The 72,089-nt window shown below is 42.1% G+C and overlaps 2 protein-coding genes across 4 annotated transcripts in view; both read right to left on the minus strand.

The window, feature by feature from the left end:
- Window positions 1–4,817, minus strand: part of LOC127650813 (CD209 antigen-like protein C) — an 8,349-nt gene extending 3,532 nt beyond the window's left edge. Inside the window, exons 1-2 of the mRNA XM_052136452.1 lie at window positions 4,687–4,817; window positions 1–27 (exon numbers count right to left, since the gene is read on the minus strand). The exon at window positions 1–27 is cut by the window's left edge and continues 90 nt beyond it. Of these exons, the coding sequence (XP_051992412.1) occupies window positions 1–27; window positions 4,687–4,762 (103 nt within the window). The 5' untranslated portion in view covers window positions 4,763–4,817. The remainder of the gene's footprint in view (window positions 28–4,686) is intronic.
- A 23,062-nt stretch (window positions 4,818–27,879) lies between these two features.
- Window positions 27,880–39,330, minus strand: LOC127650200 (CD209 antigen-like protein C). Of its 3 annotated transcripts, none has more exons than XM_052135465.1 (7): window positions 39,222–39,330; window positions 38,122–38,238; window positions 37,938–37,991; window positions 36,118–36,201; window positions 31,028–31,185; window positions 30,793–30,905; window positions 27,880–28,270 (listed from the first exon to the last, which is right to left on the minus strand). In XM_052135465.1, the coding sequence occupies exons 1-7, from the start codon at window positions 39,295–39,297 to the stop codon at window positions 28,102–28,104; spliced, it is 771 nt and encodes a 256-aa protein (XP_051991425.1). In that variant the 5' UTR covers window positions 39,298–39,330; the 3' UTR covers window positions 27,880–28,101. The 3 variants fall into 3 exon arrangements, with proteins under 3 accessions (XP_051991425.1, XP_051991424.1, XP_051991426.1); XM_052135464.1 differs by having other exon boundaries at window positions 37,932–37,991; XM_052135466.1 differs by lacking the exon at window positions 37,938–37,991.
- Window positions 39,331–72,089: the final 32,759 nt, after the last annotated feature.

The raw sequence follows: 72,089 nt of genomic DNA on the forward strand, positions 1-72,089 counted from the left end.
CTCTCTCGCACTGAACTGTGGGTTTACCTGTGGTTATAAAATGTAATGACTGAATTCAAATGCACAACATTGATTGTATTTAAAATGTGAATAGGATTGCAATGTTTAAATTGCAATGTTATAAATATGAGTAAGCCCAGCAATAAAAGCAAACAACTAATTATGCAGACAGTATACAATAAGTTACAGTTGAGTATGTAATGATACACTATTTTAACACTGTATACCACTGCATGCCTTTGGTTGTATCAGTCTGCCTCATCTATAGCCTGTATGTAAAATGCTTCAGTAGCAATTAACTATATGCATGAAACAATTAAACATATTACAGTTTACATAGAAAGACATCAGCTTATTTACACTGAGCAACAGAAAGCTGACTGCTGTGCCAGCCATTAACACAAATAGAAACATGCAGGAAGTTACAAAACCACAAACTCTGAAAGTGAGATCACCTTTTCCAACCATTTTTATTCAAGCTAAAATTAAAAAGGCATTTGAAATGATGGTATAGATTTGGTTTTCTGTCTTTTATTACACCTGCTGATTTCAAAGAGCAGCATATAAATGCAATAAAACAGTGAGGACGTTTCATGTATTACTGCCATTTTAGTGCATCTATACATCATTTTTGGTTCACAATCTCAACCGTACACATCATTAAACTATATAATGTTAGAATTCCAACCTACTGGAACTAAAATAAATACACTTTTTAATCCAAAATGTGTCGTTAATCACCATTGTAAATGACTGTATTGTTGCTGTCATGTTCATTGGTGTCCTTTGTCTTCGTGCTTTTATTTGGAAGTTCAGTTTAGTCCCTGTTTCCTGGTTCCTGTTTCCTGTTTGGTTTTTTGTAGTCCTTTGTAGTTTGTTATTATGATTGGTGTTCCCTTGATTGTTTCTTCCAGGTGTCCCTCATTCCCTTGTTTGTTCCCCTTGTATTTAAACCCTGGTTTTTTTTTCAGTCCTTGTTGATCGTTGTTGGATGTATGGATCGTTTCATGTTTGCTGTTCTTGCCCCCCGATGTTGATTCGTGTTCGTCCGAGGTTCCCTTTCCCCTTCGTGGATGTTTGTCAACTTGTGTTCACCCGTGTGTCACTGTGTGTTTGAATGCACTTTTCCCATCGTGGACTTTTGATTTGTTCCAGTGTTTGTGTTCTTTTCATCCGTGTGTTAGTTTGACTTTGAGTTTATTTTCCCATCGTGGACTTTTGATTTGTTCCCGTGTTTTCTTATCTGTGTACATACATTAATAAAAACCGTGTTTGGATCCGCATCTACCATCTGCCTTCTCCTGACTCCCCACATCGTGACAGAACGATCGACCCGCAATGGATCCAGCGGCCCAACAGGCTAACTACCGGCTGCTCTGCTTGAGGCAGGGGGACCGACCGATTGAGGACCACGTCCGGGACTTCCTCGACCTGGCTTTTGTCTCCGATTTCCCGGACTCCTCTCTGGTGGTCTTCTTTCGGGGTAATCTGAATGCCTCACTAAGGGAGCGGTTGCCACCGGCGACGCGCGGCTGGACTTTGGAGGAGATGGTAGAAGAGGCTCTGCTGGTCAGCGGCTCGTCACTCACGGTTTACGTGGCAGAGGAGAAACCTGCCTCACCTCCCGCGGTGGCGGCCTTCAGCTCGCCCTTGGCTCTTCCTGTCGTACCAGTCCCACCTGTCAACGAGGTCACCCTCACGCCAGTCACCTTCCAAGAGCCAGCGCGTTCATCTTCGTCTGCCCGGAGGAGGGAGAGAAGACGGGCTTCCGCTTCCCGGTTCGCGCCTGCCCCGGTCTGCGAGCCTGAGCCCACGCATGTCACGGTGAGCGAGCCAGAGCCCACGCATGTCACGGTGAGCGAGCCAGAGCCCACGCATGTCACGGTGAGCGAGCCAGAGCCCACGCATGTCACGGTGAGCGAGCCAGAGCCCACGCCAGCCACGGTCAGTGAACCCAAGCCAGCGCATGCCACGGTCACCCAGCCAGCGCCTGTAGCCTCGACCGTCCCTGAGTCAGCGCCTGTAGCCTCGACCGTCCCTGAGCCAGCGCCTGTAGCCTCGACCGTCCCTGAGTCAGCGCCTGTAGCCTCGACCGTCCCTGAGCCAGCGCCTGTAGCCTCGACCGTCCCTGAGCCAGCGCCTGTAGCCTCGACTGTCCCTGAGCCAGCGCCTGTAGCCTCGACCGTCCCTGAGCCAGCGCCTGTAGCCTCGACCGTCCCTGAGCCAGCGCCTGTAGCCTCGACCGTCCCTGAGCCAGCGCCTGTAGCCTCGACCGTCCCTGAGCCAGCAGCCATGACTGTCCAAGAGCCAGCGCCAGCAGCCATGACCATCCAAAAGCCAGTGCCAGTAGCCGTGACCGTCCAAAAGCCAGCGCCAGTGGTCGTGCCCGTCCAAGTGTCAGTGCCTCTCGAGCCGCCCAGAGCTCCTCCTCCCGAGTCTTCCAGGGCTCCTCCTCCCGAGCTTTCCAGGGCTCCGCCTCCCGAGCTTTCCAGAGCTCCGCCTCCCGAGCTTTCCAGAGCTCCGCCTCCCGAGCTTTCCAGAGCTCCGCCTCTCGAGCCTCCCAGGGCTCCGCCCCTCAAGTCACTCGAGCCCCCCAGGGCTCCGCCCCTCAAGTCACTCGAGCCCCCCAGGGCTCCGCCCCTCAAGTCACTCGAGCCTCCCAGGGCTCCACTCCTCAAGTCACTCGAGCCTCCCAGGGCTCCACTCCTCAAGTCACTCGAGCCTCCCAGGGCTCCGCCTCTCAAGCCTCTCGAGCCTTCCAGGGCTCCGCCTCTCAAGCCTCTCGAGCCTTCCAGGGCTCCGCCTCTCAAGCCTCTCGAGCCTTCCTGGGCTCCGCCTCTCAAGCCTCTCGAGCCTTCCAGAGCTCCGCCCCTCAAGTCTTCTAGGGCTCCGCCCCTCAAGCCTCTCGAGCCTTCCAGGGCTCCTTCTCTCGAGCCTTCCAGGGCTCCGCCTCTCAAGCCTCTCGAGCCTTCCAGGGCTCCGCCTCCAGAGCCTCTCGAGTCTTCCACGGCCCTTCTCCCTGAGCCTCCTACGGCTCCACCTCCAGAGCCTCCTACGGCTCCGCCTCCCGAGCCTCCTACGGCTCTGCTCCCAGAGACTCCAGAACTTTCTATGGCTCTGCCTCTCGAGCCTCCTACGGCTCCGCCTCCAGAGCCTCCTACGGCTCCTCTCCCAGGGCCTCCCACGGCTCCGCCTCCCGAGCCTCCCACGGCTCTGCCTCCTGAGCCTCCCTCTGTTCAGTCTCTTGAGCCTCCCACGGCTCCGCCCCCTGAGCCTCCAGAGCTTTCCAGGGTTCCGCCTCCCTTGGCTCCGCTTCCCTTTGCTCCGCCCCCAGGGTCTCCTGCGGCCTTGCCTGCGCCTCCTTCTGCGCCGCCACCCAAGTCTTCGACTGCTCCGCCTCAGAAGTCCTCCTTGGCTCCGCCAGCTCCCCTAGTGGCCACTCTTCCTCCCAGGGCCCCTGAACCAGCCCTAGCCCTATGGCCACCTCCTAGGTCACCTAAGCCTGTCCCTGTCCTGTGGCTTCCTCCCAGGCCCCCTGAACCGGCCCTTGCTCAACGGCCATCTCCCAGACCACCTAAACCTGTCCCTACCCGATGGACGCCCCCCAGACCACCCGACCTGGTTCCCTTGACACACCCCCATAGACTGCTTGCCTGCCCTCTCGGCCTCCCTGGTCTGCCTGTCTACCCTCTCCACCTCCCTGGTCTGCCTGCCTCCCGTGGACTGCCTAATTGCCCCCGTGGACTGTCTCAGTGCCCCTTGTACCCCCGTGAACTGTCTCTGTGCCCCCTTGAATTGTCTGTTTGCCCCTGGTGCCCTCATTTTGTTTTTTCTTTGTGGGTCTTTTTTGTCTTTTGTTTTTTTTGGATCATCTGGAATCCGATCCTTTGAGGGGGGGTTCTGTCATGTTCATTGGTGTCCTTTGTCTTCGTGCTTTTATTTGGAAGTTCAGTTTAGTCCCTGTTTCCTGTTTGGTTTTTTGTAGTCCTTTGTAGTTTGTTATTATGATTGGTGTTCCCTTGATTGTTTCTTCCAGGTGTCCCTCATTCCCTTGTTTGTTCCCCTTGTTTTTAAACCCTGGTTTTTTGTTCAGTCCTTGTCGATCGTTGTTGGATGTATGGATCGTTTCATGTTTGCTGTTCTTGCCCCCCGATGTTGATTCGTGTTCGCCCGAGGTTCCCTTTCCCCTTCGTGGATGTTTGTCAACTTGTGTTCACCTGTGTGTCACTGTGTGTTTGAATGCACTTTTCCCATCGTGGACTTTTGATTTGTTCCCGTGTTTTCTTATCTGTGTACATACATTAATAAAAACCGCATTTGGATCCGCATCTACCGTCTGCCTTCTCCTGACTCCCCACATCGTGACAGTTGCATTGGTAATCAAATGTGTTGTTAAACATATACAGTGTCAGCCATGCAAACATAAAACACCATCAGGGACATGTGACTCTAAAATTGTGCAATAAACATCAAAACCTCAATGTACAGATACATACTGCTATAAAAAAAATAAGAAGACACAAAATTATTTGAATCAAATGTGATGGGTCAAGCATGGACTTGTGGGGATGCCAGATATATTTTTTATTGTAGTATTAACAATAGTTTAATATAAAAGTATTTAGAATGTTTTATTAAACATAATATACATTTTTACTTTTACGAAAATCACAAATCTATTCTTACCTTGAAAATGGGAGTGCTTGTTGTTTGAAGAATGAATGCCGATTCCGATGGTGGAATTTTCATAGATGTGTTCCATTATACAAGCTTAACTGCAAACTCTGAGACCTGTATGTGTGTGAATGTAAAATAAGGAAGTTAACTGACAATTATTAAACTGAACATCATCTCATTTTGGTTTCATCTTAATACACGTTATTTTGGTCTATTTCCGGGGATGTGTAGGGGAGTATAGGGAGTGGTTACAGACTCAGAAGTGTGCATTGGACATAAATTAAAAAAAAAGAGCCAATGTACGTAGGTGGCAGTTGTGATAGGCAGTGGAGTATTGTTAGATACCATGTTATTTGGGTTTCCACAGTCTGCCCAATTTAATTCACCAAATAATCTACTGCAAGGAGGGTTTGTTAAGCTATCACTTGGAGCGTAGTGTAGTTGCCTTACTTTTATGTTGCCCTTGTTGAGTCCGACGTATTGACTGTATATGCTGGTGGGGTTTCTGGATTGTTTATTTTGAGTGTCTCCTGTCTGTTGTTCTTTGTTACAACCTCAGGGGCGGAGCCAGGATTTTTTCAAAGGGGTGGCCAGGCAGGGGCAAGCAATCAGTCTGGGGTGGCACAGAAATATATGGGGGGGGTGGATACAATGACTCCCGGGACGGAGAGGTTTGGTGACCTAGGTGTGCACACATGTTAAGTTTGTACATTTGTACAGAGATGATTTCACCTCTAAAGAACTAAATTGTGCCAAAAAATGACCAAAAACCGCTAGTTCCCAGTAGTCTGTCGCTCTCCCGATGTTGTGTCGGAGAAGCGACACTAGGGGTCTCTCTTGAGCACCGAATATGCCTCCGGTCTATGAAAAAAGGCCAATGAGAAGTTGGCAGATAGTATTTGCATACCCCGCCCCCGGACATATGGGTATAAAGGCGAGGAAATACCATGAGTTCATTCAGAAATTTTCTTCGGAGCCGATGGTCGTGTATGCAGTCAGCTGCGAGTTACATACTCGTTCCTGCTCCTCTGACGCTGCATGCTGTTGGATTCTACGGTGCATTACAGTGGCTTTCTCCTTCTCTGCACGGCAGTACAGTTTGCCCCTGGGCGCATCGACAGCGCAGTTAAAAGAGTTATTTTCTCTAAAAGAGCAAATACACAGCTGGCGTTGAACGTCCTTTTCAGGACGCGTCTTTTTAAAGACGTGTTTCCACCTCTGTGTAGTTTCTGGATGCGGTTGACTTCTCCCCTCCTCTGATGGACATAAAAGCTGCCTTGCGTGCCTGGGCTGGGATTACATGCTGGCAGCATTTTGTGAATGGTCTATGTTTTCAGTGCGAGAACATAGCCATGACAGCATTGCGGTCGCGGCTTTCTTTTGTGATGAGAGAAAGCCACTTCAGCCGCCCCTCGCCTCTTTCCTATGGGATTGGGGCTAGCGCCGCGGGCGATGGAGGGTATTTGGGGACAATGAAGGGCTGGACCGGCAAGTCCTGCCCCCCCCTCACGGCAACTTGATTGCTTCACAGCCGCACCCACCCAACCCCCCCCGGTTCCTTTCTTCCCAGATGTGCATGACAAGTTGAGTAAGCCGTAAAAGGGCACCTTTTACTGCCTGGAACAGGCTTCCTCGCTCTTCCGCTCTCACTACCCTCGATGGTGGACCGCTTCCGCCCTGTAAGCCATGGCCCTCCTGCAAGTCCACCAGGCCAAGGCGCTCAGAAATCTGCACGGGGTAGCCCTGATCCCGATGTGCAGCAGGAATTACGCTCAGTGACCGACCTCGCCCTTAGAGCCACGAAGGTCACAGCGCAGTCACTCGGGCAGGTGATGGCCACGCTCGTGGTCCAGGAACGTCATCTGTGGTTGAACCTGGTCGAGATGTGTGAAACAGACAAAGCTGGCTTCCTCAACCCCCTGTCTCCCAGTTCGGCCTCTTCGGCAACACCGTCGAGGACTTCGCCCAGCAGTTCTCCGCGGTGAAGAAGCAGACGGAGGCCATATCTCACATCAGCACCCCGCAGGAGGCGCATGCCCCCTGTATCACGGACCCCCTCGAGGACCCGGAAGGATCCCAGGTGCTCCTGAGACATCCGACTCGGAGTCCAAGACCATAGCTCCGGAGGTGGTAAGACCGCTCCATCCCCCGGTGGAGGGCCGGGAGGAGAATCTTGTGTTGAAATTATTTCATTTGCCGCACCTCCTAGTGGGCTGCGGTATCCACATTCTCAATAACAGAGCTATTTCCTTTGTCTCTGGGTCACCTGGCTTGCAAATGCCGTTCTCAAGGCACTTTGCTTCCAGATATCAACAGTCCCGTTTCCCTGAACGTGGTACCCTCAGCCCCACGACTGTTCCCCGGCCGGCCGGTTCAGGCGAGTCAAGAGGACACCGACATCGGACGTCCTCCTCAGTCATGAACCCGCCCCCTGCCGGGTGTGCGGAGCAAGGTAAGTGCTTCGAGTCTTTTCTCAGCACCAAAGCCTCGGGACGCACCCTTGCCTCCCGACACCGCATTACCTGCTCCGCCCCGCCGGGTACGTCAAAAATGCTCGTCCCCTTGGTGCCCCTAGCACGGAGTTTGGAGGCGTGGCTTTCACTGCCCAACCCGTCACGCTGGCTGGCCCGGACCATCCGACTCGGTTACTCAATTCAGTTTGCCAGGCCCCCACCCCCCTTTGCGGGCGTCAGCTTTACTGCAGTACATGGCGAACATGCCAATTCCCTGCACACGGAAATCGCTACTCTTTTTACGCGATACAGCCTGTTCCTCCAACCGAAATGAAGAAGGGTCTCTACAGCCCTTACTTCATTGTACCCAAGAAAGGCGGCAGCTTACGACCGATCTTGGACTTGAGAGTTTTCAACCGGTCTCTGCTCAAACTCCCGTTCAAAATGCTCACGCAAAAACACATCCTAACATGCGTCCGGCATCTAGATTGGTTCACAGTGGTGGACCTGAAGGATGCGTACTTCCACGTCTCGATTCTGCCGAGACACCGACCCTTTCTACGGTTCGCATTGGACGGCCAGGTGTACCAGTACAAGGTCCTCCCCTTCGGCATGTCTCTGTCCCCTCGCGTCGCAGAGGCAGCTCTTGCCCCGCTCTGAGAAGCTGGCATCCACATACTCTATTACCTCGACGATTGGCTCATCCTGGCCCGCTCGCGAGAATTACTATGCGCGCACAGAGACCAGGTGCTCAGGCATCTCAGCCGCTTGGGGCTTAAGGTCAACTGGGAAAAGAGCAAGGTCACCCCAGTTCAGAGCATCTCTTTTCTCGGCATGGAGTTAGACTCAGTCTCAATGACAGCACGTCAGTGCTGAAATGCCTCTACTCTTTCAAGCCCGGCACAACGGTCCCTTTAAAACTCTTTCAAAAGCTCCTGGGGCATATGGCCTCCTCTGCTTCAGCACTGGCTTCAGTCTCGAGTCCCGAGACAAGCATGGCGCCACAGCACGCACCGTTTGATTATCAACCCCCCCTGCCTCCAGAAATTCAAACCCTGGACAGACTTCTGATTTTTACGGGCAGGAGTACCCTTGCAGCAGGTGTCCCGACGCGTCCAGGTCACGACCGACGCCTCCAGATTGGGTTGGGGCGCCGTGTGCAACGTTCACGCAGTTGCGGGCCGTTGGAGAGGGGCCCCGCTGCGCTGGCATATCAATTGCCTAGAGTTGCTGACTGTTTTGATTGACTGAGGTGATGATTGACAGTTATGTCAGTGCTTTTATTTCTGCAGGAGAGGTTGGAGGGGAGGCTGTCCCCTTCCACCCCAAAGGTGTATGTCGCCGCCGTCGTGGCCCACCACGATGCAGTAGACGGCAAGTCTCTGGGTAAGCACGACTTAATTATCAGGTTGCTAAGAGGCGCCCAGAGGCCAAGCCTGTTCCCCTCCTGGGATCTCTCAGTGGTCCTCACGGGCCTCCAGAGATCTCCCTTCGAGCCACTAGAATCAGCTGGACTCAGGGCCCTCTCTCTTAAAACGGCCCTGCTGATCGCGCTCGCCTCCATCAAGAGGGTCGGGGACCTGTAAGCGTTCTCTGTCAGCAACACTTGCTTGGAGTTCGGTCCGGCAGACACATATCAGAATCAGCTTTATTGCCAAGTATGCTTACACATACAAGGAATTTGTCTTGGTGACAGGAGCTTCCAGTGTACAACAATACAAACAATACCAAAAACAGCAGCAAGACATAGGTAATTAAAACAAAAAAGAATACAAAATAATGTACATATGTGATCCTAAGACCGTGGCTGGGCTACGTGCCCAAGGTTCCTACCACTCCCTTTAGAGACCAGGTAGTGAACATGCAAGCGCTGCCCCGAGATGAGGCAGACCCAGCCCTTTCATTGCTGTGTCCGGTACGTGCTTTGCGTACCTATTTGGAATGCACGCGGAACACTAGAAGTTCTGAGTAGATCTTTGTCTGCTTCGGGGGACAGCGGAAAGGGAACACTGTCTCCAAACAGAGGCTCGCCCACTGGTTCGTTGATGCCATTTCATTGGCTTATCACGTGCAGGCCGTTCCCTCCCTCCCCCCAGGCGGGTCCGAGCGCACTCAACCAGAAGCGCTGTGTCCTCGTGGGCACTGGCCAGGGGCATCTTGTAGAGCAGCGGGTTGGGACTCGGGAACTCGGTAACACCCTGACGAACTGGCTGGGTGAATCGCTTGCACCTAGCGCCCTTTCCCTCAGCTGAGGTAAAACTGTGCGCCTGTTTCTCCCAGGAGATCCCATTTCTCGGATCCCTGGATGATTCCTCCCTAGCCCTTGTGGGTCCGCAGTTCAGCGGAGGAACTCGCCGACCCAATCCACTGTGGGTACTTAATCTACCCTGTACTGGAATAGGTGCTCCACAGGTCAAGGGCTCCTACGCGGACTCCCCCTGTGTGTAATATCCGCGGTACGGTCCCCTTACAAAAGTGGACCCGCGTTTTCCTTAGGCAGTCCCTGGCTGCCCTCCGGTCACCGTGTTGTAGCAACTCCCCCCTCCTTGAGGCTGGATCTACCACTGCGCCACGTTCCACATGTCGCCTAAAAACCCATGTGACGTATTCACCACTCTTACCTCCCCTTCTGTGCAGGTGTGGTCTCCGCAGGGTCTTTTCCCCCTGAAAGAATAGGAAAGTGGGTAAGACCCCCTTCCCTTGATGCATGTAAGGGCCCCGGCCGTGATTGCTCTATGCGAGAAACATAGAGAGAAAAGAGGCCCAGCCAGGCTCGGCCCGTTTTTTGGGGCATTGGGGAAGGGTACGTGCAGTCTGACACAGCTGGTCACCTGTGCACGTAAAATACCTGCCCGCTCCTGTGTCAGCAGAACACGTACATGGCTCAGCGCATGGCATGATTTAAATTGGACCCCTAGTGTCGCTTCTCTGACACAACGTCGAGACAGCGTCAGACGGGGAACGTCTAGGTTACGGATGTAACCTTCATTCCCTGATGGAGGGAACGAGACGTTGTGTCCTCCCGGCCACGTCGCTGAGCCGAGCCACTGTAGTGTCTGGACGATTTCCGGCTCCTCAAAAAAATCCTGAATGAACTCATAGTATTTCCTCGCCTTTATACCCGCATGTCCAGGGGCGGGATATGCAAATACTATCTGCCAACTTCTCATGGACTTTTTTCATAGATCAGAGGCATATTCGGCGCTCAAGAGAGACCCCTATTGTCACTTTTCCGATACAACGTCTCGTTCCCTCCATCGGGGAACGGGGGTTACATCCTACAAACCTAGACGTTCCACCACTGTACAACCTGCCACCTGTCTAGGACAGGACCAGAGTATAGCAGCCAGTCGTAAACAAGTAAAAGAATAAGACATGCAGAAGAGAAAGATGAGGAAGAGCAAGATGTGACTTGGAAAAGGACATGCAAAGATCAGACCCAAACCACTTTAGGAATCACCACTAAAATTATCATTCATCTTCATTTACTCAAATTAGTGCCATCTCAAACTTGTATGATTTTCTTTCTTCTGCGGAGCACAACCAAAAATATTTCAAAGGAGATATGAGGTGTTTTTGTCAATATGGTCCAAAATTTTCAAGCTCCAAACAGGACCTAAAGTCACCACAAAAGTAATCCATATGACTTGAGTGGTTTATTCCATGTTTTCTGCAGTGATATGACTGGTTTTAGGTGAGAAACGGAATAAAATGTAACTCCTTTTTGACATCTGTAATTATCTGTAATAACCGTCTGCTGCTGATAAAACAAAAACCTCATTAAATGTAGAACCACTAGCAGAACCACCCAAAAAAACTCATTGGAAATTAACAGAATGAAAATAGTAGCATGTGCTTATCCTATGCAGAGAGAGTGTTTGTTGATTGATGAACGCATGAAATCTAAATTTTCATAGATTGCTGCCCATTTACTACACTCACAGTAAACTGTCCTCTGTGTTTGTCACGATCCCCTGTTGTCTGCCCCGTGTTGCACTACAATTCCCATGATTCCCAGCCCTCATCACTCTGTCATTGTTCGCACCTGATTGTCGTTTGTGATCATCCTGTGTCTTTGTATTTAAACCCTGTTTGTTTCTCCATTCCTCTGTCGATTGTTGAATGTTTCAGATGTTTTGGATCTTCTGGTGTTTGCGCTGTTGCCTGTCTTGCCGTTGTCATCCTGTCGTGCTCATCCAGTTCCGTTTACCTTCGATGTTTTCATGTTTTTAGTTTCAGTTTTCCCCCCTTGGATGTTTCATTTGTTCCTGTTTGTTTTGTGTTCACTTTAATTAATAATAAACCCGCATCTAGATCCTTACTCCTCGTCTGCCCTCGTATGCATTTGTAACAGAACAGTCGACCATTATGGATCTAGCGGTTCTTAAAGCGGACTGTCGTTTGCTCAGCCTCATTCAAGGGGACCGTCCTGTGGAAGACCACATCCGCGATTTCCTCGAGCTGGCGAGTGTCGCGGACTTCCCGGACTCCTGCTTGGTGGGTTTCTTCCGGGCCAACCTGAACAGTTGCCATCACTGCCAGCGGTCTTCTGTTGTCCTCACCTGTGTTTCATTTACTCATTAGTCTTTTTGTATATAATGCCCTGTTGGTTGCTTGTTCTTGGTCAGTTGTTGAAAGTACCTGAATGTGTTTTGACCGACCGTGTTTTGCCCGTGCCCTTCATGGATGTTTTCTCCTGTTTATGTTTTTGTTTCCCACCGTGGGTGTTTTATTTGTTCCTGTGTTTACCCATTATTTTGAACTTGTTTATTTTTTGTTCATTAAACTCTTTGCCACACCTAGATCCAGCTCCTGAACTTCCTATTCATTACACATATATATATATATATATATATATATATATATATATATATATATATGTTCAAAAAAGATGTAATTGTGACATGTCATTCATAAGTTTTTAAAGACTTAAAAGGAAATCACATATTCATATTTTATTATTTGATTTATGTATTTAAAGTTAAAAATGACTTCTAAAGGTGTATGAAGCACAAATGCAGAATAAAGCACATCTTAAGAAATATGACAATTTATATGACAAATAATCGTGAAAGCCCTTAAAAAGACAATTAATCATCAAAATCACAATTATTTGTTTGACAATTAATCATCAGCCAAATTTCATAATTGTGACAGTCCTAATTGGGATGCTCCTAAACACTTTTCTGTATTTTGCAGTCTAATACATTTATTTCCAATGGTGGTCATTTTTGACCGAGAACACATCAAGTGTAATAAAGTTAAATAAAACAAACAAAAAAGGAATTTCCTATAAATTCTGAGTCAATTTGGTCTGTAGTAAACATTTCTTGAAGATATGTGGTCCTAGATGTCTAATCCCATCATCTAGACCCACAGTCTCAGACAGATCACATTTCTGATGTAACATTATCCGGATGGATTTTGTGTTGATATATATAGTGTCCTCTTTTGGAGAACAGTGAGTAAATCAAGAAGCACAAAAAATAACGTTTTAATTTTAATAATGCATGTATTCAACACAAGTTTAAGTTTAAGTAAAGCCTTTCATTTAAAGCCAATAGGGAACACTTGATCTACAGACATGATCAAAACAGATTAAAGTTCACAGTGCAGATAGATATGATTAGAACATTTGATTCATACTGCTCTTAAAACAATGAGACATGAACATGGAAATGATTGGACAAATAATAATTACTGAGACGCACACATGTAAAGAAGTCCAAAGTCATATTTCTTCTGATATTTCAGGCACTTTTCTGGTAAACAGGTCTTCAATGAGAGATCAGCTTTAAACCATTAAAAGTGATCCTCTTTCAGGTGTCACCAATTAAAAGGAAATTCATATATTAATACAGTGCATATCTTTTCACAGATGTGTTTTCATATTTGCAAAATGCATCAAACCAATAGTATAAATGGTAATCCTCATATGCCACACAAGCACGGGATTTCTGTCTCATCGGTTATCTGGTTCTCTTGAACCTGAAGGTTTTGTCTACCAGAACCTTTGGAGGCAGAATCAGGACATCATGGGACGTAAGATTTCATTCACTCAATATTTTGGTATGAACAGATGCGGTTTTCAGGATCCTTGATTTTACATGTTTGCATGCGTTAATATAATCTTGAGGTAACGGTAGATGATAAACTGGGGTGCCATGTGGTCCAGAAGTGAATGTATTCAAAGAAAATGTATATTTATGTGCAAATATAATGTAATTGAAAATAAAGGTGGAAATGAGTCGGAGGATGGATGATAAGATAACTGTCCCTGGAGAGAAGAGAGAAGTTTGTGAGCTTTTATGTTCTCTCTAGTGGTTATTGCATACAACTGTAAATTGTGAAGCTCCTGTCGCTCCATTTAGAGTTTACTAGAGGGCGCCAAACCCCTACAAGAAAGTGACAACAACAACCTTGTTTCAAGTTGACAATAATTTTGTACCATTTTGAAGGACTTTGTTTAAAGTGCTGTTGCCCATCAGGAAGATTATATTGCTTTTACCATATTTAACAAAATATGACACTTGTTGCTCTCTCCTTGGTGTCAAAATGTGAGTCGTTGTGGTAACAACTATCTGGCTCATGATCTTTATCTTCTCAATTTCCCAAAGCCACATGGCAATCACAGGAGGGAAGAATCACACAGGTCAACGTCATTACCCTCAGTGCTGAAACACACACCAGTGAGACACTTACAATGCAAGTGAATGGGGCCTGTCCGTAAACGTTAACATTCTTCAAATGATTTAAAAGTATTGCTACAAGACAATATGCATGTTAACATGATTTTAGTGTGATAAAATCACTTACTAGCCATTTCTGTGTAAAGTTAGGCTATATGCAATTTTCAACTTATACAAAATATATATTTATATGACCAAATTGGGCTCAAAGTGTCAATATATTGTGTGGCCGCCATTATTTTCCAGCACTGCTTTAACCCTCTTTGGCAGGGAGTTCACCAGAGCTTCACAGGTTGCCACTGGAGTCCTCTTCCACTCCTCCATGACAACATCACAGAGCTGGTGGATGTTAGAGACCTTGTGCTCCTCCACCTTCTGTTTGAGGATGCCCCACAGATGCTCAATAGGGTTTAGGTCTGGATACATGGTTGGCCAGTCCATCACCTTCACCCTCAGCTTCTTTAGCAAGGCAGTTGTTGTCTTGGAGGTGTGTTTAGGGTCGTTATCATGCTGGAATACTGCTCTGCGGCCCAGTCTCCGAAGGAAGGGGATCATGCTCTGCTTCAGTATGTCACAGTACATTTTGGCATTCATGGTTCCCTCAATGAACTGTAGCTCCCCAGTGCCGGCAGCACTCATGCAGCCCCAGACCATGACACTCCCACCACCATGCTTGACTGTAGGCAAGACACACTTGTCTTTGTACTCCTCACCTGGTTGCCGCCACACATGCTTGGCACCATCTGAACTAAATAAGTTTATCTTGGTCTCATCAGACCACAGGACATGGTTCCAGTAATCCATGTCCTTAGCCTGCTTGTCTTCAGCAAACTGTTTGCGGGCATTCTTGTGCATCATCTTTAGAAGAGGCTTCCTTCTAGGACGACAGCCATGCAGACCAATTTGATGCAGTGTGTGGCGTATGGTCTGAGCACTGACAAGCTGACCCCCCCCACCCCTTCAACCTCTGCAGCAATGCTGGCAACACTCATACGTCTATTTCCCAAAGACAACCTCTGGATATGACGCTGAGCACGTGCACTCAACTTCTTTGGTCGACCATGGCGAGGCCTGTTCTGAGTGGAACCTGTCCTGTTAAACTGCTGTATGGTCTTGGCCACCGTGCTGCAGCTCAGTGTCAGTGTCTTGGCAATCTTCTTATAGCCGAGGCCATCTTTATGTAGAGCAACAATTATTTTTTTTCAGATCCTCACAGAGTTCTTTGCCATGAGGTGCCATGTTGAACTTCCAGTGACCAGTATGAGGGAGTGTGAGAGCGATGACACCAAATTTAACACACCTGCTCCCCATTCACACCTGAGACCTTGTAACACTAACGAGTCACATGACACCGCAGAGGGAAAATGGCTAATTGTGCTCAATTTGGACATTTTCGCTTGTACTCACTTTTGTTGCCAGCGGTTTATACATTAATGGCTGTGTGTTGAGATATTTTGAGGGGGCAGAAAATGTACACTGTTATACAAGCTGTACACTCACTACTTTACATTGTAGCAAAGTGTCATTTCTTCAGTGTTGGCACATGAAAAGATATAATCAAATATTTACAAAAATGTGAGGGGGTACTCATTTTTTTGAGATACTGTAATTTGATTCATATTTATTATTAAACTGCATAACTCTTACTATTTACAAGTATTTACATTGATTTGTTGAACACGTGCTAGTACCGGTTCTGTGTCCTTAAAAAAAAAAATTTCTGTAATCAGCCCCTTTAAATGAGCGCATGTTGACTAGAGAGGACTCAAAATGCTTTACCTCATCTGTGCGATTCATTAATAAAATTAAATGTTTTTGTAGTTGTTTTTGATCAACAACTGACTGTAAAGAACAGAAAGGGTGTTAAAAGAGACAATATTCAGTTATGAAGGTATTATTGGAGCAAATCAAATGAGCACCTGTGAAAGTGTTATTTGTAGTTGTAGAGATTAGCCACACATGTGTATCAGTGAATTTGAAGTCACAGAGAAATGTATCTGAAGAGTTGCACGCTTGTAGATTTTTTTCTCTCTCCCACAAACACAACACAACAATTACACCTTCTCAAATTCTTCATTGCAGGTGCACAAATCCTTTTCTACGAATCACAATTTAAGAAACTCATACGCTCACATTTTTGCTACAGTTGATCCAGTAAATATGGTGCAAAACACATTCGCAAACCCGGATCAAAAAATGTGAAGTCACGGACAGATTTTGCTCATCCGCAAATCAGTATGTGAATTCATCCAATGAGAGTTGCACACTTGTAGAATATTTTCTCACAAATATATATTTTTTCTTTGATATTTTTCTCGCACAAACACAAGTACAAAACTACAACTGCTTGAATCTGCTGCTACGAGCCTCAAACACAGTTTTTCGTGCTCTCTCCCTTTTGTACCACATGTCTGTGTAAAATATGGAGCAAAAGTGATTTGTGCATCTGTAGAGGCAGCAGGCGGGCACTGTTCAGACATCAGAGAATTTTGGCCAATCAGAAAAGCTAGTTTGGGCGCCTCTCCATTTACATGAGGCCCGAACATGAAAAAAAAAAACTTCCATGAGCATCTTCCCGAGCTGGCAATGGCAAATACAAATATAGGTATTTTTTTTTTCTTTCTTTTTCTGAAATCACTCACATTTGTTTATAGTTTATATATGCACGCTGGTCACTGCGGTCAAGCCAGCCGCGATTAAAATCCATATAACAGAAAGATGTGCTTTCTGACTCCTGTTGAGTGCAGAAGATAGCCAGTCTTACTATATTGACGAATTTGTATTTGTCATGTGCTGGTGTTTATTAATATGTTTGATTTAGCCTATGTGAAATCTGACTGGATAAGACTCTTGGATAGGGCAGGTAATTATTTTATAACCAAAGTTTGATGAATTAAAATGACATCACATTTACATATAATAAATGTGACTTTTCTGCCAAGGATCTCTCATTGTCATTCATATGTACCTTGTAATAAACTTTGAATTGTAAATCCTGTAGCTCAATTAAAAGTGCAATGTTTGAGAAAATTAAAGTGGCGTTCCTGGACCACCAGGGTGGACATCGCTTGCCCGAGAGCAGGCGCCTTGACCTTCGTTGCTTGGAAGGCGAAGTAGGTCACCGAGCGCCACTCCTGCATTAGTCCCAGGTCAGGACTACCCTTGTGTAGTTCTCTTAGTGCCTTGGCTTGGTGTACCTGCTGGAGTGCCATGGCATGCAAGGTGGAAGCAGCATGCCCAGCAGCGCTGTAGGCTTTAGCCGTCAGTGACGAAGTCAGCCTACAGGTTCTGGACGGGAGCCTTGGGCGAATCCGCCAAGTTGCGGTGGTCTGCGGGCACAGGTGCACCGCAACTGCTTGGCCAACTCTGGGAATTGCTGTGTAGCCCCTTCCTCCCCGCCATCGAGGGTAGTGAGAGCGGATGAGCTCACGGACCATATGCGGGCAGAGAAAGGTGCCTGCCAGCTCTGCGTCAGCCTGCGACTGAGCTACAGCACCTGAGGGTGGGAGTCCAGCAGAGTCCTCAGCGTCAGACATGACGAGCCCACTCTCCCATGCCGTGATCGATAACTCATCTTCGTCACGAACCCGGAACGAGATTGCGGGTCCGGCATAAGGTGGTCCAGCAGCCTCACTCGAGAGATCGGTCGGAGCATATGAGCATGACGGGGAATGGGAGGTCCGAGGGGGAATACCTGGCGGAGATGGTTCCACTAATGTCCCCATGTCGCCCCCAGTTCTAACCGACCCCATCTCATACCCGTAGGTAGAAGGACTGAGTCGGGGAGCCGCTGGGGTGGCTTGCCCTCTTATGAAGGGCATAACATAACCATGGTCATGTCCTCGCAATGAGGGCACGAACCATCCATGAACGCATGGGTAGCACCCATGCATGAAAGGCAGCGATTGTGGCCTTCAGAAGCTGCGAGAAATTGGCCGCAACCAGGAATTACACACAAACAAAAAGGCATCTTGAAAAAGACTCTTTTTAGAGAAATATAAACTCTTTAATAGATTTTTTTTTATATATATATATCCTCTTCCCAATCCTGTAAAATTATCCTAAAACGCCTAATCAAGGCATACCCAAAGTAAATTTAAAGCTGTTCTTGAACCGTTTGGAGTACATGCATGGTTTTGGTCACATTCGAAAGGGGACACTCTGAAGTTTTTTCCCCAGCATTTTCCTCAAAATTACTGTAAGTGCTACTGATTTTGAGTAATAGAAGTTTGAACACAATGAAATAGAAGTTTGTTTTTCCGCCTGAAATTTTTTTTTGCATACAGATGCCTGCAGATGACTATAACTTGTAGCTATTAGCTTGAGAACACAATGGGATCACAGCATGAAGCCTTACCTAGTCCAAGTTCAAATGTTATAACAATACCATAAAAAATGAATATTTTACACATATTTTTCTAAGGGTACACCCAGGCGTTTTACAAAAGTGCCTTTTGGATACTCCAAAAGGACCCTTTGGTAACCTAAGACAAAAAGGCTCCTACATTTGAATGCTTCAACGTACAGTCATAATTTTGGGCTCTAATGAAAGATGACACTTAGAGCTATCATATTCCATATCCAGATCCACTATTAGTTTTGCTGACACAGAGTAACTGATGCATAAACACATTAGAGTGCCTTTTCCCTTCTTGAAACTAAATGATGTGCATATAAAAGAGTCAAAACTAGTGCTATGGTGGACAATTTGTTTATATAAAAAATACACAACAAACTATTTACATGAATTTTTACACAAAGTATTTACAAACCATTATAAAATTGTACACGTTTCTAGCAACATGCCAGTCATTGTAGCAGTCACATTTGGGTACAAAGCACAGAGGCACATCACAGGAAGAGTACTTCACTGGTGTCTTTGCATGACACTGCCTGCACTTCAGACGACCAGCGGTGCAAGATTTGGTGATGTGCAACGGCCCGTGATGTGCTCTTCGTAGAGCAGGAGATACGGGTCTGGCTGTGGAGTGAGACCCCAACTCTGCCAGCTCCTCAGCAAGGGTCTCTCTGAAAGCCCTCCTCTCTTGATGAGGTGCTGTCCTGCTGCTCCACTTTATGTGGCCGCTTGCTGAGTGGGGGAGAATAAATAAATGTAATTTACAAAGCTAGACACAACTTTTCCATCTTTTCTGTATTCTATATATATATATATATATATATATATATATATATATATATGTTTTTCTTTTCGAGTGTGTAAATATGTATTATTGTATGTATATTTACTGTAAATACTGTATACTTTGCCAATGTACTATGGAACAAATAGATGGGCCTACACCTCCCCCACCTCCCAGCATTGTAACAAAGAGACTCTCAAACACAACATATATTCTTATTTTCAACTTATATTTATATATATATATATATATATATATATATATATATATATATATATATATATATATATATATATATATACGATCCATTTATATATAAATATATATTTACAGTAAATATACAAAACATCTATATAGCATGTCAATAGATCTGAAACAAACAATGAACTAAAACACACGCACAAACGGTTCAAACACTCACTGAGGAAACACAGGACAAAGGGTAATTACAAAATGTGTATTCATTATTCAAACAAAAGCTTATTTATGCGGAATATACAGTAATATATGTTATAAACACAAGAAAACACTTACTTGTCCAGAGCAATGTCTCATCTCTCCATAAACGTTTACTCTGCCTCTGAATCATCTGTATTGTTTTCAGAAATGTCATCTCCAAACTCAGAATTTTCACATTGAATGCCTTCTTAAATCACATCCTGGGGTGAAAATCCTGTTTTGCGCGTCCGTTTCACCATATTTAAATCGCCAAATGTGTAAACAGTTCCAAAACAGCTCTCCAATGGTTTTACGCACGACGCACGAAACACTGGGTAATGGCAAGGCAACATTGCGCACACACATTTCAGGACCGTGCTGTAATCGTCCCACTAAAGCCGCATATCACTGTTTTCAGAATTTCATTGGCTATACGATGCGTCAGTCATTTCCACTCTTCGATGTAATTGGTTTGATCAGTAAACAAAGGAAAGTGGGTATGCCCTTACATTCGACACAGACTGTGGTTGGCTATTGAAGGCTTTGGACAGGACATGGAAGCTCCTATTGGGTCAAATGAGGTGTCAATCGAAAGGTCAGAGTGCGTGCTTCCATTTTGATACCGGATATAGGAAATGTTTACATCTGAACTGAAGTTATTACCGATAATATGTGAAAGTTTAGGTACAGCTGCCAGGTGCTTTGAAATGATGCAACAAGAGTCTGTGGATATTTATTGATGTAATAATGTGATTTGGACTAAACATTTTACTTGATTTGATCATTTGGACATTTGACAATGAAACAACACCGTTTTTGTCGGGAAGATATGGCTCAGTGGAGTACTATGAGGCGTCATAGGTGAGTTGCCTAAATTTTGTTATTGGTTGTTTATATGTTGGTGGTCTGACAAAGATATAGATTGTACCTGCTGTTGTGATTGTATCTTAAAATGATTTATATCAATAGAAAATCAAGAAATTTAGCTTTCCAAAGATATGTGGCATGTGTACCAATGTAACACACAGCAGTTTTGTTTATCGCATACTTTTATTGTGTACATTTAAGGGCCCGTCCGCGGGCTGTGAAGTCTATAGGGGTCATGACATGAGGAATTCAATTTTCCTTGATCTTTAGACATAGAAGATTGCCACACGATTGGCTGATTAGATATTTGCATGGCAGTGACAGAACTAGAGTTTTATACTTGGGGTGGCCACTGTTACCTTCGGGGGTCCACACACACACACACACACACACACACACACGTGTTCAACATCCAAAATATTTTCATAAAATAAAGCTTAAGCAACAAGGAGACAAGATACTGCATGTGTTTGTTACATGAACTGCTGAGTTTATTTACAAAAATTTTTTTTTAAATCACTGCACTCACATAGAGGAAAGAATTGGGTCTGTTTGTGTTTATAAGTGTTGAACATCCAATCTTCTGGCAGCTCTGACTCGCTGTCTTGCTCAGAAAAAGAGGTCTCTTTGTCATCCCTTGATACATCTATTTAAAACACAGGAACCATGAGTGCATAATCACAAGCGTTTTGGTTCCCATCAACTTCCAAAGTAAAGACAAAAATACAATGAAAGTTGACGGGAACCCAAAACTATTTGATTACCAATATGCTTCAAAATATCTTCTTTTGTGTTCTGCAGAAGGAGGTCATACAGTTTTGGAATGACAAGAGTAAATGATGACTGAATTTGCATTTTTGGGTGAACTATCCTTTTAATCTGACAAAATCATCTCAATGTAAATTGCTTAATTTGGCATGTGACTGACTGCCTGTGTCTAGTAGATGCTCTGACTTGTTGGTGGTCCAGAATTCTGACCACACTGACTCTGACTAGCCTCAGTGTAAAGCAGTTCAAGGGAAAGGAGGCGGGGAGAACCGGCTTGAAAATATAAATAATATTTTAATAATAAACTGAAACCAAAAGACAAAACACACACACGTGATGGACATATCTGTAAACGATCTCTCTCTCTCACCATCCTCTGCAGTCGGCCTTTATCCCTCTCGGAGGCTTGATTAGCCTAATAAGGGACCGGGTGTGTAGAATCACGACCCGGCCCCGCCCTCCGCCCTGCCACATTCCTCCCTAGTTCTCTCAGGCTGGGGAGCCCCCGGCATGACGTACACACACCCTAAGTCTATGGTAACTCAGATAACCGCTCTGTACAATTGTGGTATATATATAAATATATAAGATAATTAAATTGCATTACATTGTTGTGGCAGAGGAGTTAAACATTGATAAGACAATACAAAAAGTGGCTTTAGGTCATTGTTTCAAGTTAAACGTAGTTTTATATTTAGAAAAACACACACACACACAAAAAAAGAAAAGCTCCGGAGCAAGGTTTTATAACCCTGGGAAAAAAGTGGTGCTAACCCCCTTTCAAAATAAAAATTGTGAAATGTTGCTTTACCCGGGGTTAAAAGCAGGGTTTAGAATGAAGATAACCAAAGCAATGTGTACACATTTCCACACACGCTGGTAAGACAAAAATTAATTTGTTTACTTGTGGCCATATCAACACTGTGAAGAAGACAAAAAATGGCGGAACTCAGAAAGATATTGCCAAAAGTTACGTTTTAAGGAGCAAAAGTAAAAATTCACATTAACATTTTTCATCTCTGTTCCCCTTCTGTCGCTCTCTCCACGTTGTGTCGGAGAAGCGACACTAGGGGTCTCTCTTGAGTGCCGATATCCACCTCTGATCTATGAAAAAAGGCCAATGAGAGTTGGCAGCCGGTATTTGCATGTCCCGCCCCCGGACATACGGGTATTTAAACGGCGCAAATACGGGAGTTCATACAGAAAATTTCTTCGGAGACGATGGTCTGTCTGCAGTTTGCTGCGAGTTACACACCACTACAAACGTTCCTGTTTCCTCTGACGGAGCACAACAGCAGCTTTCTCCTTCACATTGCACGGCGTGCATTGTTGCCCCTGAGCGCTTCGACAGCGCAGACACACACACACATTGTGTATTTAAAAGAGCAAATTTCTATTAAAAGAGTAATTTCTCTAAAAGAGCAAAACACAGCGGTGTTGAACGTCCTTTTCAGGACGTGTCTTTTACAAGATGCCCTTCCGCCCCTGTGTTGTTCCTGGATGCGGTAGAAGCCTCTCCGCTTCAGACGGCCACAGGCGCTGTCTCGTGTGTTTGGGCCGCGATCACACCGAGGCGGCGTTTGTGGATGGTTCATGTTCTCACTGCAAGAACATGACCATGACCACGTTGCGGTCGCGGCTTGCTTTCAACAGAAAGCAAGCCACCCCAGCTGCACCCCACATTGCTCCTTCTTCCCACGGGATTGAGGATGATACGGTTGGCGCTGGGGGCGATTTGGGGGCGGCAGCGGGTGCAGTTTTGCCGGGTAGCCCCCCGTGAACCTCCCGTTCCTCGACACGCTCGATGGTCCCCGTCCATGCTCGCGGCGATAGCGGCTCGCCTCACGGCCTGGCTGTCTATCCTCCCGAGCCCGAAGCAGATGAGCTCGCCGCTGCATCGGAGAGTGTGATGTCTGATGCTGAGGACTCCCCTGGACTGCCGCCTTCGGGCCAGCAGGCCCAGGCTGAGGACGACGCTCAGATGTCTGACATGCTTTCCCGGGCCGCCGTGAGCGTGGGGTTGGATTGGAACCCTCCATCCTCCCCACAGCCTTCACGGTTGGATGACTGGTTCCTGGGGGCAGCGCGCCGTTCACGGCCTCGCATCCCCCCGGTCCCGTTTTTCCCGGAGGTGCATGACGAGCTGACGTCTACGTGGAGAGCCCCGCTCTCCGCCCGTCTAGGTGCCACCCACTCCACTCTCACCACCCTCGACGGCGGAGAGCGCCACGGATACGGGCCGATTCCCCAGGTCGATAGGGCAGTTGCGTACCATCTATGCCCCGGTAGCCCTACCTCCTGGCGTGGCCGCCCCGTACTCCCATCCAAGCCCTGTAGGACAACATCCTCACTCAACGCGAAGGCCTACAGTGCGTCTGGACGCGCTGCCTCCGCCCTGCATGCGATGGCCCTCCTGCAAGTCCACCAGGCCAAAGCACTCAGAAACATGCACGGGGGTGGACCTGATCCTGATGTGCTGCAGGAACTGCGCTCAGCAACCGACCTCGCCCTGAGAGCGACGAAGGCCACAGCGCAGGCACTCTGACAGGCGATGGCCACCCTAGTGGTCCAGGAACGCCATCTCTGGCTCAATCTGGTCGAGATGCGTGAGGCCGACAAGAACCGCTTCCTGGACGCACCTGTCTCTCAGATTGGCCTTTTCGGCGACACCGTCGAGGACTTCGCCCAACAGTTCTCCACGGTGAAAAAGCAGACGGAGGCCATCTCTCACATCATGCCCCGCCGCACACCTGCAGCTACGGGCCCTGCCCCATCTGCTCGCCGAGGGCGTCCCCTTGCGGCGAAGAAACCAGCTCCTGCTCCGCCTCAACCCGGGCCCAGCTCTCAGCCCCAGCGTCGAGCACCCCGCAGGCGGCACACGCCCCCTGTCTCACGAACCCCCCTCTAGGACCCGGAAGGCTCCCAAGCGTTCCTGAGACAGCCAACCCAGAGCCGAAGACGTTAGCTCTGGAGGTGGTAAGACCGCTCCGTCCCCCGGTGGAGGGCCGGGAGGAGAATCCTTTGTTTTTTCATTTGCCACACCCCCTGACGGGGGCTGTGGTACCCACATTCTCAATAAAAGAGCTATTTCCTTTGCCTCTGGGTCACCTGGCCCGCAAATGCCATTCTCACGGCAATCTGCTTTCAGATTACGACAGTCCCTGTACACCGGACTTGTAAGGGCGTGATTGGCCTATGCGAGAAACATAGAGAGAAAAGAGGCCCAGCCAGGCTGGCCCGTTCCCATGTTGGCAAACATCGCCTTGTTCCCCTCCCAGGGTAACTAGAAGGATTCCGATGTTCTTATGGGGCATTGGGGAAGGGTACGTGCAGCCAGGTACAGACGATGCGCGGCACTGGATGAAATCCCTGCCCGCCTCTGTATCGGCAGTTCACGTACACGGTTCAGCGCATGGCAAGATTGGAATGGGTCCCCTAGTGTCGCTTCTCCGACACAACGTGGAGAGAGCGACAGATGGGGAACGTTTGGTTACGTATGTAACCTCCGTTCCCCAAGGGAGGGAACGACACGTTGTGTCTTTCCTCCGCCATGTCGCTGAACCGAGCCACTGTTGTGGCCGGACCATTTCCGGCTCCTCAGAAAAATCCTGAATGAACTCCCGTATTTGCGCCGCTAAAATACCCGTATGTCCGGGGGCGGGACATGCAAATACCGGCTGCCAACTCTCATTGGCCTTTTTTCATAGATCAGAGGTGGATATCGGCGCTCAAGAGAGACCCCTAGTGTCGCTTCTCCGACACAACGTGTCGTTCCCTCCCTCGGGGAACGGAGGTTACATACGTAACCAAACGTTTTTAGTGTTTGTTTAAAACTAGGCAAACTTGGTCTCATTTTAATCTCCAATCTGTAAGATAGCCTCTTACATAGTCGTATAATTCTTATCTACCCAGCAGAAGAGAACAGTCAGGTTTAAATCCCAGTTGCACCAACGGGGCACGTTGTAACGCTACATTAGAATGTGCCCCAATAAGAATATATATGGAATTCAATGCAGTCAGATATGCATGTGTGTGTGTGTGTGTGTGTGTGTGTGTGTGTGTGTGTGTCTGTGTGTGTGCGTGTGTGTGTGATTAATCCATGCAGTATTTTGGTCAATCCTGTGCTTTGTTGTGTATTTATTGTCAATTGTCAAAATCATTGCTATAATATATATGCCAAATATAATATGGCTTAAATTGACATCATATTTTTGTTTATATTTTATTTATTATAATTAGATCAGATGTACAGTAGTTGTTCGAGGGGGATTTTAAGCAGTCATAATGATCAGCGGGTCACATTGTAACATTTCACTTTCCTTTTTTACACGTAGAGGGTGAAAAAGTATACGCTGTATTCATAAAACAAGTCCACATATTTGTACCAGACATGTGAAAATGAATGTGAAAATGAAAAATAATTTGAACCCCAAGTGCATTTACACAATCTTAAGAAAACCAAAAAGTGTTATTTTGTGCCCGGTCTCCCCCTACACAGTAATTTACATAATTTTTTCATCCCGCAGAGCATTACTTTAACATTTATAACAGTATTATTACACAGAGATTGCACACCTTACTGAATAATGAACTGACAGTAATGACAGAAATGCATAAAAGAAGCCATGAAAAATAGTACTTTGCGACTATTTGAGTCTTTGAGGCTTACAATGTTTAAAGTATGGCAAATACAGAGCCTGTCAAAGCACAGGGCTTTTCACTTTTTCTCAGGAATCATCTGGGGAGGCGTGCCTGGGTAGCTCAGCGATAAAGACGCTGACTACCACACCTGGAGTCATGAGTTCGAATCCAGGGCGTGCTGAGTGACTCCAGCCAGGTCTCCTAAGCGACCAAATTGGCCCAGTTGCTAGCCAGGGTAGAGTCACATTTGGTAACCTCCTCGTGGTCGCTATAACGTGGTTTGTGGGGCATGTGGTGAATTGATCTCGTGGAAAATAGCATGAAGCCTCCACACGCATGTCTCCGTGGTAACGTGCTCAACAAACCACATGATAAGATGCACGGATTGACGGTCTCAGACGTGGAGGCTTTTGAGATTCGTCCTCCGCTACCCGGATTGAGTCACTACGCCACCATGTGGAAGGCACATTGGGAATTGAGAATTCCAAATTGGGGAGAAAAATGCAAGAAATAAAAGAAGAATCATCTGGGGAAGGAATTAACACACTGCAGATATAAAGACATAACAAACTCATATAAATAAAAAATATGAGCAAGAAGCATGTTTATATTTGACATATACAGGCATTTATATTTGTTTATATTTATATTTGTACATATTCTGACCAACTTTCTGTTTTTGTTGATTAAAAAAAAAAAAAAACATTTACACATGGCTTTGTGGTTCATTGCCAACAGTGTCCTGTGGTGTGACACTTTCTTCATCTAACTATTTTAAACAAAATGTTCTGATCTTCTGTAGCTATAAATATTAAATATATTATTATTATACATCTTTCCACAAACTCTTTCCAGTGTATTTGCACTTCTAGAAAAAAGCTGAAAGGTGATTAAGATTCTTAAAACTTGAAGAAATGCTGACTTGTCACAGCATCTGAAATACACACTTTCCCTTGTTCATGTACATTTTAACTTCATATCTGCATGTTGGGAAAAAAGAGTTCTTGGACAAAAGTTTTCTGAGCTATAAAATGTTTATTTTCTGTGCTTTCCCTAAACAAACAAAAAATCCACTCATCATATTTCCTCTGGTTGTACATGTTTTAAAGATCTAACAATTGTTTGCCCAGCCACGAATCCCACTCTCTGTAGTTCCTCCCGTGCTCCACCAGAGGGCTCCATCACCTGAGTATTGACTCTAACTCTCCAGATTCCATTTCCCATAATCCCTGTACCAGGAACTGATCTACTCAGCTATTTAAGACTCATTCTCACTCTCTGTCTTTGCCAAGTCTTGTTATGCCCTGGCTGACTTTTGTCAACACAAACATTTGAAATTGACCCAGAAATTGAAATCAAAGAGCCGGTGTGTGCAGGCTAGGTGTGGTGGGCCGCTCTGGGCCAGAAAGTACAGGGCCACTTTTTAGTCCTAGTACTTTTATTCACCAAAGTGGCATTCATCTGATCACAATGTATATTCAGGACAATAATAACATGAAATATTACTATAACAATTAGAAAAAAAAAAAACGTCTTGAACTAATTTATGCTAAACAACAATCTTACGTTTTGCGAGCAATTTAGCAAGAACTCTAAACATTTAAAATGATGGGGTTTTGTTGTTGTTCTTGTATGTGCACTTTGTTTGTCAGAGGCTCAACATTAAATTCTCTAATGCTTTACTCTTTGTGTTGCTTGGAATTATTCAATAAAAAACAAATGTCAAGTTAAAGTGTGTCCCGCGTCTATCAGTGTCTTGACTTTTCAAAAAGTAATTTGTAAAACTGCATGAAAATCATTTACAATACATGTATACATATCTGTCTTCTGATTGAAGTCTTGAAGTCTGTCCCAAATGCAAGCTTTTATAACTCATCACCGTCATGGCTAACTAGTGTCCCATCTGTCTGCACTTACCAAAGTCTGGACTCAGAGGAAGACTACGGTACTATGACTTAAGGTGCAATTTGGGACAAGGCCAATGTGATTTTTAAATGGCAAAAGGCTTTTATTTAATGAAATAAATATGTTATCTGTATGTGCCTTGCATTATAAAGTGAATTAGTGATCTGCTCACTGTGTCACAAGTACTTGAGCGCAGTTTTGGACTCGATGCCGATACCAGTATTGAGACTTCCCTACTAAAGTATTTGTCAGGTCTGAGAGAAAGGACTCAATCACAGGGCATGAGATGAGTGAAGGAACTTTATTACAGGAATGTATTTGCTATAAATACATGAAAGTAAATAGGAAGCAGGTGAAACAAATACACAGTCAAGGGCTAACAAGGGGTGTGACCCAGCGGTATGAACGTTATTTTATCTAGAGAAAATTCTCAATGAAAGATCATATGAAAACAACTTTAATCAGACAGCTGATAACTTTTATAACTGTGTGTAATATCAGTGATCCTCTTTTAGTTGAACATTAAAATGAATATTTCTGTTCACAGATGTACTTTCTCATGTATTCGCAAGAGGCATCAAACCAAAAGTCTAAAATGTAATCTCCCAAACAAGCACAGTTCTCTCCTAAAGGATTATGTTCTCTCCAGTTATCCGGTTCACTTGACCCAGACGAACGCCTGAACCAGAACCTTAAAATGCAGAAACAGAAAGTCAATGGAGATAACATTTTCAATCACAATAATATTTAGCAGAAAACAGATGCAGATTCCAGAAACCTTGTAATAGTTTGTTTGAAAAAGAAAATAATTTAATAGTTCATAATTTATGAAGTTAAATTCACAAGGAAACACAACATATCTGTGATGCAATGTACAGTGAGACCAAAATACATCCGTTTAAAAATAATTTTTTTTTTTTTTTTATTTAATACAAAAGTTTAACAGAATTTAATGCATGAAAAGACAATAAATGAACAATAAAGCAAGTTTAATCAGTGGTTAAACAAATAGTTAATAGTGATGTAAATACAGAAGTCTAGGGTTTGAATAAAAGAATACAAGAAGTATATATAGAAGTCTCTATAGTGTCTACTGTAAATATGTGTGTAAGCATCACCTTGGACTTTTGTACTAAAATGTATCAGTTTCTCAGAATAATCTAGTCATGTGATATTTATTCTAGCAGCATATGAAGAACATGAAACATATTCAAAACAAGTGTTGTGCTGTGGTTTTAGGTTCTTAGACATGTTTCACATATTAGTAAGTGTGACGTGTACAGGATATGTTCTTTACAAACTGAATATACACTTCACACATCCTCCAGAACACAGTTCCTTCTTCACCAAAGTTAATAAGACACAATCTCAAAAAGTAAAACTCACAAATGTAAGTAAAATCACACTTTTAGATTTGAATACCTTCGGTGTTGGTTATAGGCCTACTTTATTTCATAGCTCTCTGGAAAAATGGATTCTGATTGGTCAATCGCAGTATTAGCCAGTGAAATAAAAAAGGGTATAAAATAGTGAAATATGTCCTCAGAAACACTGTATAACAGACAATCTAATTTGTTTGGTTATCTAGATCTGATACTACATTTTGTTTCATGTTATCATCATAATTTTTTTTGATTTCAAAACCCTAAAACTTTGTTACATTTTAAATGAGAAAAACAAAAAAAATGCAACTGTTACGAATTAGCAGGGACAACGAGGGAGACAAGGTTGAGGATCCAAACGCAGTATATTTATTAATTAAACAAACACAAAGGAACACCCGCGATGGGGAAATAAACATGAACAGAGCACAAGGGCAGGAAACACAGAGCAGGCTTACAACATAAACTAACATTCATAACAACAAACAACGATCGACAGTGACTGAACGAAAAGGCAGGGTATAAATACAAGACAGGACCAATGAACAACCAGAACTCAAAATGACATGATGACGTGATGAACAGAAACCAATGGGAAACTAACGAGGACAGGTGAGAACAATGAACAATGAACACAATGGCTAACAAGACTATGGAGGTACAGAAGGTTCAAAAGTGAAAACTATGGAGTGACGAAAGTATCAAAATGGAAGACAAAAGGGAAACAGTAAAACAGGACAAGGTCATACGTTACAGCAACATTGTCTTAAATATTTGGTAGAAACTGTAGCTGCCTTTTCAGTGCATCGGACAGACAATATAACGGAAGTCCATCATTTCCAGTGGACAGTCGGATGGGGCTGCATAGAGTGCCGAACATCTGCAGATGTAGAATTATTCAATTGAAATATTTAAACTAGTGCGAGACCGTATGTGACTGATCGATCGGATGTGATGAAGGCTATTCATGCAAAACTATGAACGTGAAGTGAGAAATATCAACAGATTACTTTATACTGAATGCCTACTTGTTGTATATTGGACGATTGTGAACAAGGAAGTCAGAAATAATCATTTACATTGCAAATATATCCCAAAAGGCTTCTGCAACAACAGTAAATGTGTGATTAAATGTGTATACAGTATGTGTCATTTATTTCTACACAAACAAAACTTACATATTTGAAATCACATCTTTGAATTTCTACTTCCTATTTGCTGAATTTTGTTTTTTCTTTTTAATTATCACAATTAATACAAAACGGTATTAACAATAAATAATGATAATAACAATACATACTTTTTAATTGAATTCATCCATCTGCTCTACAAAATCACACATGATATCAAGGTCTTTTAATTGAAATATTTAAACTAGTGCGAGACCGTATGTGACTGATCGATCGGATGTGATGAGTCATAGATGCGCAGAGTCATAGATGTCATTAGGAAGTGGAATCGAGCTTGAAATCACGATCGTCACGATGAATGCTGATGTTAAGATTTACAGTATAGTGTAAAAGGAGTTATATTTTGGTGTGTTTTCACCCACAATTGATTGGATCGCATCAGAAGTTATGGAATAATCCACTAGAGTTGCATGAATTACTTTTATGCTGCCTTTATGTGCTTTTTTGCAACTTCAAAGTTTTGGCCACCATTCACTTGCATTGTATGGTCAAACAGAAATAATATCTCCATTAAAATGTCTTTGTTTGTGTTCTGCTGATGAAAGAAAGTCATACGAGTTTAGGTGTGAATAAATGAAGAGAGAATCATCCGTTTTATGCTGAACTATTCCTTAAGACAGAAAGCAAAACAGATTTCTTACTCTACTCCTGTTTCTTTGAGAGTTTGGTTATTCGCCCAAATCCACTGTCCCTCTGTGTCTTGATCATTCAGACCAATCCAGTGAGTCTCTTGAATTTTAGAGACCAGAAAATCCTAATGTAAAAAAAAAGTACTTTTAACTGTATTGCAGTTAGTCAAACAAAAAAGTGTGTATTCTTCTTTATAATGAATGTAAACTATATACAGAAGCCACTTGAATTTTATTTCAGACTCACCTGTACTGCTTTACTGTCTATTATGACCTGATGAGCTTGTAATGCTGCACACGAATCACGACTCTCAAACCATGTCTGCTTTTCATCGGAGAAGAAGTAGCACTTTCCACTATACGCTGTCCAGCCCTCCTTGCAGAGTTTGCACGGAGCATTGAATTCTGAAGCAAATAATTATGAAAGATTTTTGATATCTATAAAAAACGACAGACCTATCTGACTTCAGACTATTTTATTTTAACCCTCATATGATGCTGTTAGTGGGTCAAATAGGGCCCCGTTGTCTAATTTTAAGTCATGGCTTAAAACAATCAAGTTGTGATATGGATTACTTTTATGCTGCATTTATGTCCTTTTTGGAGTTTTAACATTTTGGACCACTTTGACTGACATTGTAAGGACAAAAACACCTCATATATTCTTTAAAATACCTTAATTTGTGTTCCACTGAACAAAGAAAGTCATGAGAGTTTGGGATGGCATAAGGGTGAACAAATGATTAGAGAATTATCCTTTTTAGGTGAACTATTCCTTCAAAACATACAGAATGTAGAATATTGACCAAAGAAAGCAGCGGCCACAAACGGTCACTTGTGGAATACTAGATGTGTTTCTGAAGCTCAACTGAAAGAGCAGGGCTACTCAACTTCGGAAAGGTCAGGGGCCACAAAGTTGGATCCCTGTACCCTCGAGGGCCGCACTCTTAATTTATATATACAGTATATAGGTTAACATTTTTATAGGATGGATGTTAGTTAACAGGATAGTTCACCTAAAAATTAAAATTCTCTCATCATTTTCTCACCTTCATTCAGCTGAAGACAAAAGAAGATTATTTAGAAATATCACAGCTCTGTGAATGAGAGACAGATCAATATTTATGTCCTTGACTTTTTTTATTGTAAATCTCCACTTTATGACAAAGCATTTGCGTGAAGGCGTATCAACGCCATCACTGCAGGAAAAACGTCTAGGTTACGTATGTAACTGGGCTGGGTCTCTTGTTCTCTCCATGTTTCTCCGCATAGAGCAAGAACGGCCGGGGCCCTTACACACATCGAGGGAAGGGGGTCTTACCCAATTTCCTATTTTTTCCAGGGGGGAAAAGACCCTGCAGAGACCACAACTGCCCGGCAGGGGAGGTAAAGGTGGTGAAAACATCACGTGGGCTTTTAGGCGACATGTGGAAAGTGTCGCAGTGGTAGATCCAGCCTCAAGGATGGGGAGTTGCTACAACACAGCAACCGGAGGGCAGCTTGGACTGCCTAAGGGAGACGCGGGTTCACTTTGGTAAGGGGACCGTACCACGGATAATACACACAGGGGGAGTCCGCATAGGATTCCATGACCTGTGGAGCACCTATTCCAGTACAGGGTAGATTAAGTACCTGCAGTGGATTGGGACGGCGAGTTCCTCTGCTGAACTGTGGACCCACAAGGGCTAGGGAGGAATCATACAGGGATCCGAGAGATGGGATCTCCGGGGAGAAACAGGTGCACGGTTTTACCTCAGCTGAGGGAAAGGGCGCAAGGTGCAAGCGATTCACCCGGCCAGTTCGTCAGGGTGTTACCGGGTTCTACGGGCTCGGACCTGAGAGAACACGGGACGATACTGACTCAACCCGGAGATTTTATAATCTCTCGAAGGTATTAGGTGTTGCCCAAACCGCTGCTCTACAAATGTCTGCCAAGGAGGTGCCTCTGGCCAGTGCCTACAAGGACGCAATGCTTCTGGTTGAGTGCGCTCGGACCCACAAAGGTAGGGGCACGGCCTGGACGTCGATGCCCCAACAAAATGGCATCGATGACCCAGTGGGGGAGCCTCTGTTTGGAGACAGCGTTCCCTTTCTGCTGTCCCCCAAAGCAGACAAAGAGCTGCTCAGAATGTCTAGAGCTCTGCGTGCGGTCCAAATAGGTACGCAAAGCATGTACCGGACACAGCAACGAAAGGGCTGGTCTGCCTCCTCCCAGGGCAGCGCTTGCATGTTCACTACCTGGTCTCTAAAGGGCGTGGTAGGAACCTTGGGCACGTAGCCCGGCCGTGGTCTTAGTATCACATATGTGTCTGCCGGACCGAACTCCAGGCAAGTGTCGCTGACAGAGAACGCTTGCAGGTCCCCGACCCTCTTGATGGAGGCGAGCGCGATCAGCGGCTTGAAGGGAGATCTCTGGAGGCCCGTGAGGTCCACTGAGAGATCCCAGGAGGGGAACAGGCTTGGCCGGGAGGGATTTAACCTCCGGGCACCTCTTAGGAACCTGATAATTAAGTCGTGCTTACCCAGAGACTTGCCGTCTACTGCATCATGGTGGGGCGCGATGGCGGCGACACACACACCTTTAGGGTGGAAGGGTGGAGTGGCATGCTGCGACCTGAGTCGCTCCTCCAAAGGGTCCGATGGTTCCTCCAAAGGGTTCGACTCGTCCAAACCGGCCGGCCGGGGAACAGTCGTGGGGCTGAGGGCGGAGGTACCGCGTTCAGGGAACCGGGACTGTTCATATCTGGAAGCAAAGTGCCGTGAGAACGGCATTTGCGGGCCAGGTGACCCAGAAACAAAAAAATAGCTCTGTTATTGAGAAAGTGGGTACCACAGCCCCGGCTAGAGGTTGCAGCAAATGAAATAATTTCAACACAAGATTCTCCTCCCGGCCCTCCACCGGGGAATGGAGTGGTCTTACCACCTCCGGAGCTAACGTCTCGGACTCTGGGTCGGATGTCTCAGGAGCGCCTAGGAGCCTTCCGTGTCCTCGAGGGGGTCTGTGAGACAGGGGGCGTGCGCCTCCTGCGGGGTGCTCGATGCTGGGGCTGAGAGCTGGGCCCAGGTTGAGGTGGAGCTGGGTGTTTCATAGCCGCAGGGGGATGCCTTCGGCGAGCAGACAGGGCATGGCCCATGGCGGCAGGCTTGCGGCGGAACATTATGTGAGATTTGGCCTCTGTCTGCTTCTTCACCACGGAGAACTGCTGGGAGAAGTCCTCGACGGTGTCGATGAAGAGGCCGAACTGGGAGACAGGGGCATTGAGGAAGCGAGCTTTGTCAGTTTCATGCATCTCGGCCAGGTTCAACCACAGGTGATGTTCCTGGACTACGAGCGTGGCCATCGCCTGCACGAGTGACTGCGATGTGACCTTCGTGGCTCTAAGGGCGAGGTCAGTCACTGAGCGCAGTTCCTGCAGCACATCACGATCAGGGCTACCCCATGCAGATTTCTGAGCGCCTTGGCCTGGTGAACTTGCAGGAGGGCCATGGCGTGCAAGGCGGAAGCGGCATGTCCGGTGGCATTGTAGGCCTTCGCAGTGAGCGAGGATGTTGTCCTACAGGGCTTGGAGGGGAGCACAGGGCGACCCCGCCAGGTGGTAGTGCTTCCCGGGGCATAAGTGGAGCGCAACCACCCTGTCCACCTGGGGAATCGCTGTGTACCCGTGGTCCGCTCCGCTCTGTTGTCGAGGGTAGCGAGAGCGGATTAGCGAGTGGCGTTGTGACAAGTGGAGAGAGGTGATCTCCACGATGACGTCAGCTCATCATGCACCTCCGGGAAAAGTGAGGCTGTGAGCAGCACCCGGACCCCAGGAACCAGTCATCCAGCCGCGATAGCTGTGGGGATGATGGAGGGTTACAATCCAACCCCACGCTAGTGGCGGCCCGGGAAAGCATGTTGGTCATCTGCGCATCAGACTCAGCCTGGGCGTGCTGGCCCGACGGCGGCAGCCCATGGGAAACCTCAGCGTCAGATGATACAGCGGCAAGCTCATCCACTTCGAGCTCAAGAGGATAGGCAGAATGGCTGTGAGGCGAGCCGCTGTTAAATCGAACATGGACGGGAGTCAACGAGCGTGCTGGGGGGCGGGTGGTCCAAGGGGGCGTACCCTGTGGAGCTGCACCTGCTGCCATCCCCAGTTCGCTTCCAGCGCCAGCCGCATCGTCCTCAATCCCGTGGGAAGTAGGAGCAATGCGGGGGGCGGCTGGAGTGACTTGCTTTCTATTGAAAGCAAGCCACGACCGCAACGTTGCCATGGTCCATGCTCTCGCAGTGAGAGCATGAACCATCCACAAACGCAGCCTCGGTGTGATCGCTGCCCAGACACACGAGACAACGCCTGTGGCCGTCTGAAGCGGAGAGCACTCTACCGCATCCAGGAACAACGCAGGGGCGGAAAGTCATCTTTAAAAAGACGCGTCCTGAAAAGGACGTCCAATGCCGCTGTGTTTTGCTCTTTTAGAGGAAATACCCTTTTACACTAAAGGGAAATCACTCTTTTAATAAACTCAATGAAGAGTTATTGTCTGCGCTGTCAAAGCGCCTAGGGGCAAAGCTGCACTGTCGTGCAGAGAAGGAGATAGCCGCTGTTATGTGCCGTCAATCCAACAGCATGCAGAGCATCAGAGGAAAAGCAGGAACTGGTGTGTGACTCGCAGCAGACTGCATGCACTACCATCGGCTCCGAAGAAAATTTCTGAATGTACTCATTGTAAATGCCCGCTTAATTCCCATATGTCCGGGGGTGGGTTATCAAATACTGTCTGCCAACTTCTCATTGGCCTTTTTTCTCAAGAGAGACCCCTAGTGTCGCTTCTCCAACACAACGTCGAGAGAGCGACAGACGGGGAACTGGTATTTTTGCCTGTAAATACTGTTGTCATGATGAGTACATACAGTATGAGCTGTTCAAGAGATTAGACAGATTTGCAGCGTGTTGAGAAACTCTCAAGTGAGATTGTGAGTGCGTATGTACTCTGTATGAACACGTGCGCAGACTGACTGCCGCTCACATAACATTAGCCATGCTTAGATATTATTTGTTGTTTTTATTTACTTATTTGTATAACATCCTTTTGCGGTTATATTCCCTCTCTAACATGATTCAGCAATGTAGAGAACTAGCATAAATCCTCATGAAAATGGACACCTCACAATTCATAGATTTGATAGGCTGCTGATATATATATTTCCAAAAGTTCTCTGAAGGGCCGCATGTGGCTTGTGGGCCGCGTGTTGAGTAGTACTGTGATAAAGCATGGTGCTAGCTACACAAGTTTGAAAAAAAATTGTCCAGCAAATCTAAAACTGTATTACAGAAATTAGAATAATTCACTCACCAGTGCAAGAGGAGAGACATTCTTTAACTCTGTGGTACTTGGCTAAAATCTCTTTCTCAGAGTCTGATACACAAGACTTGTTCACTTTGAAAGAAAAGAAAGTAATTATAAATGTGTGTTGTTTATCAGTCAATGTTTTTGTTAACATATTTTAATTATTACGTAATTCTTTAAATAGCATAGATATATATATATACAGTGAGGAAAATAAGTATTTGAACACCCTGCTATTTTGCAAGTTCTCCCACTTAGAAATCATGGAGGGGTCTGAAATTGTCATCGTAGGTGCATGTCCACTGTGAGAGACATAATCTAAAAAACAAAATCCAGAAATCACAATATATGATTTTTTTAACTATTTATTTGTATGATACAGCTGCAAATAAGTATTTGAACACCTGAGAAAATCAATGTTAATATTTGGTACAGTAGCCTTTGTTTGCAATTACAGAGGTCAAACGTTTCCTGTAGTTTTTCACCAGGTTTGCACACACTGCAGGAGGGATTTTGGCCCACTCCTCAACACAGATCTTCTCTAGATCAGTAAGGTTTCGGGGCTGTCGCTGAGAAACACGGAGTTTGAGCTCCCTCCAAAGATTCTCTATTGGGTTTAGGTCTGGAGACTGGCTAGGCCACGCCAGAACCTTGATATGCTTCTTACAGAGCCACTCCTTGGTTATCCTGGCTGTGTGCTTTGGGTCATTGTCATGTTGGAAGACCCAGCCTCGACCCATCTTCAATGCTCTAACTGAGGGAAGGAGGTTGTTCCCCAAAATCTCGCAATACATGGCCCCGGTCATCCTCTCCTTAATACAGTGCAGTCGCCCTGTCCCATGTGCAGAAAAACAACCCCAAAGCATGATGCTACCACCCCCATGCTTCACAGTAGGGATGGTGTTCTTGGGATGGTACTCATCATTCTTCTTCCTCCAAACACGGTTAGTGGAATTATGACCAAAAAGTTCTATTTTGGTCTCATCTGACCACATGACTTTCTCTCATGGCTCCTCTGGATCATCCAAATGGTCATTGGCAAACTTAAGACGGGCCTTGACATGTGCTGGTTTAAGCAGGGGAACCTTCCATGCCATGCATGATTTCAAACCATGACGTCTTAGTGTATTACCAACAGTAACCTTGGAAACGGTGGTCCCAGCTCTTTTCAGGTCATTGACCAGCTCCTCCAGTGTAGTTCTGGGCTGATTTCTCACCTTTCTTAGGATCATTGAGACCCCACGAGGTGAGATCTTGCATGGAGCCCCAGTCCGAGGGAGATTGACAGTCATGTTTAGCTTCTTCCATTTTCTAATGATTGCTCCAACAGTGGACCTTTTTTCACCAAGCTGCTTGGCAATTTCCCCGTAGCCCTTTCCAGCCTTCTGGAGGTGTACAATTTTGTCTCTAGTGTCTTTGGACAGCTCTTTGGTCTTGGCCATGTTAGTAGTTGGATTCTTACTGATTGTATGGGGTGGACAGGTGTCTTTATGCAGCTAACGACCTCAAACAGGTGCATCTAATTTAGGATAATAAATGGAGTGGAGGTGGACATTTTAAAGGCAGACTAACAGGTCTTTGAGGGTCAGAATTCTAGCTGATATACAGGTGTTCAAATATTTATTTGCAGCTGTATCATACAAATAAATAGTTAAAAAATCATATATTGTGATTTCTGGATTTTTTTTTTTAGATTATGTCTCTCACAGTGGACATGCACCTACGATGACAATTTCAGACCCCTCCATGATTTCCAAGTGGGAGAACTTGCAAAATAGCAGGGTGTTCAAATACTTATTTTCCTCACTGTATATACTTACTCTGACCTGGCATCAGTTTTGAAACATTGTGCTGGTCATTCTGAGTGGATTTACCAGCATCTAATTGACAAAAAACACAAATAGGCATAGCAGCACAAGCAAAATCCAAGTTTTGTGGCTTTTAGTCCATTTCTATCAGATTTGATATGGTGAATGTTGGCATCAAAATACACAAGATACGTATACTCACAAAGGAAACCGCAGACGCCTCCGAGAGCAAAAGTCAGTGACACACCGAAAATTATTAGAGGAACTTTAATCCATTTAGAGGAGGCGACTTCTCTCTCGCACTGAACTGTGGGTTTACCTGTTGTTATAAAATGTAATGAATGAATTCAAATGTCATTTTCAACTTGATAACTTCAGTGTCCTGGTTTTGTATTTAAACAAATCTTTTCTGTATTTCAAATATGTTATGAATATGAGTAAGCCCAGCAATAAAAGCAAACAACTAATTATGCAGACAGTATACAATAAGTTACAGTTGAGAATGTAAATAGAAAGACAGACAAAATGGCAAACATCAGCTTATTTACACTGAGCAACAGAAATCTGACTGCTGTGCCAGCCATTAACACAAATACAAACATGCAGGAAGTTACAAAACCACAAACTCTGAAAGTGTGATCACATTTTCCAACCATTTTTATATCAAGCAAAAATTAAAAAGGCATTTGAAATGATGGTATAGATTTGGTGTTTTCTGTCTTTTATTACACCTGCTGATTTCAAAGAGCAGCATATACTCTAAAACAGTTCTGTTAAATAAATGCAATAAAACTGTGAGGACGTTTCATGTTTTACTGTCATTTTGGTGCATCTATACATCATTTTTGGTTCACATTCACAACCGTACACATCATTAAACTATATAATGTTAGAATTCCAACCTACTGGAACTAAAATAAATAAACTTTTTAATCCAAAATGTGTCGTTAATCACCATTGTAAATGATTGTATTGTTGCATTGGTAATCAAATGTGTTGTTAAACATATACAGTGTCAGCCATGCAAACATAAAACACCATCAGGGACATGTGACTCTAAAATTGTGCAATAAACATCAAAATCTCAATGTACTGATACATACTGCTATAAAAAAATAAGAAGAAACAAAATAATTCAAATCAAATGTGATGGTTCAAGCATGGACTTGTGGGGATGCCTGATATATTTTGTATTTGTTTCCACTGTAGTATTAACAATAGTTGAATGTAAAAGTATTTAGAATGTTTTATTAAACATAATATACATTTTTACTTTTAAGAAAATCACAAATCCATTCTTACCTTGAAAATGGGAGTGCTTGTTGTTTGAAGAATGAATGCCGATTCCGATGGTGGAATTTTCATAGTCTTGTTCCATTTTACTAACCTTGCAAACTCTGAGACCTGTATGTGTGTGAATGTAAAAGAAGGAAGTGAACTGACAATTATTAAACTAGAACTTTCATTTTAACAGACATTTTTTTTGGTCTATTTCCGGGGATGTGTAGGGGAGTATAGGGAGTGGTTACAGACTCAGAAGTGAGCATTGGACATAAAAAAAAAAAAAAAGAGCCAATGTATGTAGGTGGCAGTTGTGCTGGCAGTGGATTATTGTTATATACCATGTTATTTCGGTTTCCACAGTCTGCAGGATTTCATTAACAAAATAATCTACAGCAAGGAGGGTTTGTGAAGCTATCGCTTGGAGCATAGTGTACCTTACTTTTATGTTGCCCTTGTTATATGCTGGTGGGGTTTCTGGATTGTTTACTTTGAGTGTCTCCTCTCTGTTGTTCTTTGTTACAACCTGCCACCTGTCTAGGACAAGACCAGAGTATAGCAGCCAGTCGTAAACAAGTAAAAGAATAAGACATGCAGAAGAGAAAGATGAGGAAGAGCAAGATGTGACTTGGACAAGGACATGCAAAGATCAGACCCAAACCACTGTTGGAATCACCACTAAAATGATAATTCTTCTTCATTTACTCACACTAGTGCCATCTCAAACTTGTATGATTTTCTTTCTTAGGCGGAGCACAACCAAAAATATTTCAAAGGAGATATGAGGTGTTTTTGTCAATATGGTTCAAAATTTTCAAGCTCCAAACAGGACATAATGGCAGCACAAAAGTAATCCATATGACTTGAGTGGTTTATTCCATGTTTTCTGCAGTGATACGACTGGTTTTAGGTGAGAAACGGAATAAAATGTAACTCCTTTTTGACATCTGTAATTATCTGTAATAACCGTCTGCTGCTGATAAAACAAAAACCTCATTAAATGTAAGCCTAGCAGAACCACCAAAAAAATTATTGGAAATGAACAGAATGAAAATAGTAGCATGTGTTTATCCTATGCAGAGAGAGTGTTTGTTGATTGATGAACGCATGAAATCTAAATTTTCATAGATTGCTGCCCATTTACAGTAAACTGTCCTCTGTGTTGTTGGAAGTTCACTATAACCTCTGTTATAACTTCAAACACACCCACACAGGAAGTGGTAGAATGCAGTTTTGTCAGGTTTCAGTAGCAACTTTTTTGAGTTTGTTCACATCTTGTGATACTTTGTCCTAATGAACTAAGCTGCTTTTCTTGAATGTGGTCTCCTTTGGCACATTAGTTTTTGATTATGGAGTTTCTGGCTTGTTTAATTTGGGTCTCCAGTGTCATTTTGGAGCCGTGGAGCTGTCCGTGGTGCTGCTGCTAAAACTGATGAGACTCAAACCTGTGTTGCATGTTGAAATCATAGTAGATGAATCTCTTAGACAGCTGAGTATTGATCTCCTTTGCATCCTCTACAAACTAGTTATTAATGTCAATTCACGACAAGACAAATAATAGCAAAACTATTTGGGCACCCCTTTATATTTGGCGGTATGGCTATTACAGTCATTTTAATTTAGCCACATCATTGCTTTCAACACTTTAGCAACAGTTTGGTGAGGGCATTTTTCTGTTCCAGCATGACAGCATGTTTCTGTGCACAAAATGAGGTATATACAGAAATTGTTGATTCAGTCTGAAAACTTGAATTGCATTTGTTCATTGGACATTTCAATTGGAATGAATATTTAGAGGTACCGTGACTATTTATAATACTATTTCAAATAAAATAATGCTGCAACAATCACAAAAAACATTTTAATTAAACACTGTTATGCATAATTATGGGGCTTATTTTGTAGAAATGGAGCAATTGGTAGCAATATATGCATGTGTGTGTGGTGGTGGTGGTGGTGTGCCTTTAACCTTTGAGTTGCGTTCATTTGGTTGTTTGGTCACTTGTGTTGCAAGTGACCAAACCAACCTGTTTATGTTTTCTCCTGTTTATGTTTTTGTTTCCCATCGTGGGTGTTTTATTTGTTTCTGTGTTTACCCGTTATTTTGTACTTGTTTATTTTTGTTCATTAAACTCTTTTGCCATATCTAGATCCAGCTCCTGAACTTCCTTCCTATTCGTTACAAATATATATATATATATATGTATATGTGTGTTCAAAAATTACGTCATTGTGACATGTCATTCATAGGTTTTTAAAGACTTAAAAGAAAATCACATATTCATGTTTTATTATTTGATTTATGTATTTCAAGTTAATAATGACTTCTAAAGGTGTATGAAGCACACATGCAGAATAAAGCACATCTTAAGAAATATCACAATTTATATGACAAATAATCGTGAAAGCCCTTAAAAAGACAATTAATCGTCAAAATCGCAATTATTTGTTTGACAATTAATCATCAGCCAAATTTCATAATCGTGACAGTCCTAATTGGGATGCTCCTAAACACTTTTCTGTATTTTGCAGTCTAATACATTTATTTCCAATGGCGGTCATATTTGACCGAGAACACAACAAGTGTAATAAAGTTAAATAAAACAAACAAAAAAGGAATTTCCTATTTTTTTTTTTTATTATTATTTATTTTAATTTTAAAATGGGGTTCTATATTCTGAATCATTATGGTCTGTAGTAAACATTTCTTGAAGATATGTGGTCCTAGATGTCTAATCCCATCATCTAGACCCACAGTCTCAGACAGATCACATTTCTGATGTAACATTATCCGGATGGATTTTGTGTTGATACAGTTTTAATAGTGTCCTCTTTTGGAGAACAGTGAGTAAATCAAGAAGCACAAAAAATAACGTTTTCATTTTAATAATGCATGTATTCAACACAAGTTTAAGTAAAGCCTTTCATTTAAAGCCAATAGGGAACACTTGATCTACAGACATGATCAAAACAGATTAAAGTTCACAGTGCAGATAGATATGATTAGAACATTTGACTCATACTGCTCTTAAAACAATGAGACATGAACATGAAAATGATTGGAAAAATTATAATTACTGAGACGCACACATGTAAAGAAGTCCAAAGTCATATTTCTTCTGGTATTTCAGGCACTTTTCTGGTAAACAGGTCTTCAATGAGAGATCAGCTTTAAACCATTAAAAGTGATCCTCTTTACGGTGTCAACAATTAAAAGGAAATTCAGATATTAATACAGAGCATATCTTTTCACAGATGTGTTTTCATATTTGCAAAATGCATCAAACCAGTAGTATAAATGGTAATCCTCATATCCCACACAAGCACGGGATTTCTGTCTCTTCGGTTATCTGGTTCTCTTGAACCTGAAGGTTTTGTCTATCAGAACCTTTGGAGGCAGAATCAGGACATCATGGGACGTAAGATTTCATTCACTCAATATTTTGGTATGAACAGATGCGGTTTTCAGGATCCTTGATTTTACATGTTTGCATGTGTTAATATAATCTTGAGGTAACTGTAGATGATAAACTGGTGTGCCTTGTGGTCCAGAAGTGAATGTATTCAAAGAAAATGTATATTTATGTGCAAATATAATGTAATTGAAAATAAAGGTGGAAATGAGTCGGAGGATGGATGCTAAGATAATTGTCCCTGGAGAGAAGAGAGAAGTTTGTGAGCCTTTATGTTCTCTCTAGTGGTTTTTGCATACAACTGTAAATTGTGAAGCTCCTGTCGCTACATTTAGAAATAATAGAGGGCGCCAAACCCCTACAAGAAAGTGACAACAACAACCTTGTTTCAAGTTGACAATCATTTTCTACCATTTTGAAGGACTTTGTTTAAAGTGCTGTTGCCCATCAGGAAGATTATATCGCTTTTACCATAATTAAGAAAATATGACACTTGTTGCTCTCTCCTTGGTGTCAAAATGTGAGTCATTGTGGTAACAACTATCTGGCTCATGATCTTTATCTTCTCAATTTCCCAAAGCCACATGGCAATCACAGGAGGGAAGCATCAATCAGGTCAAAGTCATTACCCTCAGTGCTGAAACACACACCAGTGAGACACTTACAATGGAAGTGAATGGGGCCTGTCCGTAAACGTTAACATTCTTCAAATGATATAAAAGTATTGCTACAAGACAATATGCATGTTAACATGATTTTAGTGTGATAAAATCACTTACTAGCCATTTCTGTGTATAGTTAGGGTATTTACAATTTTTCAACTTTGATGACGACATAACACCTAAAACAACTGTAAATAAAAATTATATTTTTATTTTTGTTAATCAACATTATTCCACAAATGCTCTTAATTGAGTTAAACTTATATTGCACCTGGAATATTCCTTTGAATGGGCTGTATAACAGCATTTCATTACCATTGGGTACATATTCATTCTCTGAGCCTATTTGTACACTGAAGTGTTTAAAATCTGTTTATTTTGCCAGAACAGAAACTATAAAAACTGAAATGATCTGGCCATTGATTTTCATTTTGATTAACATTTAAAGCATGCAAAATTTAATATTACACACACACACACATTGGCCATTGATCCTTATGAGGACTCTCCATAGACATAATGATTTTTATACTGTATGTACAATAGATTATATCCCTTAACCCTACCCTACCCCTCACTAAAAACATTCTACATTTTCAATAAAACACAGTTTAGTATGTTTTTTAATTGATTTGAGTTACGGGACAATAGAAATGTCCTCACAAACCACATTTATTGGATAGTACCATTGTAATTACCAGTTTGTAACCTAAAAAAATGTCCTCGTAAACCACTAAAACCTCAAATGTTAATTCGGCTAAAGCCGGGAGTGGGATGGTTTGTTTTGAGGAGCTTTGGGGCTTCCACGTCCGTGAGAAGAAAGTGTGTCGGCCTAATTGTCAAAGCTGTTTGTTTTTTGTTTTTTCCTAAATCTTTGCCGCCAGGATTGACCTTTAGCCTTTCACCCCTGCCCTCCAGCCTGCTCACCTCTGTCCACGCGTTTGGGAGATCGACTATCAGATGGAACCTTCCGGAGCGGCCCACTTCCCCACTCTGAACAGAGATTTTGCCAGTTAAGCCAGTGGAATTTGAGGATGGAATGAAGCTGAATGGAATGGATGAGGATGGAATGTTTACATTTTTTGAAGATAATATGAGTGATACACGCCCATGCAAAACTTGTTGACACAGTGCGGTGTGCTGTGCAATTGATAAGGTGGGTCGCTACGGTGTTCTGAGTGGTTGCTAGGTAGTTGCTTACTGGCCTAAATCAAAGGTGGGTTGCTAGGGTTTTCTGGGTGGTTGCTAGGTAGTTGCTTACTGGCCTAAATCAAAAGAGCCCACCCCAAGTCTACTTTAATGTAAGTCTGTGGAATTTTTTCACCCCTTTTATTGTCTGCCAGGAAGAAAATTGCTCTAGAAAATTTAGTATTCTTCGGTCAGACGCGAATGCTGAGCGTCCGTGAACAGGACGCGCAATGCAAATCTCTTCATCAGCAGAGTGCTCAAGCACTGAAAGCGCACAGCCCGATTTTTATAACCATGCATCTTTGAATGCCTAAAATGTGCATGCTCCTGGAATTATTTGCACTACTTAGTGGGTTCACAAGGGGGCAACATTCATGTTTGAGTCATTGCTGTTAAGTAGAAATTACTAGAAGAAGATGTAATCGTCGGTAAACAACATAAGACAAAGGTGGAAACAACAACAGTGGATGTGCACGCCAAGAACGCGTGTGTAAGGAGGTCAGGAGATACCTGTAATTGTATATCTCCAGCCTGAAGGACTACAATATGGGTCTGAATTCATGAATAGAAATACAGGGTCTCATAGTAGGCGTGGTGCGCACCTGTACAGAGGGTTTTAAGTTTAAGTAATATAAATCATGATGCTTGCGTCACTGACACAAAACCACAGCAACCATTACTGGAACAGCATCAAATACTGGAATTGATGATACATTTATACTTGAGTGGATCACTTCCCTTTTACAAAATAAAAAGCATTTGATTTTCACAAGAAACTCTATTAAAGAAAATTACACCCAAACCAGCTTTATCTTCTTTATTCGAAACATATGGTAATGGGAAACTTCTCAATGCTGAATAAGCACAAATATATATTCAATAAAATATTAAGAGAAGTAGATTAGAATGGAAATATTTCAATAGAATGGGCCTCATTCCTGAAACATTTGCAGAACAAATTTGTGTGTAAATCGTGGAATCCATTTTTTTTTATATAAATTGTCCCATTCAAGAATGGTTTTACTATTAAATCTATACTTTTTATAAAAGGATGCAAAGACATTTTTTTTTTATTGTTGCTGTGAATATTTATCATTGTCATTTAGAAAATATATAATAATTTTTATCCTATGTGCTATTCCACCACTGGGCTGAACAGTTCTTGTTGTGGACCCATGCTATTCCATACTGATCCGGGATTGTTGGCCCAGATGCGATTTCTTTTTCGTCTGTGCTGCTGTTAAATCAGGATTAGAATGGATTGACGGACAAGGTGACCAATTGCGAGGCACCACATCATTGAAGCCGTTCCACCAGCATGGCTTTCTGCCCTGAGTACAGTTAGCTCATGGGGCGGCTGTGGCTCAGTTGGTAGAGCAGGTCGGCCACTAATTGCAGGGTTGGTGGTTTGAATCCCGGCCCACACGACTCCACATGCTGAAGTGTCCTTGTGCGAGACACTGAATCCCAAGTTGCTCCCAATGGCAGGTTAGCACCTTGCATGGCTGCTCTGCCGCCATTGGTGTGTGAATGGGTGAATGAGTCACAGTGTAAATTGCTTTGAATAAGATTAAAAAGGTGCTATATAAGTGCAGACCATTTACTGGAAGTCTCACCATGCTCAGAACTGTTCAGCCTGATGGTGGGAAAGTGTTTATTGATGCTGTGTCGGACTGGTCAGAATGCTCAAACAAACACCACAGTATCACAAAGCTATAGTGTTTACACTTTTAACCTTGGAATGGTTTACATATTGTCATCTCTGCATAGTAAGCTGGGATAGGAGAAAGTATTTTAATGATGAAAAAATGACATAAGCTTTAAACAATGATTATTTACACCAAAAATAACAATTATTGGTACACAGCTACCCAAACACAGGGTGATTGGAATTTAACAAAAATAGAAAAGAAAAGCCTTTGTTTGTTGTGTTTTGTATAAGTTTATTAGTCACCCATAAGCTTGTCCTGTTTTGTGTAAAGATGAATTGCTTGCTGTCAGACCAAGCAACAACCAAGACAGGCCCATGACTCTGCCAGAGCTATGCCATATGAAAAAAGATTAATTATCTTCAAAAGCTTGTCGCCTAGTGACTCACAACATAGTCGGGGATCTCACTGCTCTGCAGACATGCTGCATTCCAGGGCTCATTCCACAGAGTACAATAACTTCCTGGAATTCTTCGAAGCCTGGCCGACGGAGCCAGGGCACTTCCTGTTGTCCTTGTTGAAGCACTTCCTGCGCAGCCAGCGCAATCAGGTTCTGCCTGTTGCCATGGCGAGGAGCAAACACCCCCAGTTGGTGTACACTGGACAGTTCGATTTTGAAGCAAACATACAATGACAAATATATTTATTTAAACTATATACACTGATGAGCTAAAACGTTATTACCACTCACAGGTGAAGTGAATAAAATGTATCATAATCTTCTAACAAGGCCACATGGTGTGGGTAGATTAGATGGGAAGTAAACAATCAGTTCTCGTAGTCAATGTGTTAGATGCAGGATAAATGGGCAGGAGTAAAGACCTGAGCTAATTTGACATGGGCCAAATTGATATGGCCAGATGACTGGGTCAGAGAATCTCTGGAAAGGCAAGGATTGTGGGGTGCTCCCAATCAGCAGTGGTGAGTACCTACCAACAGTGGTCAGAGTAGGGACAAACCAACGACAGGTGTTGGGTGCCCAAGGCTCATTGATGCGTGAGGCAATGAAGGCTATCCTGTCTATTCCGAACCCCAGAAAACCCCAGAGAACCAAACCCATAGCATTATCCCTCCTCCACCAAACTTTATAGTTGGCACAATGCAGTCAGGCAAGAAATGTTCTCCTGGCATTCACCAAACCCAGACTCATCCATCAGACTTCCAGATAGATTCTGTGCTTTCTCACTCCACAGAACACGTTTCCACTGCTCCAGAGTCCTTCACATCACTCCTTCCGATGCTTGTACTTGGTGCTCGACCATGGAAACCCATGCCATGAAGCTCCCGGCGCACAGTTTTTGTGCTGATGTTAATGCCAGTGGAGGTTTGCAACTCTGCAGTTATTGAGTCAGCAGAGCATTGGCGACTTTTACACACTATGCACCTCAGCACTCGGCGACCCCGCTCTGTAACGTTATGTGGTCTGCCACTTCATGGCTTAGTTTCTGTGTCTCCTATATGCTTCCACTTTGTAATAATACCACTTACAGTTGATCGTGTAATATCTAGGAGGGAAGAATTAGAAGGGAGTGCTGGTGGCGTAGTGGGCTAAAGTGCTGAATTGGTAATCAGAAGGTTGCTGGTTTAATCCCCACAGCCGCCACCATTGTGTCCTTGAGCAAGGCACTTAACTCCAGGTTGCTCTGGGGGGATTGTCCCTGTAATAAGGGCTCTGTAAGTCACTTTGGATAAAAGCATCTGCCAAATGCATGAATGTAAATGTAAGAAATTTCACAAACTGACTTCACGTACTTCGAATTTCATGAACTGCATCCTATTACAGTACCACGCTCAAATTCAGTGAGCTCTTTAGAATGACCCATTCTTTCACAAATGTTTGTAAAGGAAGACTGCATGGCTAGGTGCTTGATTTTATGCACCTTTGGCAATGGGACTGAATGAAACACCTGAATTCAGTGATTAAGGGGTGTGGCCTAATAATTTTGTCCATATAGTGTATATACACTTCCGGTCAAACCTTTTGAAACACTTGACTGAAATTTTTCGCATGATCTTAAAAATCTTTTGATCTGAAGGCGTATGCTTAAATGTTTGAAATTAGTTTTGTAGACAAAAATCTAATTGTGCCAACATATTAATTTATTTCATTATAAAACTAAAAATGTATTTCTAAAAAAAAGTTTATGAAATTGATGACTTGGACCAAATAATAAAGAAAAGCTGCCAATATGTGCCCAATATGGATGGGAACTACTTCAATACGGTTTAAAAAGCATCCCACCTCAAGAAGTTGGTTGAGAAAATGTCAAGAGTACATTTCTGCAAATTCTAGGCAAAGGTGGACTACTTTTAAGATGCTAAAATATAACACAGTTTTGATTTATTTGGGATTTTGTTGTCACAACATAATTCCCATATTTCTGTTTATGTTATTCCATAGTTGTGATGACTTCACTATTATTCTACAATGTGAATTTTTTTATATATATATATATATATATATATATATATATATATATATATATATATATATATACGTATATTTGTTTTTCATGACCATTCTTCACCCACCTCCCTGACCTGAATTAAACAAGCTGTTTTTGCAACTGTTCCTTTAAGACTTTCTTATGTAAATTACCTCTTGGATGATTGGCAAACCTCTGTGAACTGGTATAGTTCACACAACCATCATTGTGAAGTTCATTTTAGGCCAAATTGTAGATCCTGTTTCCAGAGAAAACCAAAGGAGAATAATAATACATTTTTTATGTGTGTGTGTGGAGATTGCTCATAGTATGAACATTTATACTAGCTGATTTTGTGTTCCAGCCAGATCTCTTTCAGTTATGTCAAACTGTGTTAAAACATGTTCAGTAATTACATTTTGGGACTGCTCAAAGAAACATTTTATTGCTAAAATCTTGCTCTTTCATGGCTTTGTGGTTTAATCGAGTTGTTAGTTGTGGCATTCACGAATCAACTATGTCTCAGATGTTTCTCTTAAAATTCCTTAGTGGAAATAAAAATATACACGAATGAGACCGCTGTCGACGTGTACTTTAAGAGTTTTAGTAAAGCTTTAGAATGAATGTAGATGTCTGCTCAGATAATTTGGTTTTGGAAGATTCGGCTTTGACATTGTTGACACCTCTTCTGAAACCATCTCACCTGAGATTCTCAGGTGAAAAATCTGAGAAGCCAAAGTCTCCACATGGGCTCTCAATGTAATCTAAGTACTGTCTTGGAGATCTCACTTGTGATTTTTCTCTTTGATAGTGAAAAGCATTCTGTATTAAATGCTTCATTTGTTTAGAGAATCTAGAAGTTCTGAATTAAAAATGCTGAGATAATATTTAATGTAATTCCATGAATTGTTTCTCCAGATCCAGTTTATCTTCTGGCACATTCCTTTAAATATTATGCAATGTAAGAGCTGAACTGATGCCAAGACTTTGGATACCTGACCCTCCTTCCTCTGAACTAGTGCCATCGCTCCAAACAACACTGACGGCCCAGAGATAAAACACTATCTACTAGACCAACACTGAGCCAAACTCATGAGTGACAGCTCTCATTTGAGGTAGTTTCTTACTTAAATCGTAGCTCATTTTCAGAGTGCAAGATATGCATGGACAGTACAGTAATTTATGTTCTGGAAAACATCAGAATGATTTGCATGGTCCATTTGAGTGTTTGCTTCTAACAGGGTCGTGCACCATTCTGAATTAAATTGAGAATGTCTTTTAAATTCTAATTCATCTACTTAATCTTATATATTTGAGCTTCTTTAAAGTGTCGACTCTTTTTCTAGATTCCAGCTCTGAACAATCTGTTTATTCTCTCAGCCAGCTTCATGAGATGCATCCTGAGATGATTTTAAACAGTACTGAAGAAATCACCATGTATGATGAACACTTGTTTCCTGCATTGGTGCTATTTTAGTACATTTCTATCTTTATACTGCAGAAGGCTTTGTTTGGAAAATATTAATAAAACAATGTTTCATATTGCTTTGTTTTCATAAAAAAATTAAACAAATAAACTAAATGCATTTTGACAGAAAATAAATTTCAACATAATTTTTTATTCTTTTTTTTATGTATCCCCCTTTTCTTCCAATTTGGAATGCCCAATTCCCAATGTGCTTTTAAGTCCTTGTGGTCGCATAGTGATTCGACTCAATCCGGGTGGCGGAGGACAAATCCCAATATGCCTCCGTGTCTGAGACCGTCAACACGTGCATCTTATCATGTGGCTTGTTGAGTGCGTTGGCGGAGAGACATGTGGAGGCTTCACGCCATCCACCACGGCATCCACACTCAACTCACCACACACCCTACCAAGAACGAACCACATTATAGAGACCACGAGTAGGTCACTCCATGTGACTCTACCCTCCCTAGCAAGGAGACCTGTCTGGAGTCACTCAGCATGCCCTGGGATTTGAACTAGCGAACCCCAAGGGTGGTAGCCAGCATCTTTTACCACTGAGCTACACAGGCCTCAATTGCAACACTTTCAAAATATGAGCTTAATCACTAGATTTAAGAAGTATATATAGAGTAAAATTTCAACACTTTTAAAATCTGTGATTAATTGCAAAAAAAATACTTTGTCGACCCACAGCACTACTGGGCACAAACATTATTTGTCTGCAAAATTTCATTCAGCATTTAAAAGTGCAATGAAGGAGCATAGGTTTTTAAGATCATGAGAACCAAAGATAGAAGTGTGTCTCAACATTTGACTGGTTGTGTACTGTATATTTGACCTTTTAATAGCCTTTTTTATTCCATTCTGTGGGTTTGACCAATCTTGCGCACACATTTTGAGAGGAATTAAATTAGATCTTGGGTACCATTGGGTTTTCTGTTGTCTGCTGTGAGTTTTGTTGAGTAGAAGAGTAATACAACCCGGTATAATGAGAAGTCAAAATAATAGTATGTGATGGCGAAATCATACCAGTTGGCTCGTACAAAAATGTACGACTTTGCTTTCAGAAAAATAAACCACCAGTGAACAATGGTATTAAAATCTAACCTAAACCTAAACCATGATTTTACTAAGAAAATTACTTGGGTATAACACGGAAGTACTAAACAATCAGCATTTTGAATCAGTCATTTATATTGCATAAATATCTTCTTAAAGAAAGTGTTGGATAGGAGGCTAGCTAATGTTTGATGCCTGTATTGTATTGCTTGGTCTCTATGGGAATAAAAGTAGTACGATATCTTATGATTTCTTGAGACTATGTTGAGTTACACTTATATCAATAATGAATGTTGCTGTGTATGTGCATGGGTGTTTTTGGTGGTCTAACAGTTATGGGGTCTCTTGTATCACTGCCCCCTCAAACGCTGGCACATTTAACAGTGTCTTGTGTTTTATAATCACATTCCTATAGTGGGCCTGGCATCTGTGATTTTCAGAGAGAGAAAGAGAGTGAAAAAACAAACTGTTGAAGAAAAAGTGTGCAGGTGTCTGAGAGACAAGATACAAGATGAAATAAAAGCAAAGATTTAGATGTTTAATACTTGGGGTTAAGAGTTTGTGCAAGTCACTAAGCCTGAACATAAACAATAGTAATAGTGATGCTTGCTTTAGCAAATACTAGTAATAAATACATAAATTGTGATTGTAAAGCTGGGAACATTGTTTTGTGCATGTTGTTGAGGATGCAGCACTTGAACCTTCAGCATGGCTGTTGTGCAGGCTGCCCTGAAGCTTCACAACAGCTTTGAGCCCTCATAAAAATAAGAGGTGAAAACAAAATCCCCTGATGTCACCCTGACAGCTATGGTGGAGCTCAGATTTGGTAGATGATAATGGGCTGGAAAACATCCCCTCTTTGCTTTAAGCTAATACTGCATATGGCAAGCCAAGAGCGACATATTTCCACAGCCATGCAGTAAACATGCTGGTAGTAATCTTAGATGATATGAACACTTCCACCTGTTTATATATTTAGGCATGCTTGGTTTATGCCTTGACATCTCAAGAAATTCTGGCGGTCTTTTAGTCTTCACAATCTTCTATAATATTCCCTCTGCTCATTTTCATTTTTCTTAATGTCATTTTTGTCTTGTTTGCTCTTTCTTTTGCACTTATGTCTTTCGGACTTTCTTTCTTTTTCTTTTTCTTTCTTTCTTTGAAACTTTCTTTGTAACTTTCTTTGAAACGTACTTTTCTAACTTTCTTTCGAACTTTCTTTCGAACTTTCTTTTAAACTTTCTTTCGAACTTTCTTTCGAACTTTCTTTCAAACTTTCTTTGAAACTTTCTTTGTAACTTTCTTTGAAACGTACTTTTCTAACTTTCTTTCGAACTTTCTTTCGAACTTTCTTTTAAACTTTCTTTCGAACTTTCTTTCGAACTTTCTTTCAAACTTTCTTTGAAACTTTCTTTGTAACTTTCTTTGAAACGTACTTTTCTAACTTTCTTTCGAACTTTCTTTCGAACTTTCTTTTAAACTTTCTTTTAAACTTTCTTTTAAACTTTCTTTCGAACTTTCTTTCAAACTTTCTTTGAAACTTTCTTTGTAACTTTCTTTGAAACATACTTTTCTAACTTTCTTTCGAACTTTCTTTCGAACTTTCTTTTAAACTTTCTTTTAAACTTTCTTTCGAACTTTCTTTCAAACTTTCTTTCAAACTTTCTTTCTGTCGAACTTTCTTTCAAACTTTCTTTCGAACTTTCTTTCTTTCAAACTTTCTTTTGAACTTTCCTTCTTTCAAACTTTCTTTCGAACTTTCTTTCTTTCGAACTTTATTTCAAACTTTCTTTCAAACTTTCTTTCGAACTTTCTTTCTCTTGAACTTTCTTTCGAACTTTCTTTCTTTCAAACTTTCTTTCTCTTGAACTTTCTTTCTTTTGAACTTTCTTTTCTGTCGAACTTTCTTTCAAATTTTCTTTCTGTCGAACTTTCTTTCGAACTTTCTTTCTCTTGAACTTTCTTTCTCTTGAACTTTCTTTCGAACTATCTTTCTTTCAAACTTTCTTTCTCTTGAACCTTCTTTCTTTCGAACTTTCTTTCTCTTGTACTTTCTTTCGAACTTTCTTTCAAACTTTCTTTCAAACATTCTTTCGGACTTTCTTTCTTTTGAACTTTCTTTCTGTCGAACTTTCTTTCAAACTTTCTTTCGAACTTTCAAACTTTCTTTCGAACTTTCTTTCTGTCGAACTTTCTTTCAAACTTTCTTTCGAACTTTCTTTCTGTCGAACTTTCTTTCGAACTTTCTTTCTTTCGAACTTTCTTTCTCTTGAACTTTCTTTCTCTTGAACTTTCTTTCGAACTTTCTTTCTTTCGAACTTTCTTTCTCTTGAACTTTCTTTCGAACTTTTTTCTTTCAAACTTTCTTTCTCTTGAACTTATTTTCTCTTGAACTTTCTTTCTGTCGAACTTTCTTTCTAACTTTCTTTCTTTCAAACTTTCTTTCGAACTTTCTTTCAAACTTTCTTTCGAACTTTCTTTTGAACTTTCTTTCTCTTGAACTTTCTTTCATACTTTCTTTCAAACTTTCTTTCAAGCTTTCTTTCAAACTTTCTTTCAAACTTTCTTTCGGACTTTCTTTCGGACTTTCTTTCTTTCAAACTTTCTTTCAAACTTTCTTTCGGACTTTCTTTCTTTCAAACTTTCTTTCGAACTTTCTTTCTTTTGAACTTTCTTTCTCTCGAACTTTCTTTCTTTCAAACTTTCTCTCGAACTTTCTTTCTTTCAAACTTTCTTTCAAACTTTCTTTCAAACATTCTTTCGGACTTTCTTTCTTTTGAACTTTCTTTCTGTCGAACTTTCTTTCAAACTTTCTTTCGAACTTTCTTTCAAACTTTCTTTCGAACTTTCTTTCAAACTTTCTTTCAAACTTTCTGTCGAACTTTCTTTCAAACTTTCTTTCGAACTTTCTTTCTCTTGAACTTTTTTCTTTTGAACTTTCTTTCTCTCGAACTTTCTTTCTTTCAAACTTTCTTTCGAACTTTCTTTTAAACTTTCTTTCGAACTTTCTTTCTTTCAAACTTTCTTTCGAACTTTCTTTCTTTCAAACTTTCTTTCGAACTTTCTTTCAAACTTTCTTTCTGTCGAACTTTCTTTCAAACTTTCTTTCGAACTTTCTTTCTCTTGAACTTTTTTCTTTTGAACTTTCTTTCTCTCGAACTTTCTTTCAAACTTTCTTTCTGTCGAACTTTCTTTCGAACTTTCTTTCAAATTTTCTTTCTTACGAACTTTCTTTCTTCGAACTTTCTTTCTTTCGAACTTTCTTTCTCTTGAACTTTCTTTCTAACTTTCTTTCTAACTTTCTTTCTCTTGAACTTTCGTTCGTACTTTCAAACTTTCTTTCAAACTTTCTTTCGGACTTTCTTTCGGACTTTCTTTCTTTCAAACTTTCTTTCAAACTTTCTTTCGGACTTTCTTTCTTTCAAACTTTCTTTCGAACTTTCTTTCTCTTGAACTTTCTTTCTTTTGAACTTTCTCTCGAACTTTCTTTCAAACTTTCTTTCGAACTTTCTTTCAAACTTTCTTTCAAACATTTTTTCGGACTTTCTTTCTTTTGAACTTTCTTTCTGTCGAACTTTCTTTCAAACTTTCTTTCGAACTTTCTTTTAAACTTTCTTTCAAACTTTCTTTCAAACTTTCTTTCTGTCGAACTTTCTTTCAAACTTTCTTTTGAACTTTCTTTCTCTCGAACTTTCTTTCTTTCAAACTTTCTTTCGAACTTTCTTTCTTTCAAACTTTCTTTCGAACTTTCTTTCTTTCAAACTTTCTTTCGAACTTTCTTTCAAACTTTCTTTCTGTCGAACTTTCTTTCAAACTTTCTTTCGAACTTTCTTTCAAATTTTCTTTCTTACGAACTTTCTTTCTTTCGAACTTTCTTTCTTTCAAACTTTCTTTCTCTTGAACTTTCTTTCTCTTGAACTTTCTTTTCTGTCGAACTTTCTTTCAAATTTTCTTTCTGTCGAACTTTCTTTCGAACTTTCTTTCTCTTGAACTTTCTTTCTTTTGAACTTTCTTTCTCTCGAACTTTCTTTCTTTCAAACTTTCTTTCGAACTTTCTTTCAAACTTTCTTTCAAACATTTTTTCAGACTTTCTTTCTTTTGAACTTTCTTTCTGTCGAACTTTCTTTCAAACTTTCTTTCGAACTTTCTTTCTTTTAAACTTTCTTTCAAACTTTCTTTCAAACTTTCTTTCTGTGGAACTTTCTTTCAAACTTTCTTTCGAACTTTCTTTCTCTCGAACTTTCTTTCTTTCAAACTTTCTTTCGAACTTTCTTTCTTTCAAACTTTCTTTCGAACTTTCTTTCTTTCAAACTTTCTTTCGAACTTTCTTTCAAATTTTCTTTCTGTCGAACTTTCTTTCAAACTTTCTTTCGAACTTTCTTTCAAATTTTCTTTCTTACGAACTTTCTTTCTTTCGAACTTTCTTTCTTTCAAACTTTCTTTCTCTTGAACTTTCTTTCTCTTGAACTTTCTTTCTAACTTTCTTTCTCTTGAACTTTCAAACTTTCTTTCTTTTGAACTTTCTTTTGAACTTTCTTTCTAACTTTCTTTCTAACTTTCTTTCTTTTGAACTTTCTTTTGAACTTTCTTTCTTTTGAACTTTCTTTCTAACTTTCTTTCTTTCGAACTTTCTTTCTCTTGAACTTTTTTTCGAAATTTCTTTCAAACTTTCTTTCTTTCAAATTTTCTGTCGAACTTTCTGTCAAACTAACTTTCTTTCAAAATGTCTTTCTGTCAAAGTTTCTTTCGAACTTTCTTTCTTTCAAACTTTCTTTCTCTTGAACTTTCTATCGAACTTTCTTTCAAACTTTCTTTCAAACTTTCTTTCAAATTTTCTGAAGAACTTTCTGTCAAACTAACTTTCTTTCAAAATTTCTTTCTCTCAAACTTTCTTTTCGAAATTTCTGTCCAACTTTCTTTCGAACTTTCTTTCAAACTTTCTTTCTTTCAAATTTTTTGTCAAACTTTCTGTCGAACTTTCTTTCAAACTTTCTTTCTTTCAAATTTTCTGAAGAACTTTCTGTCAAACTAACTTTCTTTTCGAAATTTCTGTCCAACTTTCTTTCGAACTTTCTTTCAAACTTTCTTTCTTTCAAATTTTTTGTCGAACTTTCTGTCGAACTTTCTTTCAAACTTTCTTTCGAAATTTCTTTCAAACTTTCTTTCGAAATTTCTGTCAAACTTTCTTTCTGTCAAACTAACTTTCTTTCGAAATTTCTGTCCAACTTTCTCTCGAACTTTCTTTCAAACTTTCTCTTGAACTTTCTTTAAATCGAACTTTCTTTCCTTTGAACTTTCTTTTGGACTTTTGTTTTCATTTTTATTTTTTCTTTCACACTTTTGCACCTTGCATTTCATTTTCACTTTCATTTTCTTTTTGAAAAATCTTTATTTCCATTTTTATTCTATTTTCTAATTTTAATGTATTTTTCTTGCAAGCTTGCTCTCCTCCTTTTTGAACCCTGTAAGAATATTTTTGAATGTTAGCTGCAGTGTATACTGGTATTTTTAATAAGCATACAGTATGTCTACTTTCTCTAGTTCGTGTTTCTCAATATCATCCAAATTGAATGGCAGTTTTCATACAGTTATCCCATGTGGGTTTTCGTGACTACACACTTACTAAGTACGGTCCCGCATACAAACGGAAGTCATGCATGCAGCCCTCTATGTAATAGCTGTGAAAACCTCAGCACAGTGTCCCTTACGCATCTTCGCTGTAATAACGTGAGACTGACAAGGAATGAAGCGTGCAGAGAGATTGGCTTCCCTAATCCCCTATGCAACCAGACATGGGCTCAGCAAATATTTATACACCCTGAGGTATAAGCCTCCAATGTAACCTTTGCCTCAGATTCTGCAAAAAAATGCAAATGACGTGCGCATCCATGGTGTCACACATGAGTGTCAGGTTTGAAGATGTTTCTGGAGGAATCTGGGCTCACTTTCAAAGCCACATCACCTCCCACTTCCCCAATTCCAGTCGGTGTTGTTTGCGTCATCTTGAAAAGAAAGCTAAGGGAACGTTATTTGTTCATAGCATTTGAACGCTCTCTCACAGGTCATCCACACTGATTCAGTGGATTTGTTGGATCTAGCACTAGGTACTTCGGTTCTGTACTATTTACCTGTTGGTTCTCTGTCTGACGCAAGTTCAACATACCAAGGTTGTTTTACTGTAATAGACAGCATTGCCTCTACACGCCTTTTCACAGTATCAAAGCTTTAGAGAAACATTATGCAAGATGTATCACCCTATCTTGTGTTTACTTGTGTCTAAGTGGCAGTTTTTTCACTTGTTTTGACTATAAAAACTCTGTCAGTACAGTAAGACAAAATACACATGTTAAAATACATTCTCTGAAAAACCCAAATATCTTAAGCAGTGTTGTTTCTAAAACAAGATCAATCAAATTGATCTTGTTTTAAGGATTTTTAGATATTTCTACATGAAAACAAAACAAAAATTATTATCAAGGATATGACTTTTTCCCTAATATCAAAGATCTTACAAGAAAAAAAGAAATTATGATCTATGATCGGGAATTTGCTTAATAAAAAATATGATCATGTCTGGTAACATGTGCATGTAAAATGGCTAGAAATAGCATTTTAGCTTAGCATAAAGCTGACAATTTACACAAAATGTATTTCTATTTCTAACTTACTTCAAACATACTTCTCTGTCTGCTCGTATGAATGTGACACATCATAAGAAAGTGTTTCACCGCTGTTCAAATGTACTTTGTATCGCATCATTTATATGTATAAATGTTTTCCATCTGAAAGGACTAAATATTCAGTAAACAAATAACAAAATGCAAAGTAATCTCTTCAGTAATCAAAATACTTTTTGAATGTAACTGTATTGTAATTACCTATTATTTAAATTGTAACTGTAGTGGAATACAGTTACTTATATTTTGTATTTTAAATAATAGTAATCCTGTTACATGTATTCCATTACTTTCCAACACTGACTACCACACATACACACACACACACACACACACACACACACACACACCCACACACACACACACACAAACACACACACATACAACAAATAATAATAATGATTTCAACTCATCTGTCATTGATTGAAAAAAAAAAAACTATAAAGCATTTACAATGGATTTGATTGGGGCCAGTCCATATATGTTATAATACACACAGAACAATGCCACGTGAGCCATCTGATGTGTGGATACATTTGATGTGTGGATACATTTCACTTCAGCCAATGTAGGAGGAAAGGCTGTGTACATTTGCAAATACTGTGCAAAGACCTATGTAAAGAATGCCACACAGATGCAGCAGCATATAGCTAAGTGCCCAAAGTTTTTTCCAATATTTCCAAAATTCCCAGCTTAACTTCCCATGGAAAGTTTCTGGAGAGTTTCCAGAAATTTCCAGAAAATGTTCCGCCCCTTTGCAACCTTAATTTGAATGTTTATGGATTAGCCCGGTTCACTTCTATTGTAAGCGCCTTACTAGAATTTTTACTTTCTTTGTGTGATGAGACAAAATAATTTTTTCTTGAATTTGACATTATGCCAGAAAAGCTTATACTTATATTGAGCCAGGAACATTCCTTTATTTATAGATTTACAAATTGAATGAGCCAAATAATGTCTTTTTATACAGTATAATGGTGATGTACATCCCCACATTTTTTTATAATTAAACCAAAAATGCAAGAAATCACAAGAATGCACTAAAAGTGGCGGTATACAGGCAGATGTCAGACATGCAACAGTCTCCACCTGTCATGAGTAGTCTGTAAATGAGCTGTGGTTTGTCTGGGATCATCAGGGTAGACAGCTGATCCATTTGAACTTGTATTAACCTGTTTGGAAATACACTTAGCATGCACAAAACATTTTAATCACAGTGAGTTTTGTTCTCTTATTAAGGCAAAACTCAATGTCCACATGCATAACATCCCAAAATTAAGCGTGAAACACTCCAGATGAAACCAGCTGAGCTGTCACAACCATCTAAGATGGAGTGACTGGGAAAGGTAGCAGCTGGGCAAATCAGGAATGCTTAAACAGCCAAGAGCTGTAAAGCAAACATGGGTGTCAGGAAAGCAGCAGTGTTATTCTGACAGAGGAGAACACAGCGTTAGTATTGTCGTCTGAATTGGATCCTTCGTTTTTCCCAAACTCGTACATGAATTCTGCAAAGCCGTTGATTTGAAGGGTGATTTCCTGATATTTCTCATGCTAAGCAGAGGGCATATGCACTCAGTGATCCAGCAGTTTTGGAAGCTGTAGTGCTACAGGAATATTAGATAGATGTACAGACAGACAGGCAGATGGACGGACAGACAGACAGACAGACAGACAGGCAGATGGACGGACAGACACAGACAGACAGATAGATAGATAGATAGATAGATAGATAGACAGATAGATAGACAGACAGATAGATAGATAGATAGATAGATAGATAGATAGATAGATAGATAGATAGATAGATAGATAGATAGATAGATAGATAGATAGATAGATAGATAGATAGATAGATAGATAGATAAACAGATAAACTTTGATAAACAGATAAAAATGTGGAACTGGATGGTTGCTTTGAGCAATTAGCTGCCCACCTTGTCTAAAAAGTCCTGTTCCAGCATAACTGTCAGTTTAATCACACCTTAGTGTTCTTCTTAGAATGAGTTCGGAAGACTGACTTGTAAAAATGAGGGTAGACAAGAAAAGCCAATGAAGAGTGCACCAGAATTGTCTATGCCCCTACAAGCACTTGCTTTCCACTGACCTTAATACCCAGCTTCTCAACTGGCACGCGCCCAACGCCCTAAGACAAGATGATTGCTTGTGTGTCTAGATATGCAGTGATTAATCTAAATTTGTGATGAAGGCAAGGCCTTGTATTTTGAGAGGCAGGTCTGAACATATTACTGTTTTGTTTATGCCAGGCACATTTCAGAATCTGCATTAGCTTTGCTCAGTCAGACACGGATAGTCGGTTTTCGTCGTCACCATCTTCAGGTATTTAGGAGACGGATCATCATGACCGCAGTTTTGCTTGGTCATTATGAATTGTAAAGTAAAAAACTGTTCATTGTTGTTACACAAGATGTTGGTCTGATCCTGTGACCCTTTGGGGGGTTGCATATCGCAGTGCCGTTTTGTGGTCCGTTCTGCATTACACAGCGGCTTGTTGTTTATTGCGGCCCATTCAGCATTTTTCGCAGCCGAAACACTGCCCCGCTCGGTTCTCCCGATGGCCATTCCACCCCTGATCAGCCCAAAAGTGCGTCTGGGAAAATGCCCAGCCCTGTTTACACACTTGGTTTAATTTCTTCGATCAAACCAAAGTTAATTTAATCCCCCTTCCCCCTGGCCCTGCTGGTTTATGTTCACATATTTGTTTGGCCCAAACCTCAGTCTGATTGCATCATCAACATGAGCTGTTTACCACTGTAACTAAGTAACAACTCAAGAAGACATCTGCTTTGTGGTGTTATTAAACTATTAATCTCTTTTACATGCACAAAATGACACAAAATTGTGTTTGTCTGCCATGCTGCACAGAATGTGCAATGATGCGATGAATGTAAGAATTATCAATATTGGTTCACTTCCATGATTTGATATGGTTGCGTTCATATCAACAGCGATCTGTACCGGAGTTCACATGAGCCCCAGACCACCTTTTCAAGCGGACACACAACAGTATGTGTGTTTGGTTTTGTTTTTCATGTTAACTAATGTTCATTTTGCTTAGAATGAAAGTGCCAAGATCTATTAATTACTCGATTAATTAATTAACTATTATTAAATCGACTTTTTATCTGGATAGTTTGGCTCCTGAAAGACACATTAAGAGCCTTGGCCCCAAAGCGACCCTTGCTGTACGCCTGTTGAACCATTCTTGCTGTCACTCTGTTTGTTTTATTTTGGATTTTGGGATTATGACATAATTGATGTGGTCTGTGTTGGGTGATTGAAAAATCAAGTCATGAATTCACACTGTAAAAAAAAAAACACTTAAATTCCAAAACACAATAAGCGTAATGAGCCACTGATAGGCGGACTATTAATCAAAAATGCCAAGCTGTATACACTCTAGATCTGGTCATAACATATCTCATGTTAGTTTGTAGGAATTGCAAGTTTTCGCATGGTTGAACAGACATAAAAGCCTGTGAGCAATATATGGAGTGTTTCTCTTTTCAAAAGAGTTTTCCATTACACGAGAGGTGAGCCTAGAAATTACCAGCACTTATCCAGGCTTTTGTGTGGTTGCACAGCTTGTCAAAAGAAACACATTGCTTGTGACGTATCCTTATGGTTAATGGCATTCCAGAGTCAATGTAAAGATCATGAGGTGTGTTTGGAAATCTGAGGTCTGTTATTAAATGCAGCTCCAGTGGTTCACCACCTTTTATTTAATTCATTAAACTCTTATCCATTTTTGCACTGCCAGCTGCAATTTTTCACATTCAAATTAAAAAGCACATCATTGACACACACACTGTGGCAACAATTTTTTCAGAAAACCCCCAAATAATAACAATAAAAAAAAGATATATATATTGTGTTCATTCATATATAATCTTATGATAAACTGAAATGTTTTTTTTTTTGTATTATTTTTAATCTTTTTTCATTGTAAGCATATAATTCTGGTTCAAATCTCACTTGGAAAAGTCTTATTTCATTCCACTAGATGGCAGCAAGCATTAGAAAAAATATGTTTCTCTATCACATTCCATCACAATATACAGATCTGAAATGTAGATGGCGCTATAACGCATTTCAGCCCTCACAGATGTGCATGGACATTCAGTATAATTTTAAATTTATGCACCATCTTTATTGTTTCATTGAATATCTGGGCCTCTGAGTGGACTAGAAGCTCAATCTAGATGTTATTAGAAAGCTCATGTTTGTGAAGACATATAACATTGTATCATCTATAGTCAAGAACATATTTTTGTGATTTGTTTAGCATGCTTTTTCTGCTGGAAGTCAATTTATTTTGGACATCTACAATATAACATTGGATTAATCTGCCAAGCACACAGATAAACAGGGCTGGACTGTGAAGAGAAATCGGCCCGGGATTTGACATGGCAACTTTTTGTTGAGATGGGGCTGCGCTGTCCTTTTCTGCATATCGCGGCGGATCGATTTAGCTTATCGCGGCCCATTCGGCAAGTTTCGTGACCGACACACCAGCCCGCTCGGTTCTCCTGATGGCCAGTCCGCTCCTGATCGGCCCCAAAGTGTGTCGGCCCACCGGGAAAATGCCCGGTATGATAGATTACCAGTCCAGCTGTCTAAGGTAATAGCAGATATAAAGTTTTTAGCTATTTGGGGCTTACAGCAGCAATAATACCCCATTACCTCTAATGGGCGCTAATTTGTGACAAATGTTTTCAAGCCTTATTTTGTGTAACATTAATTCAATAGTGATGGTATTCTCAGAAAAATTCAGATTCTAATATTTTAATGATACCTCATATGCCTGGCCTCTGAATACGGGGACTTTTTTTCCACGATATAGCGCCCCCTGTGGATCAGCCGGTGGGTCCATAGAGCGAGTCCACAAGAAACATTTACTTGAGAATAAAAATGACAAGATATTAAGTTGTTTTCACTGAAATCTAACAAAATTTGGTAATATTTTGCTAATAGGCATAGATAACCCAAAAGTGAATAACTCAGTCACCATTCACTTTCATGGAAGAAAAAGTAATACGGCTTTGGAATGACATGAGGATATGGAAATTATGACAAAATGTATATTCCTTAAAACAAGAAAAATAAATAAATCTGTCTATTTTTCTTCCCCCATTGGCGATTTTTGTTTTTCTTGTTTTAAGGATGTTTAGATACTTTCACTGGAAAACAAAACAAAAATGCAGAGTATACAGTGTATAGATTTGATTTATTTTATTAACTTCATCTTTGGCATGCTAGACACCATTCTGTTGTAATTATTGAAGGCCTGTTACAGTAACAGTGGGCTTCATTTAGCACAATTCTTGAGGCCAGTTAGCACGGCTCCAGAGGCCAGTTAGTGGTTCCTGCGGTTTTCTTTCACGAAGGACGATCCGTGCACCCGACCTGGCCTGCAATGATCCATCGGCTTTTTCAGCATCTAACAATTCAGATTGTGTAAAGCGGTGCAGCAAATATTTGGATTGTTTGTTATTACAGTGCCAGCCTATGGTAGGCCCAGCATGCGTTGTTTTAACTTTGGAGAACAATCAGCATTCGCAATAAAAGGAGACCCCGTCCTCCCTGTTTCCCTGTGCACACTGGTCTTCCTAAATTCCTGGAAAGTTTGATCTGGGTCCAATGTGTTTTGCTGTTGCTGGAGAGCTTAAATAGTTTTGAGGGTCAAAACTGGCCAAGACAATATGGCCCACATACTATTAAATGAATGATTGAGGGTGTAAATACAAACAAATCTTTAAGTTTTTAAAGGGATATGTGCAAAAAAGTTAACTGATTTTAAATGGGTTGGATCTGTTGCCTGCTGTATTTGAGAAAACTGTAGTATTTTGTTTTAATGTCCCATGTTTACGACAATTGACCGGACATTTTATGAAAGAATTCAATTCAGTCAAGAACTTTTCCAGGTTATACTTCACCACAACATAAAGCTTATTTTTAGGACCATCAAGATTTATTTATTTATTGGCATTGTGACATTATTGTATCCCAGATGTAAAATCAGGTTAAATTGCATTCAAAGTTGTAAGTTTAAAACTAACTAATATGTGCATATTTAACAAAATATGTGAAGAAACTAAAGACAAGTAACTAGAAACAGAATGAAAACCAAAGAGTCATAAAAATATGCAACATTTTATATTTATTATTAACACTTGTAAATATATGTAAAAAAAACATATTGCAGATAAACTTGACCTATAAGAGTCTGGCTCAATGCTGCAAACGTAATATATCCAATCAGCCAAACTTGCTTTAGCCGCTGACTCCACCCTAAAACAGACGAAGCGCAACGAGATGCAGATCAACTGCGCTGTTAGGTATTTATAGCAGCAAAAGTCTTAAAAAGAAACTTAAACTAAAGCTTCTTGAAAAAGAGAAAAAATACTTCTATCGGGAAGACATGCAGGCTTGAGTGAGGTTTAAGATGACATTTATTTGATGAATGTAAAACAGAAAAGTAATGTCTCTCTCTTTGGCGTAGGCCCCGTCTGGTGGTCCGAGGGAGTTGTACTCGGAACCGTCATATCCTGCCGGAGATAGGAGGCAGGGGCGAGGAGCCTACCCCCGTGCAGGACGGGACTCAACTTGTGGTGGTGGGGTGGTGGAGGTTGCCGTGTTAGCACACTGAAACAGCAATGTAATAGATTGTGAGCAGACTTATAAAGCAATGGCTTACATGCGATTGGCTAGGGGTTACCCAGCTAATGAAGTGATGATGTACAGCTGCTAGTCTTCCCGCTAGAACTACACTGTGCTTACATTTACCTGAGGAGTGAATCTTGATGTCCAATCGAGATAAAGCTGAGTGATGAAGTAAATTGATGAATTAAATAGTGATTAATTTCACCGTTCATCTGGATAAAACCTGGAAGAAGAGAATAAGTTTAGTTAATTATAATCGAAAAATAATTATAATTAGAAATTGAGAAAGTTTAATCTTTTATTCTAAATATAAATGAGAATCAGAAACTTGTTTATTGAGTGAACGTGGTTGAGAAAATGTTTTGTGTAAATGCTACCACGAGGCATAGCATTTAGAGCTAAAGCTAATGAATGTATTAAGTGGTGCGGTATGTGTTAGGAATTCCTTGTCTTGTTTCACTGTTGCCCTCTGTCTGCCATTTTTGTCACTTTTGCATTCCATAGTTTTCACTTTTGTCCCTTGTTTAGCTCCACTGTCTCACTTGTCATTGTTTAGAACTACACTTCCCAGAATCCACCTGCCATCATCACTGCCATTTTGTTCATTGTTTTCACCTGTGTCTCATTCTGTCATCACTCACTGTGTATTTAAGCCCTGCTTTTTGTTCACTCCTTGTCGTTCGTTGAGTGTTGTTAGCCTGGTATGTGTTTCCTGCCCGTTTCCTCTGTCTTGTGTTTATTTCCCCATTGTGGGTTTTTTCTTTGTGTTTATTTGTTTATCTGTTTATAATAAAGTAAGCTTGCATTTAGACCTGCTCTCCTCGTCTGCCTTCGCTGTCTGCATGCGTAACAGAACGAACGACCAATATGGATCTAGCAGCTTACCTGATGGAACTGACCCAGGCGGAGTTGACCATCCGCGAGTACTCCCACTTCTTTTCCGCTGTTGCCATCCACACCGGCTTCGACGACACATCCCTGAAAACCATCTACCAGCTCGGGCTACCAACATACCAGCTGAGGGGATTGCCGAACTCCAGAGACCTCACGTGGATGGAATATGTGGATCTAGTCTTGGGAGAACTCGCTGCCGGGGAACCACCTCTCTCGATCTCGGTTTCCGCAACTGGGCTTTCCATGCCTGCCACGGCCAACGAGCCAGCGTTGCCAGCTTCGTCCGCCCGGCGGAGGAGGAGAAGAGGAAAGGCTTCTGCTCCCCAGTCTCCGCCTGCCATGGCCAGTGAGCCAGAGCCCTCGCCTGCCCCGTTCTGCGAGCCAGAGCCCTCGTCAGCTACGGTCAGCGAGCCAGAGCCAGAGCCTGCCCCGGTCTGCGAGCCAGAGCCCTCGCCTGCCCCGGTCTGCGAGCCAGAGCCCTCGCCTGCCCCGGTCTGCGAGCCAGAGCCCTCGCCTGCCCCGGTCTGCGAGCCAGAGCCAGAGCCTGCCCCGGTCTGCGAGCCAGAGCCAGAGCCTGCCCCGGTCTGCGAGCCAGAGCCAGAGCCTGCCCCGGTCTGCGAGCCAGAGCCAGAGCCAGCTACGGTCAGCGAGCCAGAGCCCTCGCCTGCCCCGGTCTGCCAGCCAGAGCCCTCGTCAGCCACGGTCAGCGAACCCAAGCCAGCGCATACCACGGTCACCCAGCCAGAGCCTGTCGCCTCAGAGGACAGTGAGCCAGTACCTGTCGCCTCGACCGTCCCTGAGCCAGCGCCTGTAGCCTCAACCGTCCCTGAGCCAGCGCCTGTAGCCTCGACCGTTCCCGGGCCAACGCCAATAGCCAGGACTGACCAAAAGCCAGCGCCAATGGTCATGCCCGTCCTAGAGCCTGTGCCCCTCGAGCCTCCCGAGCTTCCCAGAGCTCTGCCTCCCGAGCTTCCCAGAGCTCTGCCTCCCGAGCTTCCCAGAGCTCTGCCTCCCGAGCTTCCCAGAGCTCTGCCTCCCGAGCTTCCCAGAGCTCTGCCTCCCGAGCTTCCCAGAGCTCTGCCTCCCGAGCTTCCCAGAGCTCCGCCTCCCGAGCTTCCCAGAGCTCCGCCTTCCGAGCTTTCCAGAGCTCCGCCCTCTGAGCTTCCCAGAGCTCCGCCTCTCGGGCCTCTCAAGCCTTCCAGGACTCTGCCCCTCCAGCCTTTCGAGCCCCTCGAGCCGCCCAGGGCTCCGCCTCTCAAGTCACTCGAGCCTCCCAGGGCTCTGGCTCTCAAGCCTCTCGAGCCTTCCAGGGCTCCACCTCTCGAGCCTCCCTGGGCTCCGCCTCTCAAGTCACTCGAGTCTCCTATGGCTCCGCCCCCAGAGACTCCCGAGCCTCCTACGGTTCCGCCTCCCGAGCCTCCTACGGCTCTTCACCCAGAGATTCCAGAGCCTCATATGGCTCTGCCTCCTGAGCCTCCTACGGCTCTACTCCCAGAGACTCTAAAGCCTCCTATGGTGCCGAATTCCTCTGCTCCGCCTCCTGAGCCTTCCAGGGCTCCGCCTCTAAGGTACAAGGTACGTTGACAATAACCTGACTTTTACTATAAAGAGATGATCATTTAAATGATTTGAAAGTTACAAAGCAAAGTAGCTTGCAATTCATCAGCGTTAACAGGCAAGTTAGCTAAAATGAGCTGGACGTTTGCTGGATAACATCTCTAAGATAACGTTACCTAGAGTTGCAGTTAATTACATTTCATTGATTTTAATTGGGAAAAGGAGTTACAAAAGTGTTAAATTTGAGAATAGATTAGGAATTAAATATACGATAAACATTTGATTAGCTTCCACTAAACTAAATGGGCATGATTAGATTAACAGAATTTGAAGAAAAAAAATATTTAATTTAAATATCTAATTGTGTTTACTGTGTTTACCCTACCCTAGCTATCTTCTGGTCCAACTCTTTGCTGCTTGGGTGCCGTCACACGTGCATCCCATTCGCTACATTATCCTTAATTTTTTTAAATATCAATTATGCATGTACCCTTAATCCGCATTACGCAATGTAATATAAATCTCATTCTCATTACTGTAATGTGATAATAATAATGGCTTTAAAACATATTGGTAGTATTTATTGTGGCACCTTTAATTTGTGTTAAATTAAATACAAATAAATCATGTTTTGCAGTAATTTTGACTGTAATAAAAATAGTAATGTAAATCCAATTAGTATCACAATGCAATAACGTGCAGTTGTGGGCAAAAATATTGACACCCTTGGTAAATATGAGCAAAGAAGGCTGGGGGAACAATCTGCTTTCATAAAAAAAAGTCACAAAAATCTAGCCTTTAATTTAATTGAAAACAATTGAAACAAGAGATATATCTCATTATTAAAGAAATATTTGTTTCCAAAATGCATTGGCCATAATTATTGGTACCCTTTTATTCAAGTATTTTTGCAACCTCCCTTTGCCAAGAAAACAGCTGAGTCTTCTCTTATAATGCCTAATGAGGTTGGAGAACACCTGGAAAGGGATCTGAGACCATTCCTCTATGCAGAATCTCTCCAGATCCTTCAAATTCAAAGATCCATGTTGATGGACTCTCCTCTTCAGTTCACCCCACAAATTTTCTATGGGGTTCATGTCAGGGACTGGGATGGCCATGGCAGAACCTTGATTTGGTGGTCAGTAAACCATTTTTGTGATGTTTGTTTTGGATCGTTGTCCTGCTGGAAGATCAAACCAGGGCCCATTGTAAGCTTTCTTGCAGAGGCAGCCAGGATTTGACTTTTTTGATTTGTTGGTATATGATAGAGTCCATGACTCCATGTATCCAAACAAGATGTCCAGGACCTCTGGCAGTAAAACAGCCCCACAACATTAAAGATCCAGCACCACATTTAACCATGGGCATTGGGTACTTCATCATCTCTGGTGTTTGCTGCCAAAAAGCTATTTTTGTTTTTTTTTCATCTGACCATAGATCCCGGTCACATTTGAAGTTCGAGTTGTGTCTGGCTGTGGTTTTTTTAGACTTTCTAACCCCAGGACCCAACAAATTTCTGCAGTTATCCAGCTGTGATCCTTGTAGATTCTTTCAAAGGCGGAAATCGCGGGGGAGTCAGGACCCCCCCATCTGAGGGTTGTCCCCCCCTAAAATATCATTAAAATATGTTTATTGTAAATAATATAATGATATATTCTTAAAATAATTGTTTAAGAAATAAAATAATACAAATGCATACAGGGCAACAACAAAAAACCCCTTCAAAAATTGCTCTTGAGAATTGTTATGTTTATTGTCCCCCCCCAACATTTTGATGAAATTTTCACCCCTGGATTCTTTGGCCACTTGAAACATCCTCCTCACTGTGCGTGGAGACAATATAGACACACGTCCTCTTCCAGGCCGATTCTTAAGATCTCCAGTTGATGGGAACTTCTTAATTATTGCCCTGATGGTGGAAATGCTTTGACGATTTTCTTATAAATACTTCCCATTTTTTGAAGCTCAACAACATGTTGCTGCACATCAGAACTATATTCTTTAGTCTAACCCACTGTGATGGATGATTAAGGGAATTTGGCCTGTGTGTTACCTCATATTTATTCCCCTGTGAAATAAGAAGTCATGGCTGAACAATTTAATGTTCCTTGTCACCCAGTTGCACTGAAACATGAATGGGAAATTACTTCAGACATATTTTACTCATAAGAATATCTAGGGGTGCCAATAAATGTGGCCTACGTGTTTTGGAGAAAAAATATTTATTTAATAATTTAATGATCCTTCTTCAATTGATTTTTGTGATTTTGTTTTTTATTTTTATTGAAAGATCAAAAGCAGATGCAATGCAGATTTTTTTCACAGCCTTTGTTCATATTTAATAAGGGTGCCAATGTTTTAACCACCACTGTATAATAGTAAATTATTTAAATTCTAAAGCATCTATACATATTAGCAGTATTTGTTTTGTCGCCTTTAATTTATGCTAATTCAAAAAAAAATATGTATTGCTGTGATTTTGACTCTAATAAAAAATAGTATTGAAAATCCCATTAGAAGCACAATTCAAAACATATAATGATATATTATTTAAATTGTCAAGCATCTGTTCATATCGGTGGTATTTGTTGTGCCACCTTTATTTTTATACGAATTGAAATTATTAAAAAAAATCATGTATTGCAGTACTTTTCACTGTAATAAAAAAAATACAAATTACAATCTACTAAGAATGGCAATAAAAAAATGTATAATGGGCTTAAAAATGGGCTTTTCACTGTAAAAAGATTTACACATTAATCTAGTAACATGTGGTTGTGAAACTTGCCATTAACTTATAACACTCCAGAATAACAGGTTGTAACTACATTGTGCCTGTGTTTGTAGCTTAGCACTACATAATAGATAAGATAAGAACTGATGAATGACTTAAAATGGAAAGTTCCAAAACAGTGGAGGCCAGAAAGTTAAATTGCCGTACACACCTCTTGGTTTGGTGAATTCACATATGACTCTGCACAGGTCAGGCTATGCTCAGGGTACATATTGGTATTCTTTCATCGGCCGAGACATGATGAACGCTCTCCCTGTCGATGTTGTTACTGTCAGAAGGATGAACAGACTAAATAAGGGTCCCTCGGCCGTGCCTGCAGTCTTTGCTAATGTTACCCACATTACTGGCTCGGGTTTCAGGTCAACGTGGTAAAGCAAGCTTATTTCCCTCATTTTGGATGAATTAAATCTGAACAAACATTTATCAGTATGGTTCTGGATCAGGACTTTGCTTGTTGACTTTGAAACTGAGTGCATTCTTGAGACAAGGATGCGTCTTATCATCTGCAACACGTACAAACTAGTTATAGGTTTGCATTTGTTGAAACTTGTGAAATGTTTTGCTTTACTTGGTATGACAACCTTTGTCGCTTGATTCTTTTGAGGTTGGTCTTCCCAGCCCCCATCATTAGAGCTAAGCTCTAGACTAGACATGGGCAATACACGGCCCGCGGGCCAGATCAGGCCCTCCACATGGTTTAATGTGGCCCGCGGCTCATTTATCGTAAAGGCGTTTTTATTTTTCATTGATATTTCAGTTAATTTGCATTGGGACGTAACGCGTCTCCACAAGCGTTTAACATGCTCAGGGTTGCCAGATAAGAGACTCAACAGCCCCGGTTTGAGATTTATACTTGCGGAAATTGGAAATATTCTGCCCAATGTTATACTTATTTTGTGCAATCTGGCAACCAACCATGCACGCGAGTGCGCTATTTCTATCTGGCTTTCCTCTTTGAACAAATTTAGCGATCTGTAGTGCAATATTCTGCTCAAGGAAAAGTGTTATATGACTACTCTGTGTCCATTCTTGATGCTGCTTGTGATGTTTGGTGCTACTAATTTAGCAGGTAAACCTTCTCAGTGATTCAATTAAATATAAAAGTAGATCTCGGCATCATTGACATGCGAGCAAAAGCAAGCCAGAGACTAATGTATTTTTTATTTGTGCAATTTAGAAACGTTGAAGTCCCTTCGCACCTGTATGTTAATCTAACTCTTGCAGTAATCATTTATCATAGTCATGCAGTTGTGTTATTCAGTTGGGTGCTGTAAGTCAAATATATCATCGAGGAGACCCCCATCATGACCCTTTATCCCCTTGTTATCCTGTTTGAGTTCTGTTTGTTCATTGGCCCCTTTGTCCTATGTCCATGTATTTAAACCCTGTCTGTTTGTTCAGTCGCTGTCTATCGTTGAATGTTGTTAGCCTGGTATGTGTTCCCTGCCCGTTTTTTCTCAGTCTTGTGTTTATTTCCCCATTGAGTGTTTTCCTTTGTGTTCATTCATTTACCTGTTCCAATAAAGTAAGTTTTGCATTTAGACCCGCTCTCCTCGTCTGCCTTCGCTGCCTCCGTTCGTAACAGAACGATAGACCACCAAATATGGATCTAGCAGCTTACTTTATGGAACTGACCCAGGCGGATCTGACCATCCGCGAATACTCCCACTTCTTTTCTACTGTTGCCCTCCACCTCGGCTTCGACGACACATCCCTGAAGACCATCTACCGGCTCGGGCTACCAACACACCGGCAGCGGGAATTGCCGGACTACGGAGACCTCACGTGGAGGGAGTATGTGAGTCTGGTCTTGAGGGAGCTCTCTGCCGGGGAGCCACCTCTCTCGATCCCGGTTTCCGCCTCTTGGCTTTCCGTGCTGGCCACGGCCAACGAGCCAGCGTTGCCAGCTTCATCCGCCCGGAGGAGGAGGAAAAGAAGAAAGGCTTCTGCTCTCCAGCCCACGCCTGCCACGGTCAGCGAGCCAGAGCCCACGCCTGCCACGGTCAGCGAGCCAGAGCCCACGCCTGCCACGGTCAGCGAGCCGTTAGCCCCCGATGTCAGTGAGCCAGCGCCTGTCGCCTCAGCCGTCAGTGAGCCAGCGCCTGTCAGCCTCCGACGTCAGTGAGCCAGCGCCTGTAGCCTCCGACGTCCCTGGGCCAGCGCCTGTAGCCTCGACCGTCCCTGAGCCAGCGCCTGTAGCCTCGACCGTCCCTGAGCCAGCGCCAGTAGCCATGACCGTTCCTGAGCCAGCGCCTGTGGTCTTGTCCATCCCAGTGCCAGTAGCCATGACCGTCCAAGAGCCAGCGCCAGTAGCATGACCGTCCAAGAGCCAGCGCCAGTAGCCATGACCATCCCTGAGCC

This window comes from Xyrauchen texanus, chromosome 10 (assembly GCF_025860055.1).
Source record: "Xyrauchen texanus isolate HMW12.3.18 chromosome 10, RBS_HiC_50CHRs, whole genome shotgun sequence".
Classification (NCBI taxonomy): Eukaryota; Metazoa; Chordata; class Actinopteri; order Cypriniformes; family Catostomidae; genus Xyrauchen; species Xyrauchen texanus.

Excerpts from the sequence above, each read along its gene's own strand:
- LOC127650200 (XM_052135464.1), bottom strand. The coding sequence starts at position 39,297 with ATGGAACAAGACTATGAAAATTCCACCATCGGAATCGGCATTCATTCT. Across the intron at positions 38,239-39,221 it reads CAAGCACTCCCATTTTCAAG|GTAAACCCACAGTTCAGTGC; the intron begins GTAAGAATGGAT and ends TTATAACAACAG. Across the intron at positions 36,202-37,931 it reads AAAACTGATGCCAGGTCAGA|TGAACAAGTCTTGTGTATCA; the intron begins GTAAGTATATAC and ends TTTCTTTCAAAG.